Source organism: Buteo buteo, unplaced genomic scaffold (genome assembly GCF_964188355.1).
Source record: "Buteo buteo unplaced genomic scaffold, bButBut1.hap1.1 HAP1_SCAFFOLD_68, whole genome shotgun sequence".
Taxonomy (NCBI): Eukaryota; Metazoa; Chordata; class Aves; order Accipitriformes; family Accipitridae; genus Buteo; species Buteo buteo.
This window is the reverse complement of record NW_027439233.1, coordinates 117,466-189,554: the sequence shown is the minus strand read 5'-3', so window position 1 is coordinate 189,554 and position 72,089 is coordinate 117,466. Positions and strand designations below refer to the sequence as shown.

The window sequence follows — 72,089 nt, the reverse complement described above, 5'->3', positions numbered from 1 at the left end:
GCGGCGCTGAGCCCTTGGGGGTTCTGGCGGAGCGGGCGGTGCGGGGAGGACGGCGATTCCTCTCTCCTCACATGCTGTGGGAGGAGAAAGGTAAAAAAAAAACCAACAAATATTTAAAAAAACATAACTCTGAGTCCTACCGGGTGGCTCGGAAGGCTGGAAATCCTCCCTTAGGCAGAAATGCCTAATTTTGGTTATTTATAGTTATTGTGGTTATTTGTGGTTATTGGGGTTATCGTGGTGATTTATGGTTATTGGGGTTATCGTGGTGATTTATAGTTATTGCGGTTATTTTGGTGATTTATGGTTATTGGGGTTATTGTGGTGATTTATGGTTATTGGGGTTATTTTGGTGATTTATGGTTATTGGGGTTATTTTGGTGATTTATGGTTATTGGGGTTATTGTGGTGATTTATAGTTATTGGGGTTATTGTGGTGATTTATAGTTATTTCCACTATCCATTCCCATCTGCCAGGAGTGAAGACGGTTTTGCCATTGCCAGCTTCGATCATGTTCTCTTTAATCCGTTTAATCCACAAATATATCAAATAGCTGTGTCGCGTCCCAAAGTTGGAGCGACTCAGGTTCGTGGATTTCCTTTGTCAGAATTAAGGTGAAACGACACCAGGGGAGTTCAAACAACAATCAACATTTATTCAACCTAGCTAGCTTTGTCCAGATACACATGAACTTGTTAATATGAACCTTGCAACGTGTCATTAAGCCACTGTTTGAGAAGAAGAGGGAAGTATAGAAAAATGAAATGGAAAAAGGAACATGAAATGTATCAGAAGGGGAGCCCTCCCGTTGAGTCACGAGGTTCAGAGCAGACCCCCTTGCTTTCTGGACTCCTTCTCAAAGAGGAGCTCAGGGGCGGCTAGATCCACTCCTAGTCTCAGACTTGGTCAACGGTTTATGTTTCAAAGGATGAGGTGTAGGGACTGTGGAAAAGAGAGAAGGGAGAGAGAGAGAGAGAATGAGAGAAAGGAGAAAGAAAGAGGAGAAGGGTTTCACCAGTCCTGGGTCCAGCGTTGGTCCAGCCAGCGTAGAGATCCAGTTCCAGCGGGCGCGCGCTGAGGATTTGTTCTCTCCTCTTTTATAGTGTTAGTTGATGATCTTAACATGCGCAGTTCCCACGCCTGGGGTTCACTGGAATCGATCAGTGAGCTTTGGGGCGGGGGCGGGGGGGTGTTCATTGTGGCCTGCTGGCATGACCACTTAAAATAGAAGCACAGTCCCAGCTTCCATGGGGCCCTCTTCCTCCAGGGAGGCATAAATTGTGCTCCTTCTCCTGGTAATTGGGGCCTTGGCCCACCCTCCGTGGAGCCCTCTCCCTCCAGGAAGACATAAATCGTGCTTCTTCTCCTGGTCACTCAAGATAAGGAATTGGGCCTTGGAGCAGTGCATTCCCCCCCTCCATGGGGCCCTCTCCTCTGTCCACATTGTCCTGTTCACAAAACTCCAGCATTTTTACAGAGGTCATTTTGTCCACCAAAGCTCTTTTAGCGGATGTTTGAGACATTTGAATTTGTCAGACCGTCACACCACCCCGTGGCTCAAACAGTCGCTGGACTTTGATATCATCTTCGTCTGTGGTGATCTTGATATAGCGGACAGTAGGAGAAGAGAGAGAGACAGCTGAGGATAGTAAGCGGCTAATCATACATCTGACTATGGCAAGGCCTGTTATTAAACATACAAATCCAATTAAAATCATAAGTCCAATATTTACAAGCCATTTTCCCCATCCCGTCAGTCCCAAGGATCCTAAAATGGAAAGTAGCCATGAGTTTGGATTCCAGCCATCAAACCAGTCAGCTGGTTGCATTGCGTGGAAGAGTTCTCTTGTCTGGTCGGCAATCTCCTTCATCTTTGCCCGGGCTTCTTCAATGGAAGTCGAAGCGTTATGAATGGTAATACAACATTCAGATTCAGTCAAGTTCAACATACCACACACACCTTGTTCTTTTAACAATAACATATCTAAGGCTAGACGATTTTGTAATGTCATTTTTGATACCTGTTGCACTTGGAGATTTAGTTCCCCAAAGGCGTATCGAGTCCAATTACTTAATACATGTACTTGCCAAGTTAGGTTTTCTAGCACCCATTGGTGCCGAACGATATACCCAGATGGTGCAAAGAATGCTTCTAGCTCTAACGAAACCTTCTGTCCCCAAGTATAATAATCAGGTTTTAAAATGCTTTGAATCCATTTCTGGGCGCTACTTGGGTCATTAAGTTCTCGTTTCTTCCTGTGAATAGGTGGTGTGGTATATTCAAAGATTTGCCTGGGACACATAGTAGGAATTCCCAAACCACACTGCAATCCAGCCTGTTCGATAACATTCAAGTGCGAGTATATTTTCCTATCTGAGCACCCCCAGACGGTCCCCTCAGGGGCAGCATACAAAGCGTTTTGACAAGTAGCTGCGTCTCCCCGAGGTATTTGATTATCCTCCCCCACCTTATGTCTTGGGAAGTGGTTAATGGGAATTCCACATCTTAGCCAGATACTAACATTATTGGTGATCTGATTACATTGGTTATCCCGGTTTTGGTATCCAAAATTAGGATATCCCCAACAGGTGCCCATATCTCGAATTAAGGTTCTAACTTCCAAACTGATCCATGTTTCAATGGGATTGCCAGCGCCTGTGGTACAATCTACAATGTGGGTACAGTTTAACAAATGGGCATCATTGGGGTCAGGTGTGCCCACAAATTCTTTCTTTAATAAGTGAAGAGGTTGGTTTTTTAACATGTGTTTCACTGACCATCCCCAAGCAGTGTGGGCACTATCCATTGAAGGATATTGTCCCTTTCTGTCAGGTATGTGAACACACCAAGCTGAATCCCATTTTACATTATATTGTAATTCAAAAGGGGTAATTTCCGGGGAAGCAGGCCGAAAGGGCACTAGATTACAAGATATATTGTGATAGGAAGGGCAGCCTGTTATTTTCCACCAGGATGGAGAAGGTGGGAATCGTCTGGAAAAGGCTTCCTCGAATCCTGGAGGACACGGTGGGCTATGACTAGTACCAATTTCGCGACTGACCTCCAATCTCCATCGCTTACAAGTTTTGTTTATTAAGTCAGGCCACCCCGTGTCCCGAGGGATCTCATAGAAGGCTGCTTCATCTCGCCACCATCTACCAGAGGAGGTGTAATCACTTCAATATTGATACTCAAAGGGAGCATCTACTAACCCTATAATGCCATTGGTCATATTACGTTTTCCAATATTGAGCTTCACAGGTATCAAACCGAATCTAATCCCCTGCTCGGTAGAGGTAGGAATCTGAATACAGATCCCTTGATCCGTTTTATTCCAGACATGTATGAATCCTTGTATCACTTCCCAAGCTAAATTGGAGGTCCTTTCTCCTTGTCCAGATGCTCCAAAGCTAAGAAAGGCAAGGAGGAAGGAGCTCCAAACCATCTTTCCCTGTTAAACCATAAGAATATCACAAAGAGAATCAAACAAACAATACAGATAATGACCCACTCATCAAGTGAAAACATGAGTCTTGCCGTGGGCTTCTGATAACCTGCAAAATATATACAAAAATAAAAAATCATTAGAGGGATAGGATTGGGGGAGATGTCAAGTAGCACTGCTAGTGATTGGAATCCATCCGAGAAGCTGAGGTGTACTCTCCAAGGCGCCCATGCAGCTTCTGTAAAACAACCTCATACAGACCATGTGTAGGATGTGTTACTTATTATAGATGCATACAAACTAGCCTTAAACTTCAAGCTCTCTTGACTGGGATTGCTCTGATTAAAGCATCCGTAGATCAACAGAATGTGTTCATTGTGTGTAAAAAGGCTAATAAATTTATAGCGACCTCTTGCTCTCACGTGGCGTAGGGGTTGCTGCAAGAATTCCAACGCAGTCTGTTGTCAAGCTCTCTGTGTCCTCCCCCCAACTCAGGAATTCTGAGAAGTCAACACAGCATCACTAGTCAGAGTAACAAAAACATAAGCAAGCAATCAAGCAACTATGGTTTTAGTACTGTAACAGAGGGTTAGGTTTATATTGTGCATCTTAACTAATATGCTTGTTAGAATCCAGTTAGTGGGATACAGAAAAAAACATACTCTTATCAGCCATTTAACATCAGAGCAATTTTAATTCAAAACATGAAGGTCCACTTAAAAGGATGGGACAATCCATCGGGTATTGATACGATGCTCTTTCCCATGAGCATCTGTGGCCACCCAGGAATAGAGGTTAAGGGGTGTCTTTAGGGTTAGGGGCACTTGCCCCACAGTGGGTAGTTCCACTAATACTGGTTGTCCAGCATAGTGGAGCAAGTGTGCAGGGTCTTTGCCACCTTTCGTCCCTGGAACAATAGAAGGAGGTGTGGGACAGAATGCTAGGAGTCGGGGGCAGCCATTTGCCCCCCACCGGCTATTAATGCGGTATACTGCTTCTGGTACTCGCAAGGCCCACCCTGGGTCATGGGGCCTCAGAGCTCGTTTTAGAAGTCCGTTTGTTCTCTCTACAATACCATTAGCTTGAGGGTAGTAAGGGGTGTGGAAAACCCACTGTATTTCCTCACCCTTAGCCCATTCTTGCACCACTCCAGCAGTGAAATGGCTCCCATTATCAGATTGAATTGATTGAGGCTTGGGTAAGCAGCTAAACCATAGTTTAAGACTTTTCACTGTATTTTCTCCTGTTGCTCTGGTTCAGCTTTAGCTTGTGTTAGTCCTGATACCACCTCTACTCCTACTAACACATATCGTTTTCCCTCTGATACCCGAAAGGGGCCAATATAGTCAATTTGCCACGTTTGCCATAAACCTTTGTTTGTTCTTAAATGTAGGGGTTGCTCTTTTAGAGGGTTATATTTTTCCAAACGAACTCGACACTGACCACATGCAGAAATAACAGTGTTACATAATTCTCGTGTAACGGCCCATCCTCTGCTAATAGCCTCTTTGTACAGGTCTTTACTCCCTGAATGGCCACGCTTCATGTGCAGCCACTCCAAAAGGTGTTCCCATTTCTCCGCTTCACCCTCGATGGCAAGACTGGCTAGTCGTGTTAAGGAATCTACCTGGTTATTTAGGAGGTGAGCTGGGTTATCTCCTGCCTGGTGTGCAGCAACCCAGCCTACCAAGAAAGATCTCTGCTTGGCGATATTCAGTATTTCTTCCCATTTGTCTCGTTGCCACACTGGCACTCGGTTTACTTCCCATTGGTTTTGCTCCCAAAATGGTAACCATTCAGTGCATCCTTTAAATACTGCATAGGAGTCAGTATAAATGTATATTGGTTCTGTTGTCTCAGCTTCCTTAACGACTACGCTCCACACAGCAACTAACTCCCCTACTTGGGCACTACCCTCTCCCTCAGTTATCACATGCTCCCCTGAATCAATATGTAATGCTACTGCTCGATACTTCCACGTTTTTCCGTCCCTTTTTGCGGAAGCATCAGTGAACCATATGTTTTTTAAATGGGGTTTGAAATCAGGAGCCACTTTGATGTACGATGGAGGGGGTTCTGTATCTGGGTGATCAGAAGGGGGATCCTGTATTTGGAGCGTTTTGGGTGTTCCCTCCTTTATCTGTCTAGTGTGACAGTAGTGGTCTAACTGGGCATACCACTTCCTTACTGTTTCTCGTTGAGCTACTCCTATGGGGGGAGGAGTTCCAGCCAATATTGGTTTCAGGATCTTAAAGGGTCCTCGCAGGATGATGGGCTGTTGTCGTATAATTCTCTCGGCTTCCTGTAAGGCTAGGTTAACTACAAAGAGTCCCTTCTCCCAAACTGAATACCGTTTTTCAGCATCCTTAAAGCTACGCGAGAAAAATCCTATGGGACGAGTAGGACCTTCAGGTCCACGCTGCCACATATGTATAGATAACCCATGAATTGCAAAACCCCATTCTATGTGGAGTGGGTCTGTTGGATGTATCGGCCCTAGGGCCTGGTAAATCCCTGCTTCAAAAATTAACAATTTCAGAGCCTCTTCATGGACAGGTGTCCAGTCCCAAGCAGTTCTTTTACGGGTTAAATCATATAAAGGGCGAGCTATGATAGAAAAGTCGGGGATGTGTTTTCTCCAAAACACTAGCAAGCCTAGGGCATGCTGCAATTCCTTCTTATTCTCAGGCATTTTCACTTGTTCGAGGGTGGACAAGGTTTCGGGAGGTATACACACCGTCCCTCCTTTCCACCAGATACCTAAAAATTTTACTTCAGGTGATGGAAGTTGCACCTTTTCAGCAGGAATTTGAAGCCCTAAATTCTCTAAGTGATTAATGATTTCTCTCTGGGTTTGTCCCACCACAGTGGCATCTGGTCCTCCGATTAGCACATCATCAATATATTGATATACTTTTACTCCATCTTCGGGAGTGATCTGATTTAATTCCTGGGCTAATGCATAGTGAGCAATGGTTGGTGAGTGGCAATAGCCTTGGGGAAGCCGTGTAAATGTATATTGTACACCTTCCCAGGTGAAGGCAAAGCGGTCCCTATCTGCTTCCTGCAAGGGAACCATAAAGAACATGTCTTTCACATCAATGGTTGCTAAAGTCTGGTGACTCTGTTCTTGTATGGTTGCAATTAATTCTGCTATATTGGGGACTGCAGCTGTTAATGGGCCAGTATTGGCATTCAGGCGTCTATAGTCGACTGTCAGTCGCCACCTCCCATTTGGCTTGCGGACTGGCCATACTGGGGAATTATAGGGTGAGTGCGTAGGAATAACTATCCCCTGTTCCCGTAACTCAGTTATCACTGAAGTGATCCCTTCCCTTGCTCCCAAAGGCAAAGCATAAGGTTTGACATTGACTATCTTTGAAGGGGGAAGAGTTGGTGCAGACTGCAAAAGCCTCACAGAGATTGCAGGACACCCAAATTTCCATTCTCTTCCCTTAGAGTCTACCCACGACCGGCCCTTTAAGAGGTCGAGTCCTAGAATATTGGTGGGTAGAGGACCTAGTGTCATAGTAACTTCAACAGGGGACGAATCCCCTGGCAGCCAGCATTTAACTTTAGCTGTTGGCTGTGGTTGGGAGCTTCCAAAAACATCTGTGACCCATATCTGCTTCTTATCTGCAATTATTCCATTGCGGTTAGCAACATCCGCCCGGAGTGCTGACATCTGAGCACCCGTATCAACTAAAAAAGTTACTGGAGTCTTAAAGGGACCAAGGGGAAAAGTAATCAACAGGTCTCCTATCTTATTCTCAGTGAGCCTCCTTAAATAAACCCACTGGCCGTCCCCCGGCTCACTTACTGGGGACAGCGTGTCTGGTTTCCCGTCCTGCAAACAGTCATACTTTCCTCTGGAGCAGTAGGTGTTTGGGGAGTGGGAGTTACCAGCGACTGCGGATTCACCCCCTTATAGTCTCGAATGTTTAACTCAGTATGGGGGGGCTCCTTGTTTTTGTCTTTCCATCCTAGGACCAATTTTTCTAGGACAGAGGTGGGCAAGCCATCCATCACATCCCGGGGAATTCCCTTTTCTATCCCTTCTGCCCACAACAAGTTCCGCTGACCCCCATATGGCTTTTTGGTGTTTACAGTCTTAGATGGGGGAGGTCGGCCAGGTCCTTCTATTCGGCGGATAGCAGGCTTAGCCCTGCTTTCTTCCCTTGTGAGACCCATTCTCCGGCCGTAGTTAATCAATTCCTGTGCCACTTCTCCCCAGGTCAGGGCCCCTCCTGCATTTCTCCTCCCTCCTCTAGGTGCTATCGCATCACGTAATCTATCCTGCAGCTGAACAGCATATAACTTCAAAGGATCTGGTAAACCCCTGATTAGAGGAGTCATTCTATCAGGATTGGCATTTAACAACATCGGAGAGGGCTGTTGTGGCACTAATCGCCTATCATGCATTAATTGGAGACAAGCAGTTTTCTGTAAGCTCTCGGTTAACTGATTTATAGAAGGGGTGTCTATCCGTGTTGGTTCTCCCCGTTCCATTTGGTCTATTCCCCCTGCCCAGTAAGCTGCCCGCTGCGTCAGAGACCATGGTTCCCTAGGATCATCAGTAGTTAGGAACACTCCAGGCCCCCAATATCCTTGGGCTTCATCTTCTGACAATAAAATCCGGTCACCACCAGTTAATGACACCCTCCACACATATTCTGTTTCGGTCTCCTTTGCTAGTCGGATATACTTTTCCTGAATTTTAGATAATTCAGTGGCAGAGTATGGTATCGTCTTAATGGTCACGTGTGGTGCTCTGCCAATTTGGCCATTATCGATGGTTTCTGTTTTAATTAATGGCCTCATTCCTATCTCTTCATCCTCAGGGTAAAAAACTTTTCTGGTACATTCCAACTCTTGATTTGGATATAAAGATTTTTGTTGTTTCACTTGAACTACCTCTAGACCTTGCAGGTCTAAGTCCGGGTCAGATCGTTCATCTGCCTCGGCTCGTAAAATTCTTTCCCGATCTAACGCATCAGACAAGGCAGCATGAAGCCGCTGTGTTGTATTACGCTCAGCAGTTAACTGCTCTTGCAGGACTTTAACTAAATCCTGCAGGGACTGAATCTTCTCCTTATCTGCCTGCTCAGCTCTCATTGTTTCCTGTCGGTCTTCCTGAGCTGCTGCGAGCACAGCCCCTAACACTGCACACACTACAGCCTTCCCTTTTCCTGGGCAAAACCTGCCTTCTTTTGCAAGCTTTTCAATTCTCCCTACAATGGCTTTTGGATCATGCCAGTGGTTTCGTGCCCAGGCTACTCCTTGTGGGGAAGGGTGGGCTTTATATACAATTAGCTTCTCTAAAACAGGGGAACAGTCAGACACAGGTATTTCCCGGGTCACCATGCCTGCCACTGCTCGGATCTCTCCCGACTTATTGTTGAGAGATCCTTCCCAGATCCTCCCCGCCCGCTCTCCGGGTGGAGGTCCGGTATCCCGTTAGAATCTCCCTTCCAACAAGGGAAATCCCATATAGGCAGTTAGCCTCTCTAAAAACTGGGGAACAGTCAGACACAGATTTTTCCCGGGCCTCTATGTCTGCCACTGCTCAGATCTCTCCCGACTTATTGTTGAGAGATCTTTCCCAGATCCTCCCCGCTCGTTCTCCGAGTGGAGGTCCGGTATCCCATTAGAAACTCCCTTCCAACAAGGGAAATCCTGTCCGTGACGCCAGTTAAGATGTCGCGTCCCAAAGTTGGAGTGACTCAGGTTCGTGGATTTCCTTTGTCAGAATTAAGGTGAAACGACACCAGGGGAGTTCAAACAACAATCAACATTTATTCAACCTAGCTAGCTTTGTCCAGATACACATGAACTTGTTAATATGAACCTTGCAACGTGTCATTAAGCCACTGTTTGAGAAGAAGAGGGAAGTATAGAAAAATGAAATGGAAAAAGGAACATGAAATGTATCAGAAGGGGAGCCCTCCCGTTGAGTCACGAGGTTCAGAGCAGACCCCCTTGCTTTCTGGACTCCTTCTCAAAGAGGAGCTCAGGGGCGGCTAGATCCACTCCTAGTCTCAGACTTGGTCAACGGTTTATGTTTCAAAGGATGAGGTGTAGGGACTGTGGAAAAGAGAGAAGGGAGAGAGAGAGAGAGAATGAGAGAAAGGAGAAAGAAAGAGGAGAAGGGTTTCACCAGTCCTGGGTCCAGCGTTGGTCCAGCCAGCGTAGAGATCCAGTTCCAGCGGGCGCGCGCTGAGGATTTGTTCTCTCCTCTTTTATAGTGTTAGTTGATGATCTTAACATGCGCAGTTCCCACACCTGGGGTTCACTGGAATCGATCAGTGAGCTTTGGGGCGGGGGCGGGGGGGTGTTCATTGTGGCCTGCTGGCATGACCACTTAAAATAGAAGCACAGTCCCAGCTTCCATGGGGCCCTCTTCCTCCAGGGAGGCATAAATTGTGCTCCTTCTCCTGGTAATTGGGGCCTTGGCCCACCCTCCGTGGAGCCCTCTCCCTCCAGGAAGACATAAATCGTGCTTCTTCTCCTGGTCACTCAAGATAAGGAATTGGGCCTTGGAGCAGTGCATTCCCCCCCTCCATGGGGCCCTCTCCTCTGTCCACATTGTCCTGTTCACAAAACTCCAGCATTTTTACAGAGGTCATTTTGTCCACCAAAGTTCTTTTAGTGGATGTTTGAGACATTTGAATTTGTCAGACCGTCACAAGCTGATCCTAATGTTGGAGTCCTCTAAAGTGGGACTGAATTATTTATTTCGTGATGATGAAAATGGCTGGGCTTGATTGGGTTTTCTTTGATTCTGCTCGAAGTCTGGAAGATAAAAGATCGGCGATTGTCTCTCCCAGTTTCTTATTCCGAATCCTTCCAGGCTTTTCATTTTTCACGAGCTGCTGTTCCTACTTTAGAGTCAAGGTGAGGGAGTTGTTAAGATTTTTTTTTTATTTTTCTATTAAAGAGGTTTAAGTATGTAAAAACTTTTATTTTTCCTAATTATGCCTCACACGGGTAAATCCAAGACGCACGCAGCATCGATTAGGCGAGAAGAAATGGTGAAAGAAATTGAATTTTGTTGGAAGCTTTTTTGCACAGTGGGAGCTATCGCGCGTTAATCGCTGAGAAGGGTCCGCTGATCCCAGCAGAGCTCGTGTCTCACCGGTGGGAATAGTTTAGTACTCTGGCGTCTTTCAGCCAATTAAGTCTGTGGAATAAGTCTAATAAGTCTAATAAGTCTAATAAGTGTAATAAGTCTTGGGTCTCTAACCGGTGGGCAGGTTTGGATCGTCAGCCAGGCTTCTTGCCCGGCTTTTCTGTGCAGGAGAAAAGTGATTATGGTTAACTGAATAAATGTAAAAAAAAAAAATAAAAATTCTTAGCGGTAGTCAAATGGGATAGGAGTAGGGCAGTCGGCTTAATAGCTGCGGGTGTGTTGTGAAAAGTGGTGTGAAAATGTGAACTCTCGCTTGTGCGCTCGGAAAATATTAAGCTGACATTTTAGAGCGGACTCAGAGAATTAATTCATTCTCGGAAGACAATATTAAAACTCTAATTAAGCTTTATAAGTGAATAAGCAGCACAAATCGATCTCTGTTCTCATCTTATAATTCCTGTTCCTAATTAGTACTCTGAAGTCCTGCCGCATCCTTCTGCGGTGCACCCATCTCCACAGCAGCAGTTCTTCTCTCCAAAAGCTTCTGGGTTTGTTGTTGTTTTAATTTTTTTTTTATTAATGCGTATTTAAAATAGGAATTGTCTCGCTGGGTCGGTTCAGGCTGGGATTCTGCCTTTGGTAGCGGTTCCTGCCAGATGCTTCGGATGCGCCAAGTTTGTGGTGGAAAACTCCATCTGCCTGAGCACTTGCTGGAGAGATGGTTTTCTCCAGATATTGGTTATTCCAATTGGCGAGAAAAAACATTTAAAAGGTTCTTTTTGCTTCAGAGCTGCAGTTCAAGATCCTATGAATGGTTTTTCTTGCAGTTCAAGATCTTATGAATGGTTTTTCTTGCAGTTCAAGATCTTACGAATGGTTTTTCTTGCAGCTGTATCTAAAGTCAAGCCCCAAAGTGTTCGATACTGCTTTTTAGCTGTCACTTGGAGGCACCAAAAAGCGTTTAGTCCTTTGGAACGGCTGGGTTTGTCCGTTTGCTGAAGGTCAGCTTCTTGGGTCATCAGAGAAATAAGACACGCGTACCTAGAGCTGCTAGTACCAATTATTTCCAAACCCAATTATTTTCCAAACCCATTATTTTCCAATCCCATTATTTTCCAATCCCATTATTTTCCAATGCCATTTATTTTCCAATGCCATTTATTTTCCAATGCCATTATCTTCCAATGCCATTATCTTCCAATGCCATTATCTTCCAATGCCATTATCTTGCAATCCCATTCTATTTTGCAATCCATTTATTTTCCAACCCCATTGACATCCTAGCCTAGCAGCACTCCATGTACCAATATCTCTGGTTTTTTCTAGACGATGGTGTTCGAGTCTGGAGTTTAAACATTTCCCAGCCCAGCCCCGGACTAGAAATCCCGCAGGATTTCCATCTCTCGGCAGTGAGAGATTTTCCATCTCTCTCGCAGCGCTGCTGTTAGAGCTTCGCGTCCGTAGGGTGACGAGCGCGTCGATCCTCCGGCACTTTTGCAGATTTTTCAGACATTTCTGGGCATGACATCACTTTGTGAGTTTAGATGACCATAAATCGAGAAGGCAGCGACCCTAAAGCACGACCCTCCTGTCGAAAACACCCCAATCTTTTAGCTGGACAAAAAGCGTCTCTTCTGTCGGCAGCTTCTCCCGAAGCTTCGTTCCGCGGATTTTCTTGCGCATCCACCGGTCCCCTGGGCTGGGGACTGCAGCTGGGGCAAATCCCCTTCTCCCAGAATCGGGGCTGGACCTGCCGTGGGGCAGAAATCCTGGGTGGGTATGCAAAAAAAATCCTGGGTGGGTATGGGGACTTTGGTCAACTGAATTCTTATTTTCATACTTTTTTTTCACGTGGGATAAAGAGTCAGTCGGGAGCCTGGTAGGTTAGGGTTAGGGTTGGGGTTGGGGTTTGGGTTTAGGGTTAGGGGTTAGGGGTTTAGGTTTAGGGTTAGGGGTTTGGGGTTAGGGTTTGGGGTTAGGGTTTGGGGTTAGGGTTTGGGTTTGGGGTTAGGGTTTGGGGTTAGGGTTTGGGGTTAGGGGTTAGGGTTAGGGTTAGGGTTAGAGTCGGGAGCCTGGTAGGGAGACTGTTTTGAGACCTGCTGAAAGGTGGGCTAAAAGTGGCAGATGCAGAAGAACATGGTGATAATTGTGATATATCTTGACAGCACTTGAAAGCGTTTTCCTTATGGCAAACAATCCTGCAGCTCGTTAATGCTGCTCCTTTCTTTGCGGAGACTTTCTGGAACTCTGGTCAATCCGTTCGGTTCCCAGCTTGTTCATGGACCATGGAGCCCAGCTCCTCAAATTCTTCAAAAGTCCGGGTGGCTTTTTCTTTGTGCCTCTAGGATGTAGCAGCTTTCCACGCTGGGTTTTTTTTCCATGATGTTTTTCCAGGCAGCTTCTCTGCCGGTTTGTCGGCTGCAGAACACGGGCAGTGGGAAGATTCCCAACCGGACCGACGTCTTCCATGGGCTGAGTGGGATTTTCCGAACATTTCACATTCCCAAACCTGAACCAACTCAACTTGCTTTGGAAATATGCAAGCTGTGGTGCTTTTCTAAATAACTGCACATATTTTATCGTTGCATATTTAAGTATTTAGCTTGATACTTGTAATTGCACACACACCTGCATAAATAAACAGAGAATGTAAATAACTAACTGCACATATTTTATCATTGCATATTTAAGTATTTAGTTTCATACTTGTAATTGCACACACACCTGCATACATAAACAGAGAAAGGGACACATAACCTATCATGACAGATGCCATTCTGTACCTCAGGAGTCATTATGGTTTTGTAAAGATGGAAGCAAAAGATAAGAAAAAAAAGACATATATGGTCCCTTTTTTGGTGGCCTGTAGACAATGAACAATACTAGAATTTCTTTAACCAATTTGTTTTCTCCATAAATTCCAAATCTGCCTCAACTCTGGTACATTTTATACTTGGCTACTCTCATACAGGTTTTTTTAGGTAGCTCTTTATTATGCCTTTGCAATCTGTTACCCTGCAATTACAACAGGGCATCGTGTTGGGAGCAGCTAAGCAGAGTGAGCTGTCTATAAAATTCCCATAATCAGGTTTTCACTGGGATAAGAAGTTTTACAGGATCTTCAGCGCAGGAGCAGAGAGGTCTGGGGGGGAGCAGGGCTGGATGAAATCTGTGCTAAGGGGGGGCGAGGTGCAAGCAGCAGAAGTCCTGGTGGGGGACTCACAAAATGAGCATTTGGTGACCGATGCCTTTATTATTATTTTTTTTCATCACTAAGTCAGCTTCTACTGAAGTAGCCTTGAAGGTATCTGTATGCCTTTACCTGCTTACAGGTAAAGAGTGTATATATATATATATATATATATATATATATATATATGTTAGAGACCCCAAACGCGTCCCTTGACACTCTTCCTTCCTGCAGAAAGTAAATTAAAGCTTTGCAGATGGACCCGACATTTCCATTCCCTATCAGCAGCACCGCTCTGAGCTCTGGAAGCGGAAAACCTGGATTAAACTGAGTGGAAAAACAGGGAAGCAGCTTGGCTGGTCTGGCAAGGGCTAGACCTAACCCTAACCCTAAACCCTAACCCTAAACCCTAAACCCTAACCCCTAACCCTAACCCTAACCCTAAGTGTTGTGACCAACTCCGTCGTTCTGAGGGATGCAAAATGCTGAGCCAGCTTCGTTAGCTAAAACGCTTTAGGTGGCTTTAATGTTTTCCTGGCTTAAATGAGGCCGAGGATAGACTTTTTGACGTGTTGAGGGGTTTTTTTTGGGGGGGGAGGTGGTGGTAGTTGATAAAGTGCATAGGGAAATAAATTTCTTGCGTGTACTTGAAAATCCTTATTTTTGTCTGCATCCCGCTTATATGTTTGGAGAGTCTCGTCGTCAGGAGGAGGTGGAATCTTGTTGTCAGAGAAGGAAGCAGAAGGATCCTGGGGTGTTTCTATATCCTTATTTTATATCCTTATATAAAAGCTCGGCAGAGCTTTCACAACCGGCTGCAGCGAGTTTGCAAGCAGGAGAGCCCCAGCCGGCGTGCTCTGCGTGCAAGGGGCACCCCAAAATTGGGGAAAAAGAGCCGTCTTCCCCAGCACGCGCTTCACGCCGCGCCGTTGGAGGAACGGGGAGCCGGCGCGGCCGCGGCGCTTGCTGCGTGCAATTAGCTACTTGGCACTGCTGCTGCATCCGTGGGAGACGTTTTGCTGTTTTCCAGGGAAAGCTTTTATTCGAGGTTGACTTTTGATTTCTTTTTCTGAGGGAGGAGAAATTAATGACCACCCTCGTTTCTGTTGCGGGATTTATTATATTTTTGCAATTGCAGGATTTGCAGGAAATTGCGGGATTTATTATATTTTTGCAATTGCAGGATTTGCAGGAAATTGCAGGATTTATTATATTGACAAAAGATCAGAAAGAGCCAGGAACTTCGTCATGTTCGAATGGCTTTCAAAAACAATATTTCTAAATGTCAAGTGAATGTGCTCTGGGAATGATGCGATTCAAGGACCCGGTATGAACATCAAATCGTATCTGCTGCCACAAGGACTTGCGGGATTCTCTTAGGCAAACGCAGTGGTGAGACTTAGAGTTTATTTCAGTTTTTTTCCCATCTTTCTTCTAAAAGAAAAGTTTTATTTTTCTCATGCCTGTCCTCGCCGCAAATGCAGACCAAACCTGTCTGAGATGGCAGATATTAAAAATGAAACCCTCATGAATGAGAAACGTAGCCTGCATTTTTTATGATGGAGGTAAAAGTAAACCCGTTTACTTTTAAAAAAGTAAATATTTTTTTAAAAGTGCCTATTTTTAAAAAAGTAAATGACTAAGTAGGTGGGATGTAGGTATCGATAAATATTTATTCCAAAGAAGTCATCTCTCAACTGAATTGGAAATGGTCTCATCCCTTTAGGCAATTAAAAATCAGTGTTTGTTTTTGCAGAGCGGAGGTAACATTTTCCAGTCGCTTTTGGAACATGTCCACCCTCAAATGAAAAGTTTTGCTGCTGCATGGCATTTTTTTTTTTTTTTCAGAGTAATTGCACTGAAAGGACACTCTGATTTATAGGATGGACTGTAATGAAGTCCATCATTAAAACTGTCCTTTCAATTCTTCTGAATTCTGAATTCTGAATTCAATTCTGATTTCAATTCCTGCCTCAGTTTCATTTTGGCTCTCACTTTCCTTTCGGCCCTCACATTCAGTTTTTTCAAGAATTGAAAAAAAAAGGAGAATGCTGATCCCAGGGTTTTTCTGGGGTTTAAGGCTGTCGGTGCCTGCTGAAGCCAGTCCCCGTTTGTCCATTTGGAAATTGGAATTTTCCCATTTGTCTTTGGGAATCTTGGACACAGCGCCACGTGGAGCAGAACAGCGACGGCCGCGTCAAGCTGTGAAACGCCGGGGTTGCCCCGTCCTGCATGCGCTCGGGGGGGGGGGATGTCGTGTGGTGGCCAGAATATTGGTTTAATAATATATTAAAACAATTTTATTGGTTCAATTTATAAATAAATTTATATATTATAAATATTTATTTATTATAAATATTTATAATATTTATTTATAATATTTATTTCTATCATAAATATAAATAAATAAATTTATAAATATTAAACCAATATATCTTATATATTCTGATAAGTTAAAATTTGATATAAGCTGGGCTTGATCCAAAGGTGAAGACTGTAGAATATCGGGGTTTGAAGCTCACAATGGAGTCGTCGAAACTTAGGAACGTACAAAATGTGCTGTATACAGAAACTAAGAAAATAAGGATTGTCTAAAATATAGAAACTTCGACCAATTTGTAGTGTTTTGTCCTAAGAAACTAAGAGAGATCGTTATGGACCTTAGTTCTGTTGCTTAGAAACCCCACTTGGATCAAGATTCCAGTTAGTGGAATTCAGTAAGATTAACCAATGAATGTTTTAGTATAAGAATATGATGAGGTGGTGGGACTGAGGGCCAATCACTAGAAACGCTAAATTCAAGAATTAACATTGAATGGACTTTTATGTCAATCTAATACATGATGGTGAAAATCGTACTGCGCAGAATCGCATAAGAGAGGTCAACTCTCGGACAAAGTGAGGAAGACTATTGAAGACCACCAGAGGGCTTCTGAAGACCACCGGAGACTTCCCCACGCCTGCGTAAAAGGGACATTTGCATATGCTAATGATTGATCGGACAGTTGACGATTATGTATGGCATTTCCCAGAAATCTACTGAATATGTATAACAGGCTAAAGGGGGGGTGGAAATGGATTTTCCTGCTGCGTACGCGGACCCTGACTCCGGTGGAGCGGGTGCGGCAGAACGCGTGGACCACGAGGGCCACCATCGCTCGGCTTCGTATTGCCAAAATCGTGGGAAATAACGGATCCTTATCCATTATTATATTGGATGTTATATATTATAATATTATATATTATTATAATGGATCAAAATATGTCTGTGATGGTGCTCATTTATGATGCAGCCTTGATTTTGTTAATCGTTACTTTAATCGTTCTTTTAATACTTGTTTTTTGTCCTGGTAAATGCCCGTCATCTATTTACCCATGTCACCTATCGTCTTCTTCTGATCCCTCAGAACCATCCAATCGGTCTACAGCATGTTCTGGTTTTGTAAAGTTCGTTAAATTTGAGCATGTTCTGGTTTTGTAAAGTTCATTAAATTTAAGCATGATATATCTGTTAGCTGATGTTAATTAAATGTTCTCAGTTATTGGATGTTGTTGTTTAACTTAGAAACGTTAGGAAAATATCATTAAGTAGACTTGAAAATGTTATAGTTAGAAGAAGATGTTTGTAATTAGCATAACCATCATGTGATACTTTTATTTGTTTTCCATGATCATTTGAATCTTCCATACCGGTGAAGAGGGAGCCTCGGAAAACCACTTCTGCTGTATGGAATCTATATCTCCTGCGCTATTTCTTTCCTTTCTTTCTCTCTCTCCCTCTCTCTTTCCTGCCCCCGTGGAGAACCATCCCTGAGACAGTGATATAGAGCCGTGGGGGGGTGGAAGAGACCGGAAGAGACCGTGTCCGTTGTTTATCTCAACATTAAACCACCCACGGACACCAACAGAGCGACCATCGGGACCCAAAGACCGGAGGTCTCCCGTCTTCTGAGGAACCGGAATGTGGAGCGAATTCCAAGAAACTTTCACCCAACCCCTGCGCGTGCGCCCAGACCTGCGGTCAGCGAGACGGAGGAGACTGGAGACCCCTCAAGACCACCCAAGACTCCTGGAGAACCCTCAGGGATGACATTGGGCATGTGCACCACCACCCTAACCCTAACCCTAACCCTAACCCTAAATTTTGTTGAAGCCAAATGGCTCTTGGAAGAAGAAGTCTGGATCTACAACAAGGCAACCCAATAAAAGAGCAGAAACGACCAGCGTTGGATAAAATGTTCTCCCACCGGACTTGAAGATGAGTCGGACGGTCGGAACGCCACAGATCCGTGGTGGGAGCTGTTGTGACTAACTCTTCCTTTATTTTCTTTATTTCTCTCTTTCCCTTGCATTGGTGAACCTGTTGTCAGGAAAATCAAGTTACTTGACACCGGTTTGAGTCTTAATTCTGTTCCTGAGAATCCAAGTCAAACCTCACCCCGGTCTTTGACTGGTGCGTGACTGTTGCGGTAGAGGCGGACACGACAAGTCATAGATCGTGCAAAATGGTGACTTTATTGTTCTAACACGCCTTTTTATCCCCTTCTTTAGAGTAGGTGTTAGTATAGGATTGGTTGGGTTAGTCACGAACAATTCACGATTGGCGAGTTCGTTAGGACGGTTCTTCTTATCACTATCTTGGTTTTATATCGGTCTTCTCGGATCTTTCCGGACTCTCCAGGATACACTCCAAGCTGCTCAAGGTCGCGCTGTTCTCCAACCGTCAGGAATTCCGTAGACTCGTTGCATCCCCCGACAATTCCCCCTTTTTGTATTTGTGCTAAAAATATTGTCCCGGCCGCCCTCCGCAGGGCCCTTTGCTGAAAAGACAGGGCAACATTCGAAGCACAGTTACCACCACCAGGAGAATGACCCCCACGGTCTCGAGCAGAGATATCCACCATCCAGACCATCCCCAACCCTCCAACATCTTGGTCAGCCCATCTCATTCATCGCTTTCCGTCAGCTTCCTGACTCCCTTCGTTAATTGTGGAATCCGACTGAAAATGGATTCGGAACGATCGGATTGATTCATACAACACATCCCTTCCAACTCATCGCAACCGCGTCCTTGTGCTAAAAGCTAGAAATCGATCGCAGCTCTATTTTGTAGCGCAGCATGTCTAACACGACCAACATCAGTTAGAAGGCCACTTAACGCTAACGAGGTCACCTTAGATTGCTTACGAAGCCAACATCCTAATTTATTTAAAGTTCTTCAGGCATTTGTGACGCCAACTCCTGGTGCCAATACGGAGGCTGCTAAAATCCGGCCTCGATTCCAGAATTCAACATCATCTTGACAGGAACTGCTCAACCGACGAACAGACCTTTGGACTCGTCAATGTTTTCGAGTCACGTTCAGAATCGTTAACATATTTGGTGTTAATAATGTGAGGTGGCCTCCATTCGGTTTAGATGGAATGCCTCCCCAGGCACGATCTCCACGGATTAAAAACACACCGGGAGGCAGCGCAAAAGGAACAACAGAAGATCGTGAAGCATTAGGTATAATTAGGTATAATTACACCGTGCAGTTGCGTCGCGATAGAGACTACGAGTCGCGTTAACATTTTGGCCTCGGCGAGCAGTATTGCCGTACGAGTAATTAAAAAAACCACACAAGCATCCGTCATTACAGATCCTAATAATTCTAACTCTTGGGGTTCCTGGTGAAAGATGCGCATACGCATGATCCCGGTTGTTTGTACGACTTTTTGGAGAATTACAGAGATTTGGGATCTGCAGCGGGTTCGCCCAGGTGTCCACAGGTCGTCCTACCAAGCACGTCGAGAATGGATTTTCAGGGGTCGCGGTGGCGAGACACAAGGTGTCCTGGTGTGTCACGTTTGCTAAAGTGACCCAAACGTTTTGTTGAGGTGGTGAGACCCCCCATCCTTCCCCCCGAGGCAGGTTCCAATCCGGGCCGGACACACCGAGCAGGAACCCAGCGAGGACCAGCGTCTGTGGAAACACCAGCAGAACCCCTTCCCCAGGTTAATTGCTCACACGGTCCACTCTGCTGACCAGTAATTAAATCTCTAACGTGGACTTTGATACCTTTTGTAAATTCTGTGTTGAACAGAGAGAAGTGTTGACAAAGGGAAGAATTCTCCCCATCCTGGAGAAAGTGAAGAACATCAACTGCTTTATCTAAACACGCCTCTGGTGGTTCCCCAACCATTCCCCCTTTTGGTTTTTGAAGCTGCTGCTTCAACGTGCCACGTGCGCGCTCAACCATCGCTTGTCCTGGTGGGGAATGGGGAATTCCTGTGACATGATTAAAAAATGTTTAAACTTTTCGTGAAGCATATGCTGGGCCGTTGTCTGTTTTAATTTGGCACCCCAAGCATAGAGAAAGCCTTTTGGAAATGTTGAATTACATCTTTTCCTGTTTCTCCATGATGTGCTGTTGCTACCAAAGCGTGAGAATAAGTATCAATAGAAACATGAACGTATTTTTGTCTGCCAAATTCATTGATATGAGTAACATCAGATTGCCAAGTCTGTAAAACTCGTCTACCTCTGGGATTAGTACCAAAATACACTGGAGCGTGAATTCCTCGGCAATCGGGACAAGCAGCTCCAACAGAGCGAGCTTCAGCATGGGACAAACCAAACTGCCTTCGTCAAGCTGGAAAACCTTGATGAAAAAATTGATGTGATCATATAGCTTGTTGCTCGATGTTAGGAACAGTGGTCAGAGCCATAGCAGAAACAAGAGCATCCGCTCTGGCATTCCCTTCCGTAGAAAACCCTGGTCAAGTGGGATGACTCCGGATACGCACGATAAAATAAGGTTCTGTCCGTAGTTGAATACTTTTCCAGAGTTCTAAAAGCACATCAAATAATAATTGATTGTCTGCCATGGTCAAAGCCACTTTGTCTAGTCGAGAAACCAAATTAGCTCCATACGCTGAGTCAGTTACAATATTTACAGTATTTATTAACATTTGTAATTTACAATTTGTAATTTTTATAAATGTATAAAATGTATAAAATGTATAAAATATATTAAAATGTAATTTTTATAATTTACAATGTAATTTACAATATTTACATTGCTCGCAGCTCTACCACTTGTGGAGAACCATTTTGATGTCCTACTTTGCTGTTCCAGTAATTGTTCTCCTACCAGACTACTGCTGCTTTACCCATTTTTCCAGAACCATCTGTGAAGACAGTAGGGCCTTTCACAGGTTCCAGCTGGCTGAAGTTTTTCTGACCCAATGGTGTTTCTTGAGCAAATTTCAGGAGCGGGTGCGACGGTAGAGGATACGAGATCTGGCCTTGAAAACCCGCCAGAGCCGCTTGCAGCTCGGAATTGTAATTTACCACCAAATTGGTAATTTACCACCAATTTACCTCTGCCTCTGTAATTTACCATAGGTGGTGTAATCGTAATTTTGAACAGCGAAAACAATTGTCGCTGGATCACGGCCCATTAGTTCTACACATCGTTTTCTGGCTTTTATGATGACATCAGCAATAAGTTCAAACAAGCCAGGAGCGGTTTTTCGTGGCCGGAATGACAAAAACATCCATTCTAAAATATGTCATGGGTCATCCCACTCAGAATTCCACTGCACCAAAGCACCAAATGGCCCAGTTTTGTCAATTAGTACAAAGAATTGGACCAATTGAGACAGATCGATTCCAGAAACAAATTTCTTGTCTAGACATTGTTCCACCATGTGAATTACATTGAACGCTTCCTTCTTTAATATTCTGGGTTCTGCCGGATCATTGGAATGTTTTAAGAAGTCCAATAGAGGTTGTAACTGTGAATTGGTCAGTCCGAGATAGGGCCTGATCCAGTTCAAGGATCCCATTAATTTCTGTACATCACTGAGGGTCTTAACCGCAAGGTTGAGTTTCACAGGTTGGGGCACAACCTGCGTGTTTGGAATTGTCATTCCCAAATATTTCCATGGTGCTATTATTTCTTGCACTTTTCCAGGGCCAATAACTAACCCGTATTGTTGTAGCGAATTCCTGGCCAAATTTTTCATGTCCTTCAACCGCTCCTTGTTGTCTGATGCTAACAGAATGTCATCCATATAGTGATAACGATAACTAGTGGGGAATTTTTCCCTTACAGGTGACAGAGCTTGTGCAACAAACCATCGATAAATGGTCGGTGAATTTTTCATGCCCTGCGGCAGAACATCTCTTTTTGCTGGTTCTGCATGATTGAGAGAAGGCACAGAAAATGCAAATTTGTCTTTATCTCGGGAAGCTAATGGAATTGTAAAAAAACAATCCTTAAGGTCCATGACGATGATTTCCCCATCTTGAAGGATCATGGCAGGTGAAGGCATGCCCGGTTGCAGAGCCCCCATCGTGGCCATGACAGCATTGACTTGCCGCAGGTCGTGCAAAAATCGCCATTTACCTGATTTCTTTTTGATCCCAAACACTGGAGTATTCCATGGACTGTGAGATGGTTCCATGTGTCCGGCAGTCAGTTGTTCTGCTACCAATTCTTGCAGGGCCTTGATTTTTTCAATTGGTAGGGGCCACCGATCCACCCACACAGGGTTATTTGTTCACCAGGTTAAAACAAGCATGGGTTGTTTTAACACACGTGGCCCCCGTCAAAAATCCGTGGTAATTCTCACCCCCCACTGCGACAAGCGATCCCTCCCCCATAAATTGAGGGGAGCCGCTGTTACGTATGGTTTAACGACCGCTTGTTGGTCCTCAGGATTGGTGACAAGAACTGGACTGGCTGCCGTCACATATGGTTTAACAACTGCTTGTTGGTCCTCAGGATTGGTGACCAGAACTGGACTGGCTGCCGTCTCGGCTCGTGTGGATCCTCCCAGCCCCACTCCTCCCATCCCAGCCTCCTCTGTCGGCCAGGTCGATGGCCACAGATCGTCGGCGATAATAGTCACGTCGGCGATAATAGTCACGTCGGCTCCGGTGTCCAGGAGCCCCGCAAGCCTTACTGTCGTCGGCGATCTTCCATGATTCGTCAGATGTGGTCGGGATGACGAGACAGTCTGAGACCGGCAGAACCGAGGGGGTCCCGCAGAGCCGAAGCCTCCATCGCATCACCGTCGCTGTTCTGCTTTGGAAATAGAACTCGAAAAAGGAACGAGTTGAGCAATATGACAACCCCTTTATACCAATAACCGCAATATAATATTGTGCAATATATTGCACAATATATACAACATAACAATCCCTTTAGGGATTGTTACTGGTGGGTAGGGGGTTGAAACCATCGCGCCAATTTGACCTGTAAAATCAGCATCGATAACTCCCACGTGTACAATTATTCCATTTAACGTGCTAAATGATCTTCCCAATAGCGACACGCTCAGTCCTCGTCCGATAGGACCCCTTGCATTAAGAAGGACCTTAACGATGTCGTTAGTGACTCGAGTGACTGTGTCGGTGGTGGAGACATCCAGCCCTGCTGAGCCAGCTGTTATAAGCGGCGACGAACCATCGTACGCCAGCCCATGGATAATCCAATCAAAGTTAATTAAAGCAAGCAACAAACAGGCAAAACAGTGCTGGGCGGTCGGGGAGTCTCCGCTCTACCAACAGCGCGCGCCCCCCCCCCCCCCGAGTTTTATAGTTTTTTATAGTTTTATAGTTTTATAATAACTTTTATAATAACTTTTTAATGACTTTTTAATAATAACTTTTAGAATAACTTTTTAATAACTTTTTATAATAACTTTTTATAATTTTTTTTTAATAATAACTAAGTTTTATAATGACTTTTTATAGTTTTTTTGTTCCCAGGTTACAGTCTAGGGTCCGGGCTCACGTGGGCTTGTTTAGTCTGTCCTGCGATTGCACGCCCTGTTGCTGGGGGAGTCGTGGGATGAAGGCTGCCGTCTTCCTCCGTGTTTTTTGTTTGTCACCTGGAGCATGCCCACCTTAATTAAAATCCCTCCTTATTAGGCATGGAAAGCCAACACATCTTGTTCACTTCCCCAGACATTGTAGTTACGATGTTTCCAATCTGCCTGCAAGGGCGAACACTGCCCTGCAGAAACGAACACATTAGGCAAGGCTTACAGAACTGGTGTGATCAACAAACATATAAAATAAATTTATCACAGATGGAATGGCAATTTATGGTCATGGTTACCTGGAGCAGCATGGGTAAAACAGCTTCTGTTATGTGCATTTGTCACTTTGATGTTTGTGCCATGTGCTATTCCTTGTTTTATTCAATTAATGCAACACGTGGTATCGAGTATGCAATTTGTACCTGTTGCTTCGGTGCAAAACAGATTCGTGTGGTTGGCCAATCAAAGCGCACGACTGTATCACTTTTTTAGGAACATGTGCTCTGGGCTGGGGCATGGAACTGCATTGGAACCTCGCATTCAGGTTGGTCAGACCACGATCGCTAGCTCTGTAGTTAACCAAAATGTACATTTTTGTCATAGTTAACTTAGCGACTGTTGCTTTGTTAGTCATTACTATATGTATGTCTTGGTTTTGTAAGTGTCCCGGGTGGTTTTGGGATTTTGTGGCTGTCGTTTTGTTGGTTTTTGCCACATTTTTCCTTGTGGTATGTATGTGTTGGTTTCGTAAGGGTCCGCGTCAACCGTCTTGTAATTGTACTTGTTCATATGGACAACGACCTTCTCCTCCTCCCCATTCCGAAAGACCAGGAACACCATCCTTAGGCTCAGACGAGGTCACCTTTCAGTAGGCATTGTTATCATTGTTTTCTTATTAAGTGTTTAGGTAAAATAGTGGTTAGGTGTTGTTATATAAGGTTACTGTTTAGTTGTTATTAAGTGTTTAGGTAAAATAGTGGTTGGGTGTTGCTATATAAGGTTACTGTTTAGTTGTTAAATATGGAAATTTGTAGGAAAAGCCTCTAGGCCCAAAATAAGGAACAGTTTTCCCGCCGCGCATGCGGACTTCAACACCGGCAAACTGCGTGGACGGAGACCATTTTGTAGCGTACGCCGGCAAAATGACGGAGTATGACTACGTGTTCGCGCTGATTCCCATTTATTACATAGCCTTTGCGTTAATAGCGGTTATCTTAATTGTTCTTTTAATACTTCTTTTTTGTCCTTGTCGCTGTTCACCATGCGAATGACCATTATGTTTCTTTTATTGATTTTTTGTGACCCTGAGATATGTTTTAGTATTGTAGAGTCACTTGAATTTATAATAGTTAATTGTCACGGTATGTTAAGTAGATGATGCGTTAATAGCGGTTTAGCCATTGGATAAGATAATTGTTAAATGTGTTTTAATGTTATAGAGTTAGCTAAGTTTAGAATAAAAGTTGATGTTAAGTAGATGTTGCTAGTTATTGGATATTGTTGTTTAACCTGTTTAGAAATGTTATAAGATAATTGTTATGATATTGTTGATCGTTTATATTGTTGCCGAATGTAGAAGTATTGTAGTAGTCTCAAAAAGCCAAATCATTTTATTTTGTTGTTTTACCATGGAAATTTATTAACTTGGTTATGTCGTTGTAGCATGCACCTCTTCCCTCTTTCTCTCACTATACCTTTACTTTCTACGCCACCACAAGGGCAGCAATGTCGAGCCACGGGGTGGATGTAAGAGACTGCGTTGGAACTGCTGACTCGACATCGCTGACATTGTTACCAGGGAGTGCGCACAGGCTGTCCCCAAAGAAAGCCACCGCATCCGCAACAGCCGAGCTGTGCCTGCCCACCAATACGAGGTGAGAAACCACCAGGAGCACCTGGGCATGCGCCCATGGAAGAACAAGGGGTGGCACGCGGAATAATGAGTTTGTAGAAATGGGTGGACTTTTCCGAGAAACCGTGGGGACTGGGACGATAAAAAAAGGACGGCGTACTCCCCTCCCTCCTGGCACACGCGACGAGTGACCTGGACGTTGGGAGACCACTGAAGGAGATGAAGAAGGAGAGAAGGAGATGAGCTGAGGAACCCGACCCCCCGTCACTGGCGTCGGAGGCGACTCGGCGGGACGTTGTTGGCTTCGTGGTGGTAACGAGTCTTGCTACCTCTTCTCCGTTCTCTTGCTTAGGTCTGCCTCTTCTCTTTCTTCCTCACTTCGTTTCTATCGCAGTTATTGGTTGTTATAGGAAATAAACGTTGGAAGGTTGTACAGCACTTGACCTCGTTTGTGTCTTCATCTCGCTCTCGGGATCATTTAACAACCCTCCCCGATATTGGGTCGGGACAGGCGCATAATGACGATCGTCCCCAAGTTATTACTAAACAGGTTCCATTTACTGAGTTTTAGCAAAATTAAGGAAGGATTTTGCACGGACTCCAAAGCGATCAGAAACGGAATAGGTTTGGAGAGTCTCATCGTCAGGAGGAGATGGAATCTTGTTGTCAGAGAAGGAAGCAGAAGGATCCCGGGGTGTTTTTATATCCTTAATTTATATCCTTATATCACCTTATATAATGCCTATGTCAATAATGCATCATGTTAGTCATGTAAGTTGCACCTCTCTGTGTTACAGCGTGTTGCAGGTAGGAAAGTCAGTTTATTACACCTAATCAAACAATTACAACACAGTTCCCAGGCAGGCAGCTGATGAAAGATTGGAATAATAAATTGAAACTTCCAAGCCAAAAATTGCAGATAAAAAAGCCAATTGCAAAGAAAGGCTGTTGGCTAAAATTAGGCCAGCCAAGATTCATTTCAGGGAGTCACATATAAGAAGTTTGGAAGCTGTTTCCACTGCGACATCTAAAGATAATCCTTTGTGCCTTATAAAAGCTTGTAAGAGAAATGCTTTTTATATATTTAAAAATGAAAAAAAAAAAGTTCCTCTTCAGGAACGGTTTTGTTTCACCCAAGTTAACTAAACATTGGTGCTACTTTAAATCTATACCATGATATGTATTTATATCCTTATTTTATATAAGGATACATGTTACAGGTGTGCTTCTAATTACCAGTAATTATCAGGCCTCATGGTCGTTGACACCAAGGGCAGCAGATTGGGCCGGGGGGCTGAACCCTTTGGAGAGGGGAGACCCCCTCGCTAGAATAGGTAGAAATGGGTAGAAAATGGGCAAAAGGTGGCTCGTTGGCAGATGATGGATGATTGGGAGCTGAAATCTCACCAGGGTTCTCCAAGGATGATGCCTGTGGATCCAGAATGGATGACTTCTCCAATCCAAGGACTTCCAAATTCTCTAAAACCCATTGGGATCAAACTCCAGGGGAAGATCCCAAATAGCAGACAGTGTTCCAGCTGCTCTAGAGGGAGGAACGACCCCCAGTCGCTGGAGAAAAGTGTGGACGTGGGGGGAAGCAGCCCAAGAGCTCATTAACTTTGGGAGGAAATAGGGTCCCATGGGTGGATCCTGGCCAAGACCTGAAAGCCCTACGAGCCACGGAAGAAGGCGAGGGGTGGTCAGCGCCGGTCAAGAGAAAAAAGAAAAAAAAAAAGAAAAAAAAGAAAAAAAAAGAAAAACAAAAAGAAAAAAAAAATCGGTCTGATTGACTGATGCTGGGAGAGGGAAGTCCCGAAGCCACCAGGAATGGTGGCAACTGGGGCTCCAGAGAGGTGTTCCCCAAGATCCAACGGATGGGCTTCCAACCCAGAAGTTGGAGAAACTTGTCCAAAAATGGCAAAAAGTCAATTTGGAACCAGCCCCTAGTGCCCTACTATGGATAGACCTCGGGGAAGAAGCTGAGGAAGAAACGAAGGCGATGGGAAACCAGATCCTCCGTTCCCCAAAGGTGAGGGGGGAAATGGAGGATGGATGTTGATAAGAAATGGAGGATGGATGTTGATGAGAAATGGAGGATGGATGTTGATAAGAAATGGAGGATGGATGTTGATAAGACAACTCACCTTCCATTGGAGAGGGGATTTACCGATTCCTGGGGCTGTAGGGCCAGAGAAAAAAACAGTTTTAATTGATATGGGGGCACAAATCCCCACACTGAGGTGGACTGAGGCAGAGCAACGTGGAATTTCGACCTTTTGTCTGAAAACCAAATTAACTGAAATGCTTTGGGGGAAACCCAATCGGTCCCCATGGGAACAGGGACGCCTTTGGGATGCAGTTCCCCAGGTCAACGATTGTTGGGGAAGAAATGGAGAAATGCATTTTGTCCTAAACCCCTGACTTTCACCCCAGACTCTCAGTGGTCCCGGAGAACCAGCTTTTTCTCCTGGACAGCCAGTCCTGGTAGAACCACCAACCATCGGAGCCGTTCCTTCTGTGCTCGCCAAACACCTAAAGAAATCTGCTTGGAAAGCAAAAGATGGAAAAGAACATCAAATCCACACCGGGTGGATTATTCCATCCTTCTCATAACCATCTGCTTCTGGTTCCTTGGAGCGACCCAAATCTGTTTTTTTTATTTTTTCCAGGTGAAATCTTGGAAGTCTGCCTGCAGGAATCCATGAAGCTGCAGATGGTTTGGTTGGCGATTCCTTCGTTAATATTTATGGGGTGTCGTTACAGAACCAAATCCCAGAGGTGTTCCAGCTCGGATTTACTCTTCCGGAGAAAAGTTTGTTAGAACTCCAGGAACATTGGATAAACCGCAGGTTTATAATTAATCATTTCATCCCGATTTGGGCCATTTAATCTCGATTTAATCCCGATTTAAATGGACCAGGGAGGACCCCGAGGGCTCCTCCTGCCTCCCCCGGGGAAGCCCCGCCCACTCTCAGCCCCGCCCACCAGATGCCAGGACCCACCCCCTCACCCCAACACCACCCCAGCTCCACCTCCCACCCCGACCCTGACCCCGCCCAAGCCCCGCCTCCTTTTCCCAGGCAGCCACGCCCCCTTGGCCCACGCAGCCCCGCCCACCCCCTTGGAAACAGAGGGAACCTCTGCTAGGTGCGGCCCCGCCTCCCCGCCCGCTCCCTCCAGAGGCCCCACCCCCTCTGCCAGCAGAACCTACCTCCTGCCAGCAGGCCCCGCCCCTTCCCCAAGCCCCGCCCACCACCTTCACACCACTGTAGCAGCGTTCCCCAGCAGACACCCCCCCAGGTCCCCCTGCCCCTCACCCCCAGGCCCCGCCCACTCCCCCACGGACCCCGCCCATTCCCCCTCAAGCCCCGCCCACCTCATTAGGCTTAGCCCTAAAAGGGGGTGAGTGAGGCCCTTTGGGAGATGGAAGGGGGGTGTGTGTGCCTTTAAAAAGGGACGGGGGAAAGGCCCAGGGGGTGGGGCTATGCCTGGGGGTGGGGCCACGCCCTGGAGGTGGAGCTAAGGCTAAGGGGCGGGTTTTGGTCTGGAAGGGGCGGGGCTAAGTCCTAAAAAAGGGAGGGGAGAGGCCCTTGGGGAGAGGAGGGGGGTGTATGCTTTTAAAAAGGGACAGGGGGTTGCCGAAGGGGCGGGGCTATGCCTAAGGGGTGGGGCTACACCTTGGGGTGGGGCTACACCTCAGGGGTGGGGCTACACCCAAGGGGCAGGGCTACACCCAAGGGGCGGGGCTAAGGACGTCCCCCGAGGGAAGAAGATTGGGGCAGGGGGAGCTGGAGGGGGCAGAGCTACATGCAGGGAGTGGGGTCAGGCCTCAGGGGCGGGGCTAAGAGCACCCTGGTCTCAAATGGGGAGGGGGCGGGTCTTCCCGGCCGAGGAGGTGGAGCCAAGGTGAAGGGGTGTGTTCTGGTATGGGGGCGTGGCTTCCTCTTGACAGGGGGCGGGGCTAAACGCTCTTGCAGAGGGGAGGACTCAGCCTCCCGGGGGCGGGTCTTCCCAGCCCAGAAGGTGGAGCCAAGGCAGGGGTGTGTCCTTCTGGCTGGGGGGCGGGGCTTATCACATCAGGGGGTGGGGCTAAATGACCCAAACTTGCCAGGGGAAGGACTCAGCGTCCCGGGGGCGGGTCTTCCCGTGCCAGGGGGCAGAGCCCGAGTGGCAGTGGACATGCCCACCATCAGCCCCCCCCACAACCCCCCCCTCCAGCCGATCCGACGGGAGCTGCCGCCGTCGACGATTCGGACGGGATCAGGACCCCCCCTGGAGGAGGAGGTAAAAAATTTGGGTGTTTTTCTGCCCCATAGATCTATAGGGCGGGGGTGGGGGGAGGGGGATCCAGCCCCCCACCAAGACATCGCGGTCGTTCCTCTCTTCCGGACATTCCCCGGAAGGTTTTCACCCCCCCCGAATTATCACCCCCGCGTCGGAATCCGGCGGTCGTGCGGCGGATCCGATCGTTTCCCTGCCCCATAGAGGTGGGTCCGAGGGGGGGGTCCGGCCTCTCCCCACCCCAAAACAACGAGATTCGCCCCCAAATCCCTGCCCCACGGCGAGATCCGACCTTCTTCGTGCCCCCCGACACCAAAATCCCCCCAACCGCCCCCAAATCCGGGTTCCCACCCGGCTGGGATGAGCCCTCCGGCTTCGGGATCCGACCCGACCCCAAATCCTGGGGGGCTGCCGGGACTCAGGTGGGAACGGGGGGGACGGTGGGAAGGCGGGAGGGTGATTCCCTGGACTGGAAAATTAATTAAATAGCATTAATTTAATTAATTTAAGTAATTAAATAAATGCTGCGGTTGAATCCCCCTTGGGGAAAGCCCGTAGGCTTCAATGAAGACCCAGCCAATGAATTAAGCCAATAATTAATTAAGCCAATAAATGAAGACCCAGCCAATTAATTAAGCCAATAATTAATTAAGCCAATAAATGAAGCCCCGATCTGTTCCCTCTCCAAGGGATTTATTTCAGGTTAACCTTTTAGGGTTAGGGTTAACCTTTAGTTAGGGTTAGGTTAAGTTTATTAAGTTTATTAAGTTAATTAAGTGAGGTTAAGTTTATTTAAGGGATTTCACCTTCTGCAAACGGCAGCTGGAAGACAAAAAGAATTAATCAATGAATGAATTAATCGATTAATTAATTAATCAATCATTAAGATGAGATGAATTAATTCATTAAGATGTTGGGCGCCTAAGGGGAGTTTGCAGGGGCTACGGAGACGTGAGGGGCTTTGGGGCTGTTTCCCTGGAGTTTCTGGGAAAACCGGGATCCATCAGGACGGATCAACCCGTCCATCCATGTCCGGATTCTCTTCTGGGGGGAGAATCCTGTTCCTTCTCTGCGGCGCTGAGCCCTTGGGGGTTCTGGCGGAGCGGGCGGTGCGGGGAGGACGGCGATTCCTCTCTCCTCACATGCTGTGGGAGGAGAAAGGTAAAAAATAAACCCAACAAATATTTAAAAAAACATAACTCTGAGTCCTACTGGGCGGCTCGGAAGGCTGGAAATCCTCCCTTAGGCAGAAATGCCTAATTTTGGTTATTTATAGTTATTGTAGTTATTTGTGGTTATTGTGGTTATTGTGGTGATTTATGGTTATTGGGGTTATTGTGGTGATTTATGCTTTTTGTGGTTATCGTGGTGATTTATAGTTATTGTGGTTATTGTAGTGATTTATGGTTATTGTGGTGATTTATGGTTATTTTGGTGATTTATAGTTATTGGGGTTATTTTGGTGATTTATAGTTATTGGGGTTATTTTGGTGATTTATAGTTATTGGGGTTATTTTGGTGATTTATAGTTATTGGGGTTATTTTGGTGATTTATAGTTATTGGGGTTATTGTGGTGATTTATAGTTATTGGGGTTATTGTGGTGATTTATAGTTATTTCCACTATTCATTCATATCTGTCAGGAGTGAAGGCGGTTTTGCCATTGCCAGCTTCGATCGTGTTCTCTTTAATCCGTTTAGAGGCACCTCAGCCACAAATATATCAAATAGCTGATCCTAATGTTGGAGTCCTCTAAAGTGGGACTGAATTATTTATTTGGTTCTGATGAAAATGTCTGGGCTTGATTGGGTTTTCTTTGATTCTGCTCGAAGTCTGGAAGATAAAAGATCGGCGATTGTCTCTCCCAGTTTCTTATTCCGAATCCTTCCAGGCTTTTCATTTTTCACGAGCTGCTGTTCCTACTTTAGAGTCAAGGTGAGGGAGTTGTTAAGATTTTTTTTTTTTATTCTATCAAAGAGGTTTAAGTATGTAAAAACTTTTATTTTTCCTAATTATGCCTCACACGGGTAAATCCAAGACGCACGCAGCATCGATTAGGCGAGAAGAAATGGTGAAAGAAATTGAATTTTGTTGGAAGCTTTTTTGCACAGTGGGAGCTATTGCACGTTAATCGCCGAGAAGGGTCTGCTGATCCCAGCAGAGCTCGTGTCTGACCGTTGGGAATAGTTTAATACTCTGGCGTCTTTCGGCCAATTAAGTCTCTGGAATAAGTCGAATAAGTCGATTAAGTTGAATAAGTCTAATAAGTCTTGGGTCTCTAACTGGTGGGCAGGTTTGGATCATCAGCCAGGCTTCTTGCCCGGCTTTTCTGTGCAGGAGAAAAGTGATTATGGTTAACTGAATAAATGTAAAAAAAAAAAATAAAAATTCTTAGCGGTAGTTAAATGGGATAGGAGCGGAGCAGTCGGCTTAATAGCTGCAGGTGTGTTGTGAAAAGTGCGTGTGAAAATGTGAACTCTCGCTTGTGCGCTTGTAAAATATTAAGCTGACGTTTTAGAGCGGACACAGAGAATGAATTCATTTTTGGAAGACGATATTAAAACTCTAATTAAACTTTATAAGTGAATAAGCACCACAAATCGATCTCTGTTCTCATCTTATAATTCCTGTTCCTAATTAGTTCTCTGAAGTCCTGCCGCATCCTTCTGTGGTGCACCCATCTCCACAGCAGCAGTTCTTCTCTCCAAAAGCTTCTGGGTTTGTTGTTGTTTTAATTTTTTTTTTTATTAATGCGTATTTAAAATAGGAATTGTCTCGCTGGGTCGGTTCAGGCTGGAATTCTGCCTTTGGCAGCGGTTCCTGCCGGATGCTTCGGATGCGGAAAGTTTGTGGTGGAAAACTCCATCTGCCTGAGCACTTGCTGGAGAGATGGTTTTCTCCAGATGTTGGTTATTCAAATTGGCGAGAAAAAACATTTAAAAGGTTCTTTTTGCTTCAGAGCTGCAGTTCAAGATCTTACGAATGGTTTTTCTTGCAAAGTCAAGCCCCAAAGTGTTCGATGCTGCTTTTTAGCTGTCACTTGGAGGCACCAAAAAGCGTTTAGTCCTTTGGAATGGCTGGGTTTGTCCGTTTGCTGAAGGATGGCTTCTTGGGTCATCGGAGAAATACGACACACGTACCTAGAGCTGCTAGTACCATTTATTTTCACATCCAATTATTTTCCAATCCCATTATTATTTTCCAATCCCATTATTATTTTCCAATCCCATTATTATTTTCCAATCCCATTGACATCCTAGCCTAGCAGCACTCCATGTACCAATATCTATGTTTTTTTATAGACGATGGTGTTCGAGTCTGGAGTTTAAACATTTCCCAGCCCAGCCCCTGACAAGAAATCCCGCAGGATTTCCATCTCTCGGCAGTGAGAGATTTTCCATCCCTCTCGCGGCGCTGCTGTTAGAGCTTGGCGTCCGTAGGGCGACGAGCGCGTCGATCCTCTTTTGCAGATTCAGCCGGACATTTCTGGACACGACGTCGCTTTGTGAGTTTAGACGACCATAAATCGAGAAGGCAGCGACCCTAAAGCACGAGCCTCCTGTCAAAAACACCCCGATCTTTTAGCTGGACAAAAAGCGTCTCTTCTGTCGGCAGCTTCTCCCGAAGCTTCGTTCCGCGGATTTTCTTGCGCATCCACCGGTCCCCTGGGCTGGGGACTGCAGCTGGGGCAAATCCCCTTCTCCCAGAATTGGTGCTGGACCTGCTGTGGGGCAGAAATCCTGGGTGGGTGCGCAAAAACCTGGCTTAGGAATGGGGACTTTGGTCAACTGAATTCTTATTTTCATACTTTTTTTTCACGTGGGATAAAGAGTCAGTCGGGAGCCTGGTAGGTTAGGGTTAGGGTTAGGGGTTAGGCTTAGGGGTTAGGGGTTAGGGTTAGGGTCATTAGGGTTAGGGTTAGGGGTTAGGGTGAGGGTTAGGGTCGGGAGCCTGGTAGGGAGACTATTTTGAGACCTGCTGAAAGGTGGGCTAAAAGTGGCAGATGCAGAAGAAAATTGTGATGATTGTGATATATCTTGACAGCACTTGAAAGCCTTTTCCTTATGGCCAACAATCCTGCAGCTCGTTAACGCTGCTCCTTTCTCTGCGGAGACTTTCTGGAACTCTGGTCAATCCGTTCGGTTCCCAGCTCGTTCATGGACCATGGAGCCCAGCTCCTCAAATTCTTCAAAAGTCCGGGTGGCTTTTTCTTTGTGCCTCTAGGATGTAGCAGCTTTCCGTGCTGGGGTTTTTTTTCCATGATGTTTTTCCAGGCAGCTTCTCCGCCGGTTTGTCGGCTGCAGAACACGGGCAGCGGGGAGATTCCCGACGGGACCGATGTCTTCCGTGGGCTGAGTGGGATTTTTCCAAACATTTCACATTCCCAAACCTGAACCAACTCAACTTGCTTTGGAAATATGCAAGCTGTGGTGCTTTGGTAAATAACTAACTGCACATATTTTTGTAAAAAACTGCACATATTTTATCATGGCATATTTAAGTATTTAGTTTGATACTTGTAATTGCACACACACCTGCATACATAAACAGAGAAAGAGACACATCACCTATCATGACAGATGCCATTCTGTACCTCAAGAGTCATTATGGTTTTGTAAAGATGGAAGCAAAAGATAGGAAAAAAAGACATATATGGTCCCTTTTTTGGTGGCCTGTAGACAATGGACAATACTAGAATTTCTTTAACCAATTTGTTTTCTCCATAAATTCCAAATCTGTCTCAACTCTAGTACATTTTATACTTGGCTACTCTCATACAGGGTTTTTTTAGGCAGCTCTTTATTACACCTTTGCAATCTGTTATCCTGCAATTACAACAGGGCATCATGTTGGGAGCAGCTAAGCAGAGTGAGCTGTCTATAAAATTCCCATAATCAGGTTTTCACTGGGATAAGAAGTTTTACAGGATCTTCAGTGCAGGCTGGCAGGAGCAGAGAGGTCTGGGGGGGAGCAGGGCTGGATGAAATCTGTGCTAAGGGGGGGCGAGGTGCAAGCGGCAGAAGTCCTGGGGGGGGCTCCCAAAATGAGCATTTGGTGACCAATGCCTTTATTATTTTTTTTTTTTCATTGCTAAGTCAGCTTCTGCTGAAGTATCCTTGAAGGTATCTGTATGCCTTTACCTGCTTACAGGTAAAGAGTGCATATATATATATATATATATGTCAGAGACCCCAAACGCATCCCTTCGCACTCTTCCTCCCTGCAGAAAGTAAGTGAAAATTAAACTGTGTTTAATAGACATGGGAATTTCCATTTCCATTTTAAATTTTCCATTTAAAATTAAAATTAAAATTTAAAAATTTCCTGTGGAAATTCCTAGCTTTGCAGATGGACCTGACATTTCCATTCCCTATCAGCAGCACCGCTCTGAGCTCTGGAAGGGGAAAACCTGGATTAAACAAAGCTGAAAACCTGGATTAAATTTAGTGGAAAGACAGGGAAGCAGCTTGGCTGGTCTGGCAAGGGCCAGACCTAACCCTAACCCCTAACCCCTAACCCTAACCCTAAGTGTTGTGACCAACTCTGTCGTTCTGAGTGATGCAAAATGCTGCGGTGATAACACTGGAAAGAGCTTTTGTTCTTCAAACTGTTCTTTTTTGTCTCAATATTTTTTTTTTTTTCTGGAGGAAAAGACCCCACCTAAAACACCGATGGAAAACAGAGAGGTTTAGTGGGCTGCAAAGCCAGTCTGGATGGTGCTGTGTCTCCCAGAGCACAGGGAGGCTCCTAGAAGCAGGAAAAATTTTTGGGAAAATGCCGTTTTCCCGTCCGCAGGGCTGTCTCGGACCACAGCTGTTCTCCACGTGCTGGAGACTCTCATGATAATGTCACGTTCGTGCCTTTCTGGGATCTCTAAAATAGCGCGTTTTGGTTTGGAATTTGAAGATTTTGATTTTTTGAAATTTAAATTTGAAAATTTAATTTGGAATTTAAATTGAATTTGAAATTTGAAAATTAAAAAAATTCAGGGAAGTGTTAATGCCTTTATTGGAGAGACCGATCCACTTGGATGAAATGGGAAAATGTTGGGGCTGTAAAGCCCTCCCTCAAGTCTTGATTTCTGAAAATCTTTGCTGCCTGAACCAATGTTTTCTTAAAAAGCCTTTTTTTCTTTTTCTTTTTTTTTTTTTTCCTAAGTTTAAAAAGGTGCTGGTGAAGCTTTTAGTGTGAAAATACTTTTTTCCTGTGTTGGAATAAGATAATATAAATGGCTAACAAGGAAAGGTAGGTTAAAATAATCCAGATATATCTTGGAAAATCTATTTCAATTATGTTCTGTGTGGTTTTAGTGGAGACAATAAATTCTAAAGAATTAAGAGAGCCATAAAGATAAGTGTTATAGGAGAGTCCGTCTCACATTTCACCTTCAGAAATTAAAATATTTGCTGTGAAATCCGACGTTATAAGGGTCACTACATGGCTTGTGGTCGTTAACAGCAGGAGGTGACGACTGGAAGAACTAAGGGAAACCACTTCCCATAACGTGGAAATTTACTGAAAAGTGCAATTTATTAAATTTATTAAATTTATTAAATGTGCAATTTACTGAAAATTCCCTTCCTGTGAAATGGCTTGCTAACGCCAGGCTGTGCGCTAAAGGGAACTTTGCTGGATATTTCTGATTTGCGTACGGACAGACCATCTAAGCTGGTATCTGCCTTGCATGAAATATTGATTAAATGAGCATAACATGAAATATGGATTAAATTAGCATAACATGAAATATGGATTAAATTAGCATAACATGAAATATGGATTAAATTAGCATAACGTGAGGTCATTTTTTTTGGTTTGTCCAGCGTAGCCGGGCAGCAAGGAAGACAAATGGGTCATCACCAAGATGTTAATGTTTGTAAAAGTGAGAGTACGTGGTAGCTCAGATAACAGGGACCACTTTCCCATCCTGTGTACCTGCACGTTGGGGCATTTCCAGGGGTGGATGTCTCTGGGAAATGCTCGCCTGTGGCTGTTTAGATAAAATTTGGATGACAAATTACTTTATTTGTATAAATTTGTATAAATTTGTATAAATTTGTATTACCAATTACTTTAGACAACTACTGGCATTGCGCTCGAAACCACCCCCAGGCTTTCACGTAACGGCATTTTTCCACCAGTTAAACCGATGCGTCAGAGCGTGCCTGGCCTCTTCCTTGTGGCTATGCGGTGGGGGATTTTTGCCATGTAATAAAGAAATATAAATAATAATAATATAAATAATATAAAATATAAATAATATAAAAATATAAATAATATAAAATAAATAATATATATAAATAAAAAATATTTCTAAATGTGAGAGTTCACACTGGAGCTGACTTTGGGCTTTGGGATGCTCCCTTTGGGACTCATCTCATTTGCTTCCTGATGGATTTCGGTGGGTTCCCATCCCGTGAAACAGCAGGGAGTGCTCCTGCGCTGTTGGTTTGATCCTTTTTTTAACTCTTCCTTGTATTGCTTTTGCATACTTTAATTCTATATTAAAGATATTAAAGATGCATATTTAAAGATGTATATTAAAGATGACTATTAAAGATGCATATTAAAAATGCTGGTGGTCCCCCAGTTCACCCCCTGACTCTTTCTTTGTTCCCAGTCCCTGGACTGGAGTGGACCAGAGAGTTCCCGGAGGCAGGAACGGAGGGGGCACTGGGTCTGGGGTCTGGGGGCAAACCAGTCCGCACCAGTTAGCGTAAGGACCAGGACTGGTTCTTGGGTTCAGGGCATCCAGCAGTGTGGATGAGCCTTTTGTTTTGGGAGAAGCTCTATAGAATTTAGCTCCAAAATGGTTTATTTATTTTTTTTTTTCCATCCTACGAGTTAAAAAAAAAAAAAGAATCCTGTAAACCAACTTCCAGTGTGTAAAGACAGCGCAAACATTGCGTTGTCGTGGCAGCTTTCTAATAACGACCTTTTATTTCCGAGACCCCGAGGCGTTGAGGCGGATTTTTCCATCTTGCCGTTTCTGCCTGGTTTTGCCAGAGGAGCGATATCCTGGAACGCAGCCGGAACGTTCCAGCGTCTTCCTCGCGCTCGATGACGTGATCCCAGGCTGCTTTCTTTCCTTCTGGAAACGCCGTTCACCGAGGATGGTGGTTTTATTGTAGAGGTTTTGTGCCGTCCTCGGACCCACGGAGGAGTTTCCCTGCCGGCGCTCCGGGATGCTGCGCACCAATCCTGCCCGCAAGCCGGCAGCATCCCCGGGGGGCTCGCGCCCCGCTTTGGGTCCCCTCCCGGGCGAACCTGGGAACCTCGCTGCCTTTTTCTGGGGAAATACTGTGGAAATAGTGGTCAGCGTGCAGAAATGTCCCTGGGTTCCTTCAGTCTGGAGCTGGGGGTTTTAATCTGCGGACCCCTCGTCAGGTCCTGGGTTTGCTTCTGAAGGAGCTGTGAAACGAAGAACTCCTGATGGTCACTTTTGGCATAAATTTGCTGTCCGGGCGTCTGTGTGTGTGTCATCTTTTGGGGATTTTTAAAGGGCAGACCACTGAACGATGTGGGAAAGCAGTGGGATGCTGAGGAGAGTTGTGCCTGGTGCTGTGCTTGGTCTCAGGAGTGGCTGTGTCTTGGCAGACCTCTTTTCCATATTTGTGCAGAATAAAATTTCCATATTTGTGCAAATAAAAACTGTGATTCAAACTTGCCCAACCTGGACTGGGCTTTGCGATTCAGCGGTGGGAGAGACTGTAAAATCTTCATATGGTGAATATACAAGGTGCAATGTGGGAGACGGGGCAAGAAATTCTGAATTGCTGGAGGAGTACGGAGTTACCGAGTCCTCTGATCCAAACTGGCATTAAACAGAGGAAAAAAAATCTGCCCTGGCATGAAACAGAGGCGTAAGAGGAAAAAAAACCTGCCCCTTAGGAGCCTCCTGTCTAGGTCTGACCTCTCCAGCCTGTTCCCTGAATAATTTAAGCTGGAAAGGATGTCTGGAGCTCCTCTGGTCCAGCTGCCTCCTGCATCTGGATCCCTCTCCCCTCTCGTGGTCTCTCTCTTGGTGTTGCTGTTTTCAAAGGGGTCTTCTCCCTCAATTCTGATCCACGCAGAGTTGGCATGAAGAGGGGATTTGCTATTGATTTAACCGGTGCTGTTCCTGCGCGTGAATTTTTCTGTTCGACTCACTGAATTAACTTGGGTCGGTAAGTTGACAGGGGGCACCAGTTAAACCGATAGAACCAGCTTGAAATGATGAAACTTTTGATGAAACTTGATGAAACAGCTTGATGAAACCAGCATGACAGATGCCATGTGCAAAACGCATGAGTTGTTAACAAAAATGATTTAGGGCGTATAGGGCTCACGGGGTGTAGTGATGTCCAACGGCACATAACTGTGAAATAGGAAGCGTCATCCTGACATCGTTAAATGTGATGAATCTCTGCCTCTGACACCGTCCTCCAGCGAGCAATGCCTTGGACATGCCTGACTCTAATGCAAAAAAGTGTTTGATATTTGGGGTGACGTGTGAACATTTCCAGTGTCTGTTTTGGGGAGTGCGTTTCCCACCCTGGGACTCCCCAGCGTTTCCTCCAAGGCAGCCTCCTCGTGCTCGCTCTCAGCATCGGGATGTTTGTGTTTTCCATTTCCCATCCTTCATTAAGGATGGACACGAGTGTCCGTGGAGCCTTCCTCTGGTGTTTGTTATTGTTTCTTGCAGTCATTGACACAGAGGCAGGTGTGATAAAGACTCATCAAAGTCGTCATTGCTCTGCGCTGAACTGTCTGGTTTGTCTGTAAACCTCATTTGGATCTAAGCCCGTTTCTGGCGACGCGAGTCATTATTGACTTTCCTGTAGCGCTCCCTTCTGAAGAGGACACTTCTCCTCTTCTGTTTAATTCATGATCAAAATAGATCAGTGTTCAGATTTGTCTCACTTTTTAGTGCAGTATGCACTAACCCTAACCCTAACCCCTAACCCGAACCCCTAACCCGAACCCTAATCCCTAACCCTAACCCTAACCCTAATCCCTAACCCTAACCCTAGCCCCTAACCCTAACCCACTCGACATCCCAATCCTGCTCCTTGTCTTGATCTCGGCCCTTGCAGAACGATGGTGGGTCTGTCCTGGCTTGTCGCTGGAAAGGCTTTGATCGCAGCCTCTCCACATCTGGATTTGGGGTTTTGATCGCAGCCTCTCCACATCTGGATTTGGGGTCGCTGCCTGGCAGAGCACAGAGTCCATGCGATGAATTTTATTTCGCGCATCGTTGGGTTTTGCTGGGGAAAACCGAGAAGCCGACGGCAACTTGATTGGTCTCATTCAGTTGTATTGCAAGGAATATCTTAAAATATGGATGTATCCTAAAAAATATAGGTATCTTGTGGGGGAAAGGGAGTGATGTGGTGGAAGTAAAGCATGTCCCATCCATCTCCTTGTTGGGGCAGACGTCCCGTATCTGTCCTCAGGTGAGACCCTGGGTGCCCCATAGCCCTGCGTAGGATCCTCGAGCATCACGCCCCAGCAGCTCTCCCACCAGCCTCCAGTGGGCTCGAGGAGGTGACCCCCAAAACGTCTGCCCATAAATATCACTTTTAAACCTAATGACGTGAAACAATCGCTCGGTGCTGGATGGAAGGGAGCGGTGGCTGCCCAAAGGCTCCGAGCTCCCAAAAATCTGTTTTTCGGTGCATCTCCTCGCCCTGCTCTTGTGGCCGTGATCTGTGCTTTGGGGTTCCCGTGTATTTTTCCATGTATTTTTGGATGGGGGAAGGAGGCGGCCGCAGAGAATTGCAGGGAGACGTGAGAAGATGATGTTGATCGTCATCGCATAGAGACCCGGGCGCTATGTTCTCAGGGGCAATTTGGCACACCGGTGAGTTGGCTACACAAGATTGTGAGCTTTCATTATAATTTTCTGCAATGAGAAGAAAGGCTTTTAAGTTAAGGGATGTAGACAAATATAGGAAAGAAATTCTATTAATCATGTAACACCTCTTTGGTGGTCTGAGGCTTTGGTTGCTGGTATTCCCATTCCCTCCTCTTTCATCCTGGTTGGCAGGTAGGTAGAGGTGTGGTTGTTCTTCACCCATTTTGAAGGAATGAAAAAATAAAATTAAAAATAAAATCAAAAATATAAAATAAAAAATAAATTTTTATTTTAAAATAAATTTAAAAATAAAAAATAAAATTTTATGTTCTCTAACTACTGTAAGCTGCAAATAAACGTGGCAACTACTTGGGTGCTGTTGAATGCTGTGATAATCGCAGAGTATTAAATGACATCATTGAGATAAAATCCCTTCTGAAGGTACAACGGCTGTCAAGGTCAGAGTGTAGCAAAGCTCGTCATTCCCATGGCTTAAAATGCCGTTTGCATCCCAAGTCCCAGTTGGCCTCCTAACAGCGCTGAAGCATTTTCCAGCCTGCAGCGGCACAGAGGTTGGAGCATTTCTCCTGAAATTAGTGAACCGTTCATCAAGTCAGGTGCTGGTGTGAATTTAGCTGTTAAAAAGATCATTTAATTCCATTTGAGAGCTTATTGGTTAACAGCAGCGGTAGCTTTATGGAAACACTTGGTATGCTGTTAAAAGAAAGTCCTTGCTCCCAGTTTTGTACAATTAATGAAGGAAAAGGTTTGTGGGTTTTTTTTTTTTCCCTAAAAAAAGCTTAGCCTGGGGAACTGCAGGGAGAGGCTTGGAAACCCAACCCAGTCTTGACTTACAGTCTAAGATGCTGGGAGACGAATCAAATGAGTCTGCCTGGTTTTTATTTTTTATTTGTTTTATTTATTTGTTATTTATTTGTTTGTTTGTTGCGGAGAGTTTTCGAGCAGGGAAGACACAGAATACTCAATATGAGATCCTGCAAGCGTCTTCAAACTTTATTTCTACCAGGGTTCTTTTATATGATTTCTATAACATATGCCTACTAGTCATTCTCTTCTTGGTTATATGCTAAAAAGTTACATTTACATATTTTATAGACTTGCGGTTACAGGCTACTTATTTTTATATTTCTTCAACCACAACTTCTCTTTAAAAAGTCCCTTCTTTCACCGTGTCCTCGAATGTCATTGGTCGCCGTTGACATATTCCATCTAAAACTGTCCTGCTTCAGCACAAACTCCAGAAAGTCCCGTCTCGTCTCAGCACAAATCTCCTTATCTCAGCACATATCTCAGCACATATCTTCTTATCTTAGCACACATCTTCATGTCTCAGCACAATGACTCCATAGACTCCTGACCCTGCTCCATTAACCATTCCTCCACAGTGAACTATATAAGGGAAATCGGGCCTGATAATCAACCTCTTTCATGTTTGTCTTACAAAAGCAAGGCTTATCTTTCTATTTGTTTGACAGACACCAATTAGAATGAGTCCCGATTTTAACATTAGTTCTGCAGAACAAAACTCCAGGTAGTTGGGTGTTTGTATTGCAATTCTCACTCCAGATCAGCCCTCTTCTATTTATTGAGGAGCAGGTGCTGAGAGAGAAAGCAAACTGTATTGCCTTGTTTGGAACAACAACATCGTCCTTAGCAATGATGTACCTTCATGAGTAAATTGACTCATGTGGGTAACTTCTAACTTGGCTGCATAATTATGCAAGCAACTTCATGGGATTAGTGGCATAAGTAAGTGCTCACTAGAGTAACAAAAAGGGCTTCATACATTAACATTGTTTTTCTTTCCCTTCAATGTAAGGCTCCTGTAACTTGTAATGCAACACAACTGCAAGCAAACATCAAGAAAAAAAAACAAAACAAACAAAAAACCCCAAATATGGGCTAACTTAACAGAGCATGCAGGCAGTAAAACTTCTTACTCAGAATCATCCTGGCAAGACGGCCATTCTGTAGGATGAGCTAGCATGAACTGTCCAAAGAGTAACCGCAGTGTGCACTGTTGCTATACTAGCAGGAACTCTGCTGCACACAGTGAATTTTTCCTGCTGGAAAATGTCAATTGTATCCCAAAACATGGTGTTTTCATTTTGTTTTTTTCCTTCATGGATGTGTAAGTACTTTACCAAAAAAAACCTGTACTCAGTAGTTTATCGTATTTAGTTCACATCCCACATTTCTCATGTCGTTAGAGCTTATGGGACTGTTATTTACTCACAAAAGCCTACTGAAGTGATGTTAACCTGTACACTGTAGTGCATTGCTTCTACTTCTGAAGACAAAGTCCAAATAAAAGACAGGAATGCCCTTCATTGCAGAGGAAAAAATACAGCTGCCACAGTGATTCCTTCTGTTGCTCCTGATGCTGTATATATTAACATCAACATCTGCTGACATTAGCAAAGAGCAACATGGAACTAGACTTACCATCAAGAAATCATGTTTTTGTGTGATAAATAGGCAGCAGCAGCTGTTTTTACAGCTGGGAGATTTCATCTAACTGTGGGACCAGACACAGTCACTTCTTGGACATTCCAGATTGTCTTGAACAGTGCTAGAATGAACAGAGAACAGAAAGAAATGCTGAAATTGCAACTTTTCTTATGGTAAATTGCAGTATTATTGGCATTCTTCTGAGTCTTCTTCCATGTGCTGCCCAATTCTTTTTTTGTGTGCTGTACTATGAGAATGTCTTCAAGGCACCTTGATAAAGGACATGCTCAGGACTACACTTCTCTCAGATTCTGTGCTTGACTGCTTCCTCTGTGTTCCCGACCAGTTAAGTTCTCAAGGTTATACCCCAACTTCATCCCACTGGCCCAGAATAGGAGAACCACAAATTACAGTAACTTTTCTGGGTATGACGGGAACAGCCCCACGCTCACCGTGCAGCTCATCTCCACACATTTTCTTGACATGCTTTTCTGACTGCAGCACCATGAGCGCTTGGAAAGCCTCTCCTGCTTGTTTTGCCTGCCAACAAACCACTTCAAAGACTTCAGGCCTCTGTTGTCTGCTCACATGCTACCCCACGGGATGGCCACGTGCTTGTACCTGTAATGCACTCACAGAAGAGGATCGAGAGGGCTGTGAAAGTGGTACCAGCTGCAGGTGAAATGACTTATGTAAGGGATTTTTCTAGTTGGAGAAGATCATAAAACAATAATATTTTGGGCTACCAATAAAAAGACAGTTTTGTGATAAAATAGGAAGTTTTAGGCTCCCTTCCTCCCTCCAAACAGTGAGCAGCAACCTCTAGACAGGAGCATGGAATAGTCCTGACCAGAGTCAGCATTGCATCACATGGACCTGGTCTAAAATAGCTCTAACAAAATCCCAGCCTCAGAGGAGAAAGCAGCAGCAGCAGCAAAGATAAATCCTGTGATTATAACCAGAGTGAGGTTGTAAAGTCAGTATCTCTCTTCAGTAAAGTGACCATTAAGACTATGGCTTCAGTTTCTGTCCTGGGGCCTTTTCAAGCTGGTTAGGTCATTGTTTTAGAAGTTTGAGGTTTATTCAGGAAGAGATCAATTCACAAATGGATCATATATTTTAGCTGATCAAGAGAATAAATGGCACATGGCTATGTCTGTTAGTGTGTGAGCCCATGTCCGTAGAAGCCCCGTCGACAGCTTCACCAAGATTACCTTCTCACAAGGCCATTCTTCAATGACCTTCAGACGGTTCAAAATACACAGCCTATCTTAATGCCACTATCCAGGAGAGGATGTTTGTCCCAGCTAGTGTTGCGTGGTCTGAGAGCTGTCTTTCTCAGGGACGAATCGTCTAGGGTGAAAGTGGTTTTCGTCTTAATGAGGGCAGAGCAAAAGTGTGATGCTGCACAGACTCTCCCTCTCGTGGGGAGGGAGGTCCATATTGGTGTCTGGGTCCAGACCATGACATTCCCTTTCTCTTGCAGTGTGAAGTGTTGAGGCACACAGAGCAATGCAGAAAGCACAAAACACCAAGTTACCGTTACCAAGTTGGAAACTGTATCTGCACCCTATCAGCATGGTCATCTTCTTTCTCACTGTCCCATGCCAAGAGAGAGCCTCCCCAATTTGACCACTGCTTTGGCTAGAGAAAACCCACACAATTCTAATCCTCATCGCAGTGGCACAGGGAGATGTGCATGAAGGGCGGGAATGGGAAGGGTGCTACATAGACAAGCAAGGGGAATCCAGGGATAGCCACACACTTGTGACTAAGACACAGTGGCTTAGGGAAATGCACAGTTCTGGGGCATGAAGGTCCTAGCAAGAAAGACTGCAGAAGTCCCAAGCCCTTCCCCTCTGCTCTGTCGAGCCCTGGGCTCCCCAGTGCCAGGCAGAGACGGCCACATTGGAAAGAACTCTCCCCCCAGTGCCCCTCCCACTTTCCGTTGGGCTTAGAATGTTGGTCGTTGGGCTTAGAATGTTGGTCGCTGGGCTAGGAATGTTGGTCAGTTGGAGCCCACGGCTGCCAGAGACAGCAGCACGGAGCTGTGCTGGCTCGCAGGAGCGCTGGGAGGAGGCAGGATCTGACCGAGCGGCACCGAACCGGCGCCGGCACCTCGCCTCCCATCCCCGCTGTCGCCGACTGGCCTGCGTCCTCGGTCCACGGCGAGGGTCCTCCTCTCCCGGGCAGGATGGGCCAGGCCAACTGCTGCTGCGGCTCCAGGTGAGCTCTCCCTGTGCCTCGGGGGCACGGCCGGGACCCGCGGTGGCAGCGGCCTTTCTCATGCCCGCCGCTCTCTGCTCTGCAGGGAGGCTCTCGCCGACGCCAAGGCGGTGCTGAGCGCAGATGTGCGGCTGACCCGGGGCCGCAAGAGGAGCGAGAGACGCCTTCTCCTCCTCCAGGAGGAACTGGTGATCGCCAAGTTGCAGTAAGACCCTCAGAGCCCAGCTGCCTTTCCCCCAGCCCTGGCCCTGGCCCCAGCCCCGGGACACCCCAGCACCAGCCCCAGGCCCCGGCCCCTTGGTGCTGGATGCGCCCATCGATGTCTGTCCCAAGGGCAGGTGGGGGACAGGGCTCTGCCCGGGGGGACCCCGAGGAGGACACCCCCAGCTCACCGCCTGCCTCTCCTCTCTGCTCTCTGCAGACGCGGCACCAGCCTGCGCCCACAGCTCCGCCTGGCCCTGGACCAGCTGTGGGTGCTGAGCAGCAGAAAGGAGGCAGCGGGGGAGGAAAAAGAGGAGGAGGAAGGCGGCGACGAGGACATCCTCATCCTCGTCTGGCCCACCGGCTCATGCGTTGTCGCCTTTGGGTGAGTCGTGGTGCCACATCCCATGGCTGGGTGGGAGAGGTTCCCAACCGTGCCCAGAAGAGAAGGGCAAAAGTCCTGCTCTGGCAGGACACAGGGAGCCAGGGCTTGGGCAGAGTCCCTGTCCTGCCCCACGGGGCTTCTTCGTCCTGCCCCTCTGTCCTTCCCCACGGCGCAGGGCTACACACAAACACGCCTCTGCCCACGGGCTTTGAAGCAGCGGGGCCTGACGCTGGTTCACCTCTCTTTCTGCAGCTCCCAGGCGCTGAAGGAGCTGTGGGTGGGCACGCTGCTGGGGTAAGCCAAAGGGGGATGCTCCAGGCGCAGCCTGATGGGAGAACACAGCTCCCCAGCTGGGGAGAGGTGCCCTCGCAGCTGCCAGGAGCTCTCGGGGAGAGCTGCCTGACAGGAGAGAAGGGGCAGCTCGGGGCTCAGCCAGCTCTCTCCCTGTCCCTTCCCGGTCCACAGGACACCAGAAGGAGCAAAGCAAGCCCGGGTGACCCATCTCCCCTCCCTCAAACCCCTGGAGAAGCAGCTGAGCCGCCGCCACGCCGTGAGTGTCTCCCCAATCTGGGCTCTGTCCCCGAGCCCTGGTCCTCCAGCCGAGCGAGCGGCAGAGGCATCGCTGCTCACCTTCCTCCGCTCCTTCTCTCTTGCCCAGTGGAGGACATTCAGCGCCGGGAGCCTGGAGAGGCTGATCGAGGGCCAGGCAGAGGTGAGAACGGCTGCCTTTCGCCCAACTCTGGCTGTGCCGGCATGTGCGGCAAGTGGGGAGAGGTTGTGGGGAGGGTCTCATGGTGCCACTCGGGGAGTGGAGAGGGTTGGGGAGCCACCAGGAATGCCAGCACATCCTCACTGGTGGCACTGGGGGGAATCCTGCCATGCAGGGCAGAGAGCCCCACAGGGCACAGGGTCCCAGCTCTGCTGCGCTCAGGCTGCTGGTGCTGGGCGGCAGCTCGCCGGCGGCCCTTTCTGCTGCGGGGATGCTCTCTAAGCGCAATCTCATTTTTGCAGGATCATCCCAAGCAAGGGCCACCGACAGCCCCATCTGGGAACAAGGGAGGCGGACTTTGCCGCTCACCAGGTGAGTTTTGGAAAGGAAGGCAACCTCCTGCAAATGGTTGAGCTGTGCTCACTTGTCCCTTGAGTGTCGCCATGCAGGTGCGGCACCCCAAGGCAGGACATCACCTGGACGAGCACAGACACCCGCTGGGCAGTGGCCGCTGGACGTGGTTCTGCGGGGACACAGAGCCTCTGCTGCTGCCCACGGCTTGGAGGAGGGCAGGGCGAGGGCTGGGACAGGCTGTCCCGGTGGCACGCCGGCTCTCAGGAGCCTGCGAGATGGAGCCGCTGAGCTGGAGCCGCGGTTCCAGCTGCTGGCTCCCTGCCCGTCCTCACTGCTCAGCACCGTGCTGCAGGCAGGGCAGGCTCCGGGAGCAGCGGCCTGGCAGTCTCCATTGACGGGATCTTGCTCTGTTTTCCTTTGCAGCAGGAGGAAACAGCAGGAGGAGCAGGAGGAGGATGGGGCTGCCCTGGCCCTTTGCTCTGCGGAGGACCCCGGCCGCTGCCCAGGCGCCAGGGCAGGCGGGCTCCGGCTGTGGCAGGGCGCTTTTTGGACAGTCCCTGGCAGCCCTCTGCGGGGAGGACGGCTCCCTGCCCCGGCCCATCCAGGTAAGCCAGCCTGGGCAGGGGGTCCCCAGCCCTCCCTCCCGCTGCTCCAGAGGGGACGTGGCTGTCCCCAGGAGCTCTGGGGATGGGGGATTGGGCTCTTCACCCCCAGACGATGCCTTGGGGGGCAAGGAGCAGGATGTGGGGCAGCACTTTGGTCACTGCTGTTGGAATGCAGCTTCTCAGCCAAGCAACTGTCCTCCTGCCCCTCCTGCAGGAGCTGCTGGCTGTCCTGCACCGGGAAGGACCATCGACGGAAGGGATATTCCGAAGAGCTGCCAGCGGAACGGAATTTCGGGAGCTGCGAGAGGCCATGGACCACGGCGCCGACGTCGACCTGGGCAGCCAGCCTGCGCTGCTGCTGGCCGTCATCTTGAAGGTGAGCGCTTCTGACCTGCAGCTGGAAGAGCTCCTGGCTGGCCTGGAGTGTTCAGAGGCTCACCTGGAGCCCCTGGCATTGCAGGACTTCCTCCGAAGCATCCCCGCCAAGCTCCTCGTGACAGACCTCTACGAGGACTGGATGGTGGCGATGCAGAAGAGCGGCAAGGAGGAGAAGATTGAAGAGCTGAAAGCGTAAGTGTGGGCAGCAGCCTGCCTGTTGAGGAGGGACTGGTAGAGGCCTGGGACTTGCCTGGAAAGGGACGGTCTCCTTAAAAAGCTGTGTCTTCTGACAGCTTGCTTTTGCTGCGGTGGGCTTAGATTTCGGGGGAAAGGGCATGGACAGGGAGCCTTCCCTTGCCTGGGCTGGGGGGAAATCAGGATCTAGGAAGGAACGCCGTGCTTCCTTCCTGAGGCACAGGAGCACTGACCGCTGGCTGAGAGCACCTGGAAATCTGTGCAACTCACCCACTGGCTCCCACCTGCCTTGGGCAAGCTTCGGGGATGGCTGTGGGCAACATCTGCTCTATTAACGTTGAGTTCCTGTTCCCTCAGGGTGGCCGAGAAGTTGCCTGGAGCCAACCTCCTCCTCCTCAAGCAGCTGCTGGCCCTCCTCCAGCACATCGGCCACAACGCCTCCACCAGCAGAATGACCACCAGCAACCTGGCCATCTGCCTTGGGCCAAACCTCCTGAGCCCACCTAATGAGGACCTGCTCCCGCTCCAGGCCATGCTGGCGGTGACTGAGAAGGTACGCTGGATCGAGCAGCCGGCTGCAGCCTTGCCGGCCCATCAGAATTTGGCTGCTCAGAGGTCCCTGGTTTCCTCCTCTCCCCAACAAATGCTGGTGGGGTGGCTGCCTGCAAGAGCAGCCCCACAGCAACAGCCCTCTGCGCAGAGGCAAGGGTCAGCAGTGGGAAAGGCTGTGCGATACGTTTTCAGGCACCTGGGTTGAGACCATGGGGTTGATATATGCAGGTGAACGTGCTGGTGTTGTTTATGATTGAACACTGCGGTGACATTTTTGGGGAGGAGATGGATGGCTGCTCCTGCCCATCAGCCAGGGAGTCGCCAGCACCCACGGACGGAGCCACAGGTATGAGAAGGAACCGAGGGCTGTCACAGGCTGGGGCTTGGGATACCAGAAACCTCAACAAGACAACTGGTGTAGGGCTTTGGGTGGGTTTTGCTTTCGGTGTGCTTTACTTCCAAGGCATCACTGCTGCACATGGTTTTGCTTTCTAGACCTGCATTTGGAAGAGCAAAGTGGCCCTGCAGACAGAACAGACCAGGACCACCAGGCAGAAGCCATTCTGCCTGCATCCCCCTCTCTGGATGTCTTCAAAGAAGCTGGGGGAGACACGGTGGTGGAGTCCGAAATGGCAGAGGTATGGCAGCTCCATCAGGAACTCCCCTCCTACCCAAGACACGTTATCCCAGTGTTGAGCTGCCAGAAATGAACTGGGTGTCACACACCCGTGTGAACCCTGCGTTCCAAAGTGAGGGCCTTGGAAGAAAGGGCTAATGCAAACCAGCCAAAGGGATCTTCTCTGTAGGGCTAAGGCAGCATTTTGCCAAACAGTCACCTACTACTCCAGGGTGTCCCTTGCCACCCGCTGACCCTGACATTTCTGTTGTAGGAACCCGTTGCTTTGGCTCCAACCACCCCAGAGACCACAGTAGACTCCCTGGGAAGCAAAAAAGAAGAAGTAAAGAGCCTTTCAGAGGAAAGAAGGTAAAATGAGTCAGCTTTGGTTAAATCAAGAACTGATTCTAGTTGATCCTGGCTTTACCTACCTAATCCTCCTGTGGGAATGGAAAGGTTTGCAGGCTCCCCCCAGGAAAAGGGAAACCAAAAAAAAAGAAAGAGAAAAGAGGTCTGGGCAGACGAGAAGGAATGCTATCGAGCAAAGAAAAGAAGGAAGACAGAAAGAGATGGGGACTTAAAAGAAGCAGGAAGGTCCAGCAGGTCAAGGAGCCCACGTGCGTACCAGGCTCTGCTGCCCATCTTTCCCAGCTCTCAGCACTGCTCCAAGTCAGTCCAACCTGATGGCAAGGGCCGGCGAGGGATGGTGCTGCGCAGGGCTTGGAAATAACTCTGAGCTCCCCAGGGGCTCCGCATCGAGCCCTGCTGCGTGGCACGAGGGCCCTGAGCATCTCTGCACGCACGCAGGTCTGTAAGGGCATTCCCTGTGGGGATAAGGTGCCAGAGCTGTCCCTTAGTCAATGCCAGCCATAGCTCTCTCTTCTGGGCTATATGAACAATTCCTTGTCAATGGTGTTCCCCAAAGAAAGGGGAACCGAGTCATGCCTATTCCTGCCTTTGTTGGGTTTATCAGTGCTCTCTGTCGTTGTAGGTGCCGTTTCTCTGTTACTGGTTGAACTCCTGTGACTCCTGGGCTCATCCCCTGCCGCAGTTGATGTTTGCAATAAAATGATCTTTTCTCTCTTCTGAGCGTGTCTGCCATACGATATTCTGGAGCGGGGAGCCGTTGTTTGGTGATGAACCCTCGGGGAGGAGTTTGGGATCATGGCTTGCCCCAGCATCCTTGCCAGCAGGCGTCAGGGCTGAGTTCAGGTGCTTTAGGAGTGAAACCAAAGCACAGATTTGCACAGGAGGGTGGAGGTTGGAAGGGACCAGGTCCTCTGGTCCAACCCGCCTGCTCAAGCAGGGTCAACTAGACCAGGTTGCTCAGCACAGTGTGCCCTTGGCTTTTGAATATCACCAAGGACGGAGACTCCACAAACTCCCCGGGCAACCTGCGCCAGTGTTTGACCACCCTGACAGGAAAAAGTTGTTTTCTCATGTGCAGCTGGAGTATTACGTGTTTTGTCTCTGGTGCTCTAAGTGGGCACTTTTGGGAAGAGCCTGGCTTTCTCATCTTGATTCCCTCCCAGCAGGTTTATATATATAGATATAGATATAAAAATATATATAAAAATAAGACACCCCCACATCCCCCCCTAGGATTTCTCTTCTCCCCACTGAAATGAGTCTGCTTAAAAGCACCAGGGACAAGTCAGGTTCCTTGAGGCTCGTTGTCTTTTGTGTAATGTATGTGTCGATGGTGTGCCCACCATCTTACATAGTGCCTGCAGTGCTGTTCCCCTCTCTGGAAATGGCTCAGAAAGGGAAATGAAGTTACAGACCAGCTTGTGCACAAAGAATAAGCTAACTGGCCTAGATCTGCAAGCTGGGGAAAAAAAATGGCTGAGTGAAGACATGCCAGGGATATGAAGAATGATGAATGGCAAGGAGAGGCCATAAAGGGACTGGCTTGCATTTCTACTTCCAGCAAAAGACCCTCCTGTTGTCTAGGTCAGAGTGAACACAAAGAGGTGGTTGTTCATAGACCGTGTAGTTAAACTATTTGCTGCTAGATGCTACAGAACTTAAATGGTGTAAAATCACAGCTTTTCTTGTTAAAAATCCTTTTAGAAAGAATTCTTCTTAAAGGTAACCACAGCTGGGAACTGTGACCCCTGTTCCTCCACCTGATTTGGGAGAACTGCCCATCTCTCACTGCGCAACAGCCTGGAGCAACAGCTTTTTTCTCCTCCAAGCTTGGCAGCTCATACAACTGAAAATAGAAAATGGCCTCATATTAAAATGTGAACATTTTAATTTATGCATCTGATTGATATTGTGCTGTAATTAAATTATATTCCCATGGTGCGTATAACATCAGGGTTGTAGTAATACAAATAATTAGTAATTAACTCTAATCAGATCAGTTAGCAAATGGCAGATTCCAGATGAATAAGCTGGCCAACAGTGTGTGTGGTAAGGAAAGCCAAGGAAGAATGAAGAAAAGCTAATGTGCTGATGGATAAGGGAAGAAGTGAAAATAACAGGAAATTGATTTTCAAGAGAACTCCCCTGCCAAGGAAAACAAAAAATGCAATCTTAGAAGGTCCTCTAGGCAACAGTCATCACCCTGCTGCTCAGTTCTTGGAAGATACTTCACTTTGACCTGTCACACCGTGCCCCGAGTCCCTCCCAAATGCTCATGCCTCTTCCTACGCTTTGGTGCTGAATTAAATGAAGGGCCCGTACAGCAGCACGCACAGAGTACCTTCAGCCAAAGGGACCTTCCGAAGCTGCCTCCCAGCTGACAATCCCTTGATGACGACAAGTGATGGCATTTCAGTACCTTTCTCAGCGTGCCAGCAGCACCTTGGTACGGGAATTTGGGAATGGGCTCCTAACCAGTTCCTCCCACTAATCTCCATGTCACTGCAGTGCTGCAGAGGCAGTTTTGAGCTGCAGAAATGGCTGGAATAGGAAGACCCAGGCATATGTGGTGGGAAGAACAGTCTGAAAACGCACGTGGGCATGGGACTTAGGTAGGACTACAGCACGGGTGATAGGAAATGAGAGTAAGTATCCTGATGGTGCTGCAGACACATAGAGCCCAACTTGAGCACACGAGAGTATGTCTCACAAGGCTTCCTCTCGAGCCAGCAGAGAATCACAGCCCTCCAACATGTAATTCAGAGCATTAATCTCTTGCCCTGAACTGCCCTCAGGGGGCACTGATTTCTCTCTATTAACTACGGCAGGAGTCAGCAGAGACCAGCCCTCCTGGGCTGAAGCTGGTTGTCAGGAATCCCTTTCCCCGAGTGAGTCCAACAGGAGTTCCATGTTCTGCTGCCGTACAAGGCCCCAGAGATACAGGCGTGATCTTCATCTCAGCTCTACGGATGCTGAACTAGCTCCTGAGCAACATGAGAGCTTAGCAAATAGTTGCAAGTGTTTAGAGTTCAGGGCCTGGAGAGATCCCGAAGGCAGCAAAAAGGCTGCAGCCTGTCGACCTTGCAGAGCCAGATCAGCTGAAGGCGTTGTGTCTAACCTGCAGAAAAAGATTGATGTCAGGGCTGGATGGGAACCAGGGGACTGGGCAGCGTGGGCTGCACAGAGGGAGCGTATGTCTCGGTGCCTGCAGCTTCTCTTCTGAGAGCACCAGTGTGGAGCTGCTCCTCTGTGTCCTCGGTGCCGTGAGGTCCCAGCTCTGTCCAGCATGAGCCCCATTGACCAGCACTGAGGTTTTGTTTCTCTGAGCTTCTGTTTTCACTGCAGATGTGTAGGAGCAGCCTCTGTGGGGGCAGACCGGGGAAGGAGAAGAGTAGATGAGGAGGACATAACCAAAGGATTCAGCTTAGAGCCTCTTCCCCATAGAGATCACTGTCAGGCTCCTGCTGGCAGGGCTAGGTCCTCCCCTTCAAACGTGGGGAGTCTTTAGGGTAGGGGATATTTGTGGAAGGTATATGATAGCAAGAAAAGAGGCTCTGCCATTGCATGCACTGGGGAGTCTTTCCCAGGCAGAAGTGAATAAATACTCCTGGAGGCCAGATCCTGGCGTGGGGAGCCTTCTCAGTGCTTCCCTCACACTGCTGCTGAATGGGGTCAGCTGATGCTACCTCAAGACGTGTTTTGGGTTGCAAGTAGCCCGAGTCCCCCTTTACATCTCAGGGTGGCCAAGAAGTTGCCTGGAGCCAACCTCCTCCTCCTCAAGCAGCTGCTGGCCCTCCTCCAGCACATCGGCCACAACGCCTCCACCAGCAGAATGACCACCAGCAACCTGGCCATCTGCCTTGGGCCAAACCTCCTGAGCCCACCTAATGAGGACCTGCTCCCGCTCCAGGCCATGCTGGCGGTGACTGAGAAGGTACGCTGGATCGAGCAGCCAGCTGCAGCCTTGCCGGCCCATCAGAATTTGGCTGCTCAGAGGTCCCTGGTTTCCTCCTCTCCCCAACAAATGCTGGTGGGGTGGCTGCCTGCAAGAGCAGCCCCACAGCAACAGCTGTCTGCACAGAGGCAAGGGTCAGCAGTGGGAAAGGCTGTGCGATACGTTTTTAGGCACCTGGGTTGAGACCAAGGCTTTGATGTGTGCAGGTGAACGTGCTGCTGCTGTTTATGATTGAAAACTTCAGTGACATCTTTGGGGAGGAGATGGATGGCCGCTCCTGTCCGTCAGCCAGGGAGTCACCAGCACCCACGGACAGAGCCACAGGTATGAGGAGGAACTGAGGGCTGTCACATGGTGGGGACTTGTGTTCCTGTTCCATACTGTGCTCCTGGTGGACACCTGTGCAAATGGAGGGAGCTGCGAGCACTCAAGACTTGACAGCAGTGCTTTCCTATTGTTAGGCTTCCCACGTGACCAGAGTGATGGTATTCATACAGTAAACATCACTGCTGACATTCAGCATCTGCCCTTCTACGTGCACTTGCATCAGGGAGAGGCTTTGCGAATGCTGCTCCTACCTCAGCATCATTTCTAGCAGGGCTGGGCATTGAGTTCTGTCTTTTAAGCCCTGCTTCTCCCATCACCTCTGTTTGGACACTGTCTATCGGGGCAGGAACACTGCTCTGCAAGATGAGCTGAAGCTCTGAGTTCAGAAACCTGCTAACAGAGATGTCCTTTTGCAAATCGTTTCCATTCAATGGAGGAGACGTGACAGAAAACAGGGCATCAGAGGGCCAAGAAGACAGCTGGTGTAAGGCTTTGGCTGGGTTTTGCTTTACCTGTTGTCCACTTCCAAGAAGTTACATTGCTGCACGTGCTTTTGCTTTCCAGAGCTGCCTTTGGAAGACCAAAGTGGCCCTGCAGGTGAAGCAGACGCAGAGGACCAGTCAAAAGCCTTCCTGGACACACCACCGTCTCTGCTTGTCCTCCCCAAAGAAGCAGGTGTAGATATGGCAGTGGAATCGGAAACAGGAGAGGTATGTCAGGTCGACAAACGCTGTGACGTTTCTCACGTATGAGAGTAGTTTCTGACAGGTCCAAGTAGCTGCTGTGCCTCTTCCAGGCATTAGATCCCTTGGGTGGTGGTGGTGGGGGTTTTCACTCTAGAACGATACATAAGAAAAACCAGAAAGGTTGTTTCAAATCTGCATTAGGCATGTACTTAATCAAACTAAATACCTACTAGAAGACAAATACAAAAAGGCAGATTTCAAAAGAAAAGGCTCCCACCTCAGAAGTTGGTATTGCTGCCAAATGAATAGCAGCAGAACTACGTCTCGGGAGGGCAGAAGAAACCCCAGCAGAAAGAAATTGGCAAGCCTTTTCTTGCTCTCCTTTCCCAGCATTTCTCTGAGCTCTATCCTACCCTCAGAGGCCCCTCAGTCTGTGGTGCCCCAACCTGCAAGGAGCAGCCCGTCAGCTCCTTCTGCACATCAGGATGCCAGGGCTCCAATGTGCGGTGGCTGCTGCAGCCCCTGTGAGCCCCGAGCGGGATTGCAGGCTCCCAGCTGAATGGCCCTCACAAATTAACTGTGTCATACACCCGTGTGAAAACTGTGTTTGAAAGCAAGCTTTGAAGAAAGGACGTCATTCTTGCTACAGTCTAAAATCCTCTGAAAGGGACAGCAAGGTCGTCAGTCTGCAGCTCTGTGAAAATTAAGGCTAAGTGCCGTGCAGGTTTGCCATCGCACTTTGTGAGACAATCCTGTTTGTTAGAATTTGCTCAGCTGAGCAGTCATGGGTGTAGTTGTCAACTTCAGAGGAGTTTGGCTAAGAGCCTACTTCATCAGAGCTTCATGAAGTCTATTTTGGGACAGGGGACTGTGCAAAATGTGGATAATGCAAACCAACCAAAGGGATCTTATTTTAAGAGCTAAGTTAGCAATTTGGAAAAAAGGACCTTACTACTCCAGGCGTCTTGCTACCTGTTAAGTTCAACATTTCTGGTTCAGGTGCCTGTACCTTTGCCTCCAATAACGCCAGAGAGCACAGCAGAATTCCTGGTATGTCCAGAAGAACTGAAAAGTGTTTCAGAGGAAAAAAGGTAAAATGAGCTTTCTTTGGTTAAAGTAAGAACTGACTCCAGTGGATCATGGCTTTACCTATCTAATCGCACTGTGGAATATAAAGGCTTGCAGGGTCTTCCAAGGAAAATGAAAACCGAAGAAACAGAAAGAGAAAACAGGCCTGTGGAGAGGAGAGTGAAAGCATACCAGAAGAGAAAAGGAGGAGGAGAGAAAAAGAGCTTTTGCTTATCAACAACTGAAAAAATCCAGGAAGGTCAAGAATCCTAGGTGTTTGTTTGACCCTTCTGTCCATCTTTCAAAACTCTGAACACTGGTCTAAGTATATGAACTATTTCTATGATACACAAAGATGGCCCCAGAAAGGAAGCATGCACCTGCCTTCTGGAAAAAAAGTATGTCAGGAGGAGAATGCCGTTCCCAATTTTGCAGGTTTTGTTTTGTATTTATTGAAGTTCTGTTTGCTCAAGGGTAAGCGCACACCCTGGCAAGGTCATGGAAGTCCCAATTCTGAGCTATTTAACCTGCTACCTAAATAAAGACGCAAATGAAGTCTCACTTTTTTGTCTGTGTCAGTTGGCAATCCTCACACTGCCTTGTATTATCTGAATCCCAAATACACGGCAAGGATTTGTTCCAAGTCACTTTAGACTCTAAGATATTGGCACTTTTTTAAAAGGCCAAATTTCACCTGAGGTAAGTTAGAAGGGAAAAAAAATCCAAAAAAGAGAAGACAAATTCATCTGGTCACTATACAGAAGGGCTCTAGTCTGGTGCCTTCATATTTTTTTCCATGCACAGCCCACTAGATAGCAAAGCCGTCTGGGATGTCTTAGGTGCAAACTGGTAAAACCAGACAGCTCAGCATGGTGTTTTGCAGAAAGAGTGACTGAAGTCCTGGAAGCAACACAATACCAGGCAGCTATGTTGCTCTGCCCAAGGGAGCGTGTTTTGCCTGCAAACTTGGGTTGCTTGGAAGGGACAAGGAGGGATGATGCTGTGCAGAGTTTGGAAATAACTCTATTGTAGCTATCCAGGGGCTCCCTGTCGAGCCCTGTTGCGTAGCAAAGGGGCTCTGTAAACCTCTGTAAACTTACAGGTCTCTAAACAGGCTATTACCCACGTTGGTAAGGCGCCAAAGCAATCTCATAGTCAATGCCAGTGCTAGTTCTCTCCTCTGGGCTATAAACAATTCCTTTACAACTGTATTTCCTGAAGAAAGGGGAGCAAAATCATGCCTATTCTTGCCTTTATGGTTTTGTCAGTGCTTTCTGACTCTATCATTGTAGGTGCTGATATTCTGTTACTGATTGGATTTCCTGGCTGAGCCACTGGGCCTCCTGGGATCCTGCAGTTGATGTCCACAACAAAATTATATTTTTTATTCTTATGACTGTGTCTGCCATATGATATTCTGGCATAGGTAGATTTTGTTTTGTGATGAATCCTAGTGGAGGAGTTTGGGATCATCCATCGTCCCAGAATCCTTCCTGGCAGGCATCAGGGATGTGTTCAGAGGCTTTATGAGTAAAACTAAAGCACTGAATCACAGAGAATAGTTGAGGTTGGAAGGCACCTCTGGAGCTCACCTAGTCCAAACCCCCTGCTCAAGCAGGACCACCTAGAGCTGCTTGCCCAGGACCATGTCCAGATGTTTTCTGAATATCTCCAGGGAGGGAGACTCCACAACCTCTCTGGGCACCCTGTAAAAAAAAGTGTTTCCTAATGGTCAGAGGGAACCTCCTGTGTTTCAGTTTGTGCATCTTGCCCCATCACTGGGCACCAACAGAAAGAGTTTGGCTCTGTCTTCTTTACACCCTCCTTTCAGGTATTTACACACATTGATAAGCTCCACCCTGAGCCTTCTCTTCTCCGGGCTAAACAGTCCCAGCCCTCTCAGCCTTTCTTCACACGAGAGATGCTCCAGTCTCTTCATCATCTCAGTGGCCCTTAGGAGGTGATCCTTTCATACTAAGAAGCTTTCTCGGCCTCCTCTACCCTCCAGGGCTTTCACCCTTTAAATCATCAAAATATTTGAATATTCAAAAGAGGCTTTTAAATCGCCTGGAAATTATCTCTAACTAAAGGAGAGTGTCAACAACAAATCAAAAAGCTAGACAAGCAGATGACTCAAATGGGTACAAAATGTTCTCTCTGGTCTATCTTTTTACTGCATTAAGAACAAACTTGCAAATTTAAACCCCTCATGACTGAGGCAATATTCCTGTTTCAGATTTTTTTTTACTCAAAGCATTTACAAATTCCTCAAGGATATTACATGTAAGTCTAGAAAGGTAGGCATCATGCTACTATTTCACTACTTGATGGTAATAAATATAAGACATCATATTTTCCAGGGATGTAAGCTTATTTGTATTAGTAAGAAAAGGGAGAAATTCAATGTATTTTCTCCCTGGTACCTCCACTAACATTCCTGCATCTTTCCAAATAACTCCATACCAGTATGCTATATAGGAGAATCACTGATGGGGACTTTGTCGTGTCAAGGTACAGGGGTTGGTTTTTTTCTGCTGACTGTATCTCAGCACCCTCAGGAGACAAAGGACTGCATCACGTAAGCCTGAACCAAACACGATACTGAAACATCTATCTTGTGACTCAAATGGGAACACAGTGGCATATTTTGACTATTCTTAATTTACAAGAGGGTATCATTTTTACACACTAAAAATATCAAAGAGAGAATACAGAATGCAATAACAGGAAAGAAATAACAGGAAGAAACTAATAATGATAGTAATAATAATAACAATAATAGGATTGGAATATACAAAACAAGTGATGCACAATGCCATTGCTCACCACTTGCTGACTGATGCCCAGTTAGTTCCTGAGCTGTGATCCACCCCCAGCCAATTCCCCCCAGTTTATATACTGGGCATGACGTCACGTGGTAGGGAATACCCCCTCGGCCAGTTGGGGTCAGCAGTCCCAGCTGTGTCCCCTCCCAACTTCTTGTCCCCCTCCAGCCTTCTTGCTGGCTGGCCATGAGAAAGAGAAAAACCTTTGACTTAGTCTAAACACTACTTAGCAACAACTAACAACATAAGTGTGTTATCAACATTATTCTCATACTAAATCCAAAACGTAACACTATACACCGGGGGGTATACGCTGGGGGGGTGCCCTGGGCTTTCCAGGGGGGAAGTGGCAGAGTGTCGGGTTCTGAGTGGTGAGCAGTTGCACTGTGCATCACTCCTTTTGTATATTTTTTTATCAGTACTGTTGTTGTTGTTGTAACTTTTCTTTTTGTGTTGTCCCAGTAAATTGTCCTTATCTCAACCCACAAGGTTCCATTTTTTGGGGGCCACCACCCCAGCCCACTCCTCATTTGTATACTGGGCATGATATCACATAGTATGGAATAGCTCCTTGGTTAGTTCAGGTTAGCTGTCCTGGCTGTGCCCCATCCAGGTTCCTGTGAAAATTAACTCTATCCCAGCTGAACCCAGGACAAAGATCATATGCGCCTGTATTTTTTTATGATTCAGCACTCCTCCGAGCTGAAATTAATCTCCTACTGCACAGCATTAAACCACCCAAAACAGCAGAAGGTGCGGTATTGCACGTCAGAATACTGCTAAAACTACGATTCAGAGGATGGCCTTAAGCAAGTCTGACTTGGAGAGATTCTACGTACTCCAACATGCTACGGTGATAAAATTTAACACATATGAATACTTTGGGGTTTGTTTGGGTTTGGGGTTGTTTTGTTTTGTTTTAAATAAAAACAACAAGCAGCATCGTGTTGGCAAAATCAACTCCTCATGGACTGTTCTGGATGGTTTGCTATTTATGCTGCATCAGTCCTTTGCCTTAACTCACATGTTATTATTCACATACTAAGGCTACAGTGCAATAAAACATGCGAAAAATACTATGAACAACTTTAAAATAATTTCAAGCTACAGCTAAAAGAATCTGCACGAGATGATGACAATTACCCAAACCCCTCCAAATATTATGGGACAATAGAGAAAATACATTTCTTCTGGGAAACTAACATAACATGCAAGGAAGAAATACAGCAACAAATATGGATAATATAAATACTTTAAAAGAAAAGCTATTAACCCTGCCCTGTAATTATTACTTAGAAGAAGAAAATGCTAATTTAAAACTGAAGAAAAAAACATGTTTCTGTAGCATTTACAGTGAACACACATTTCCAGTATAGATATAATTTGAGAAATTTATTTCATGGTATTAAGATTAAAGTAGGTTTATATTATCATATATTGTTATTATTTTCAGAATATTTTCAGCAAACTTCTCGTACTCTAGCAATAAGCAGGGATTTCTTAAAATTAACAGCAAAATTTAAAATATTCATGATTTCAACTTTGATTCTGGGCACAGGCTTATAGAACGTTTTAATAACTACCATAAAACAACTATTGTTTGGTTTATACAGTGTAATCCATTACTTAGCAACATTTATCACATCTACATCTAACAACTGTATTTCCTACATAGAAAAACTAGTGAACTGTGGCCACTTCAATTTTATAAATTGGAACACAGCCAGAGTGCCGCAGTTCTGAAAGTTACATTATGGAAAGTGATAATCACTGAATGGTAAAGCTTCTGGTAAGAAAATTGTATTAAAAATACATAATCCACTGGACTATGAAATTTTCATATGGTTATCACATTTAGGGCTCCAAATTTTCAGGAAAGAGGAGGAAGAGAAAAAAAGAAAAAGCATACTTTTATTTGGAAATGACAACTTTTTCTTCGGGTCAGATTTGAGTAAGAATTTTTTCTTATGACAGAATCATATTATGAAAATAGGTATAAATACGTAATTTTTTGCCTTGGATTAGAAAATGTCTAAGAGATAAAACTTTTTTTCTTTTTTTTTTTTTAATTATAAAAATGAGGATCTGGATAGTGATATGAAGCTGGAGCCTGAAGTTTAAGTGCATTCCTGCAGCCCACAAAGGAGAAGAGAGAAAATGCTGAATCTTGGATTAGGCAATGGTTTGTCCAAAAGGCAATGGATCAGGGAAATAATAGTAATAATTTTGGTGACCATCATAACATGACAATTAACCTGCATGATTTTTTTATGATGGAGGTTGAGTTTATGCACTATTAGAGGACATAAAACCATACACCATATTTTTACAGTTGGGTAAACAAAAGAAGTTTAATCCTCCAAAAACTTAGAAGGACGTAGAAGAGGACAGAGACTGAGCCTGACTCTCTTCAACTGAGCCAACAGTTGCTATTAGGGCACTCATTAAAAATATGGAAGATTCATTCTGGCACCACATCAAATGTTACAAAGATGTAAATCTGTCTCTCAAACACTGTGCTGTTTTTCCATGAAAACATTTGAATGTTATCAGATCTGAAGTGGACTCAGATGTCCAAACCTCCCTATTTTTTGCAAAATGGAATTTCTGGGTTTTGGCTATTACTACTGATTGCACGAATTCCATTGACAATTTTGACAGAACTGACAGTCTTGAGAAACATTTCTATTGTGTACAAAGAGCATCTTCGAAGGCAAAATTACTCCACCAGACACGATTAATTTGCTTTAACATTATTCTCATACACTCTACTTTGTTTTTAACAAGAAAGCACAAGATACTTGATTCTGTTGTTAGAAGTAGCAGTAATTTCATTTCAAAACAAAGATCAATGTATTTAAATTTCTGCACAATTCATTCTAAACTAAGAATATTTATCTTGGCAAAATTGCCTCATAAAGAAAGGCACATTGTAATTTAACTGCCTCGGATCAAATGAAGCTAGTGACAACACCATTCTTATTCTAGTATGTTCCCATTTTATCTTAATCTGTTTCTAAGTAGGGACAAATTTATTAACCTCATCCAAATATTTCTCACTTCCAAGACATGACCATGCCTTAGTGTCAATTGAGAATGAAGCCAAATTTCCGTACTTTCACCAAAGCTTTTAAAGCATCATGCCATAGCATATGTGCAGGTGCAGATTTGATACAGAATCCCATTTGCCACAGTTTTCTTAAACATAATCCTTAGTATTCAAGAGCTGCAAAAGTTGGATCATTCTCTAGTAGATTGTTTTTAATTCCTTGGCACAGCAGTGCAAAATATTGTGAATTTAAATACATTTCTATAGAGACATTCAGGTCATGTCAATTTTAATCACCACAGTTTCTAGTTACTCTATTATATCTGTATTTTTCTTATTATTGGTATTTCAAGCTAAAAGCAATTTATACTTCATTATTCTTAGACTCCTCAGGGCATATTTGGAAGATGTAGCATTCCATATAAATGTTTTATATGCATCATACAAAAATTTAAGTAAAGCATCTAATTTCACACTGAGTCACTGAATACAGGGTACAGGCATTTGACAACAGGGTCTTTACTTCCAGGTTATGAGTTTGAATTCAACGTGGGGCAGAAAAGATAAAGATATCACCAGGTGCTAAACTGTCCATGACTTGTATTAAATGAAGTTCACAGCTTTTAGAGTCAGTGGGGACTATTACGATTCTCAGGTCTGGCTCCAGATCCAGCACCGGCCACAAAGCTTTACAGAGTAATTTCTGCATAAAACCTACAAATTGTATGAGGTAAAAAAATTCATTTGGAAAGGCATTCTTCTTGGTTTACACTTCATCTGATGAAAAATGTACTCCACTGCAATGTCCCCTTCACTATCAAAAACGTGTCAGTGCCCATTTAGGTAACAGAATGTTACAAAACACATTAAAAAAAAGAACAAAGCCTTTCAGCAGAGATAGCAACGTAATGGAATGTACTTGCCCTACGCAGATGGAGTAGTGCTCACAGAAAAAAAGTACTATTTGCGAATAAAACAGGATAAGAGAAGGAGAAAAGTACACAAGCAAAGGGGTCTGGAACCAAGTAAGTTGCAGAGAACCAGCTTCTTGGGCTTTATACACTTGTGTTAGACCTACCTCTTCCTGCCACATCTTATTAAAGAGAATATATTTATTTTGCTTTTCCGTTCAGCATTTGTTGTTGATTTTCTTTTCTTGTTACAGACAAACCATTGTATATTTTGTTAATGAAATATATTTCAAGTTGTATAGTTGAATCCCAGCCGATTAATCAACAATGCAGAAAGCTATCTTTTGACTGCAAAATAGAGCACAAACTGCTTGAAGTGTTTTATTTTAATGCTCTATAAGTAGTGGCTAATACTTCAGCTATATAAAATGAGCTATTGATATTTCAGTGCATTCCTATTTGGAGTGCAGAAAGCTTTGGATTTTTTCATTTGTATGTAATTAGGCTCTAAATTTTAATTATTTGCTCTACAAAGAAGGTAGAGAGTAGAGATACAAACATAAACTTTCTCCTGTATCCTTGTCATTTAATTACCATCATTTCACAGTCTAAAATACAAAGCTTTTCTCAACCACCTAATGAATGAGGTTCTTGTGTAATTGAATGCAGGGATATGACTAAAGAGCAGTAACTTCTGTGTCATTTAAAAATATTAGTGGAAAACAAAGTATGTGAGCTTTACGGAATAGGCTACACTAGTGAGCAGTATATTTAGAATATCTTTCCTCTCAGGACCAGGAAAAACAAAAAAAATGTTTTTACTCAGTAGATATGACATATGCTTATATCTGTAACACTTACTTGTTCACCCTACTGAATAAAGCTGTAAAAGTGCTTTTCTAGGTTTTCAAAGTTTTTGAAGTGCTTAATTCCAGCACCGGTAGAAGAGAGTAAAAAAGATTCCATCCTTCTTTGTGCACTATGATTTTGATTGATCACTTGCCAGTAAATTAACACTATACAAACCAGTGGACAGTAAAGGAATTGCATACATGGCATTGAATGTACACTTTGAAAATGGTATTTTTCTTCTCCCCAACATTCTGAATGCTAATATATAGAAAATAAAATCTTAGCCTAAAGCTCCAGCCTCAGGCTGTGTCTTCAGAGACAATGATTACAATCTCTCTGTAAACTGAAAAATTTCAAATACAATTTTGAAGAAGAACAGAGAGACAGGAGAAGCTACGTTTAAAGCTTCAAAGAATTTCTTGTTCAGTTAACTTACTTTTAACATATTTATTACTTTGGGGAGGAATTCATCTGCTGGATTTCAAATTTTCAAGCATCTACATGATTTCCATTTTTTTCTCTCTACTAAGGGATTAAAACAAACCACTGCGGGGGTTTTTCCAATGGATTTTAGACTTAACTTTATTGCAAACAAATGTTACCAGTTATCCTCTCTATCCAGCTGGTTGGTTTTCTTCTTCTAGATTCCTAGTATGCAGTCTCACAAACAAAAAAACCAAGATCCTTACTTGCTCCGCCCTAACTCTTACTATATGCTGCTGGTGCATCTGAATGAAAATATTTCACTGTATGAAAAACATATTTTTGACAAGCCAACAGCAATTTTTAAAAAAATTATAAATTCTCAGAATAGTAATTTATCCCACAGTTTGGATTTAAAAAATTGAAAAAGATCTCATCTGATGAGGTATCCATTTTAAGCTCACAGCTCATGTATCAAATCAGTGTTCATAAATCTGAAAAAAAAAAATCATCTCTTTGCTGAAAAAAAAATGATAGACTTCAGCTAAAAGAGTTTTTCAGAAAGTCATGTGTGTCTGTAAAGAGATGCTTACAATAAAAGTGCCTCTTAGCTACAGTGGTCTTGTGTACTTAAGCACATCTACTTTGATTTGCAGCCAATATCCTGATATCAAACCAATTGTCCTTCTATGTTTTTCTTCTACTAAACTGTTGTTTGGTTTTTTTGATGACTGTAAGTAGTAGTGCAGGTGACAGAGCTGATAAGGAATCCAAATTTATGCCAGCCTGTGTCTACATCCTGTTTAAATAACCCCCTGTTAACTCCTATGGAAACTGACGCAGCTGCAAGGAAGATACTATATAGTTCATTATGCCTTAAAAGACCTCGTCTGACTTGATCAGCTCATCCTAGTAGTACTTCTGGTAGTACTTCTGAAAAATAGCTTTATGGATAAGGACTTCAAAGTCAAGTTCTCAGGAACGTTTTTATTTCAGGAACCTTAATGAAGCATCACAGCTACAGCAGTTTGCATGTTTCTGTTCTATCATTTCATTTTCCCATACTTGATGACTGACCACTTGAACAACCACAGTGCATTTAAAATTCATAAATGTATGTTAACATAATACTAGGGATGAAGTTCTTTTGCATGACATTGAGGGCAGAAGACAGGAGCAGAAAAGGGCTTCACAGTTACAAGAAGAACAAGATTTGGATTAGAAGCAACTCAAGCAACCTGTTAACTCTTGAAGCACAATTTTTGTGAATTTCCCTTGTCATCACTTCAGAAACACTCTCTAAATTATGAGCACATGCATGGTTTTGCATTCCCACTTTCTATTACCCATTGATATCAGAAGCTGAATTAAGTCTGACACTTTAACACTAATGGAAGGGATTACCCCATTGCATTTTGCCTAATCTTAATTTTCTTCTGTTTAACTTCAGCGTTAGCTATTCATTTTGCTTTGGTATTATTGTTTCTGGGTTTTGTTGTCTTGTTTACCACTTCCTTTAACTTTGAATTCCCCCTAGGGGTTGATTAGCAATGTGCAATTTAATGGGGAAAATGACTACTTCCTTGCCTTGCAAGATTTAGAAATGGCAATTATAAAAAGTTCCCATTCCAGCTTTTGCTCTGAAACCAAGTCTTTGAAACAAAACTCATACTGCCTATCTTCAGCAATATTGTTTTGTGAGCTCTTCAGCAAGCCATTTCTTATAAAATTCACAGTAAGGCCGACATTTTTTGCTTTGTGTCCATACAGGGACACAAACTTGCTTTTCAACTCTCAAAAATTCCACATCTTTACAGATTTTAGACTAATTTCAGGCTGCCTGACTGCCACAGTTTGTGTGCTGCCTGATTTGTTACGTTTGCTGCCAAATGCCCTGTTCAACTACGCTTATACGTCCCAGTAGCATTCTGCATGAGGACACATTGCAGGAGACGAGAAACTTTATTCCTTGCATTACCTCAATTACACATATCCATCCTTAGGTTCTTTACAATCATATAGTATCTGCAGATATACTGATGATCTGCGTACTGGTATATGCAATGTACATTGTTTCTTTTTATAGCATTAATGATACTCAGCTTATCAGATGGAGAACATTTTCCTACTATGATGACATTTTTTAGTGCATCATAATACTTGTGTGTATCTTTCCACTCTCTTCTAAATATCTCTATGTTTTTTGTTTGAATTTCCTGGTATTTTCACATTTCCTTGAGCTTGTTTGCAGTCATGGTTTGAGACTCTCAAGTTTTAAAAAAACATGAGATCTTGTAATATCTTTCAGGCTCTTGAACAGGAGCCGGATCTCAGGGAGCAGGAATGGATGGACTCTCCAAGGAGATGTGGAAGGTTCATCTGCAATAGTTTGGGAACTCCAATAGGACCCAAAGGGATACTCTAAGGATAGTAAGGATTCTAACATTGTATGTTCACTCTCGAGATCTCCATATGACCTAAATGGACCTAAATTTCAAAACAACTTCTACTATATGAAAATGTTAATACGAGAATGCTCTCAGGGAAGGATCTCCAGTCAGTGAATGTACCGTTGAGATAAAGAACACCATCTGGACTAAAGAGCAACCTGTGAGAGATACTAAGCCACTAGATAGTCTCAACTAACTAAACGGACAAGAGTAATGTCCTGTATGTATCACACAGCTACCAGAGTCAAAAAGCCCCACAGATAGACTGTATCACTTCCAGATAAGTCCCTGATGCTTTTGAGATTGACACTGGTCTAGAGAAGGAAAAGAGTAAATAAAATGGGCTAGGGACTAATCTCTGGTTCGCAGGTTGGCAACACAGCAGTTTTTATTCACTTGCCAGAATTTTTTTTGTCCTCAAAATAGTACAGTAACATCTAAAGTGCCTATTGGGAACAGATCCTAGCATATGCTGTTGACTCAAGCCACTCCTGAGAACTGTCTGGGAGATTACTAGGTTGGAGCAGATCAAAACTATGCCAGAGTATGCTAGCAATAAAAACGCATGGATGACTTCTCAGCAGTGCTCGAGCCCTTGCCATTCACTGTTTCACTCACTTGTAAATACACAAGCTAGGTGACCAAGACTAATGCACTGAAGTTGTCTTACTGAAAACAGCAGTACCAAAACTGTCACTGCTTTTCTAACATACAGCATGATTTCTGTATGCCTGCTATGATGCATGTGCTTATACAAGACTCAGCAGGACTCAGTTGCAGTATCGAAGTCAGACTGAGGAGTCTTTAGAAAAGTATTTCTTGGCACAAATTTCACCTCTTTTTGTATAAGCACTAGCTGGGGTCCCAATTTTCACATGTCAAGACAAGTGCTACTTTTCATATGAAGATTTAAGTCATACAGCCTTATGCAGATCTGGCAAGAAACTATAAATGTAAAGACACAAGAACTGATGAAGCTGAGGTTGACAGGGAACATCCTAGCTAGAATATTATCCAGGGAACTGCTGAAGCTGCCGATCTCTGTCATCTTTTCAAAGTCACATGCAGCACAAAAGAGGGCCTTCTTCAGAAATTAATGGCTCCATAGATAAAACAATGGATTAGATCAGTTTCTCAGGAACTCTTTAAGTTCTCTGTCCTCTGCTCTGATAGGTGTTGATTCAAGATCTCTCTGTACTCAGAAGCTCTACAGTTGGATATCCTGGCAGGAGCAGTGGGGGACAGCAGCCAGGCAGACCAACACCTACTCCTTGTTCTCTCCGTTAAGTCAATAAACCTGAAGGAGCATAAAAGTGACTCCTCTGAGAGCAAAACCAGAATGGGATGAAGGGGCTTGAGATTTTTAGAACTGGTCTCCCATATATCAGAACGATGTAGCAGGAAACACTTTCTTTTGATCCCAATTCACAGCTCCTTCATAGCCAGAAGAAATTTCATTACAGGAATTTTCAAACCACTAAACTGGCAAAAAGGCATACAAGCCTTTTTATTCCTTCTTCTCCCTTTATACTTGTTCCATAAAACCATTTCCCACTCTCCAGCTCACGATCTCTCTAAGCAGGAAAGTCCTATCTGCCACACACTTGTCATAACCTAGGTAGGATATGACAAAGTTTCAAATACATCAGTATTTATAAAATTAGAAATGTCAAACTGCAGAAAAGAAAAATAAAAAGGAAAAAAAGGGTGGTGGGGTAAAAATCAGTTTCTACCTTGACTGTTAGGCTCTTAAGCTGCCAGTATTTAACATTAATGTTTCTACTTCAGGCTCATGATTGCTACAGTTCTGCCATTTGTGGATATCAGTGTGAGATTATCTGCCTTTCACCAGCTCAGGCAATCCACTTCTTGATGGATATGATTTTATTTTACCTTTTAATGTTTAAAATGGTGAGAATCCAGCCCTCCAAGCTATCATTATGCTTCTCTTGATTTAAATACAAGAAGTTAGCTCCACTGGTACATTCATCCACAGGAACGTTAGCACTTCCAACTTCACAGACAACCATAAATTATTTCTGTCAACAGCAAATTACTAAACATAGTACAACACTCTATGAAAGACAAAAAGAATGCACACAATCAGCATTTCCCTTTATGACTATGAAAATCTCTAACAGCAGATAAGCCTGAACTAAACATCAATCAAATCTGGACCCTAAACAGGGTACGGCTTATGATATGTCACACATCTGGACTCGACTATCGAAAGCAATCATGCACTTAGGAAATTTGAGGCTGTTATGCAGAGGTTTAACTAGAGTCTTGGCAACTCAATTTGGGACATGAAAGGTATTTGCACTACAGTACCAGGTGCAGTAAAGGAAACTGGTCTTGCAGTTCGATTCCAACACCGCATCCGCAAACAAAACGAGGCAGCTACGTCTGAGGAACATGGATGGAAATCTCACCTGCCATCCTGAAGTTATGCTGTGGCATTTCGTCACTTCTTGTCACTTTCCTCGGGCTTGGTAAAGCCTTCGCAGAGTCCGAAGCAAAGGCCCATAGCTTCTTCCTGTTTGTAACAGTGGATGTCGGGGTTTTCGCAGGCTGGTTTGCTGTGGGGCACCGCTTGTACCCTCGATTTGCCTTCACACATGCGTCTTTGTACTAAAAAAGGAAAATTGCCAGTCATGACGTTATACTACCCACAGGGTGTGACGGTCTGACAAATTCAAATGTCTCAAACATCCGCTAAAAGACAAAATGACCTCTGTAAAAATGCTGGAGTTTTGTGAACAGGACAATGTGGACAGAGGAGAGGGCCCCATGGAGGGGGGGAATGCACTGCTCCAAGGCCCAATTCCTTATCTTGAGTGACCAGAAGAAGAAGCACGATTTATGTCTTCCTGGAGGGAGAGGGCTCCACGGAGGGTGGGCCAAGGCCCCAATTACCAGGAGAAGGAGCACAATTTATGCCTCCCTGGAGGAAGAGGGCCCCATGGAAGCTGGGACTGTGCTTCTATTTTAAGTGGTCATGCCAGCAGGCCACAATGAACACCCCCCCGCCCCCGCCAAAGCTCACTGATCGATTCCAGTGAACCCCAGGTGTGGGAACTGCGCATGTTAAGATCATCAACTAACACACTATAAAAGAGGAGAGAACAAATCCTCAGTGCGCGCCCTCCGGAACTGGACCTCTACGCTGGCTGGACCAACGCTGGACCCAGGACTGGTGAAACCCTTCTCCTCTTTCTTTCTCCTTTCTCTCATTCTCTCTCTCTCTCCCTCCCTTCTCTCTTTTCCACAGTCCCTACACCTCATCCTTTGAAACATAAACCGTTGACCAAGTCTGAGACTAGGAGTGGATCTAGCCGCCCCTGAGCTCCTCTTTGAGAAGGAGTCCAGAAAGCAAGGGGGTCTGCTCTGAACCTTGTGACTCAACGGGAGGGCTCCCCTTCTGATACATTTCATGTTCCTTTTTCCATTTCATTTTTCTATACTTCCCTCTTCTTCTCAAACAGTGGCTTAATGACACGTTGCAAGGTTCATATTAACAAGTTCATGTGTATCTGGACAAAGCTAGCTAGGTTGAATAAATGTTGATTGTTGTTTGAACTCCCCTGGTGTCGTTTCACCTTAATTCTGACAAAGGAAATCCACGAACCTGAGTCGCTCCAACTTTGGGACGCGACACAGGGCAATAGAGTGCACTGCTTGTAAGAGCATTTAATACAGCAAATAATCCTTAAATATCTTGATTTTTTTGGACAGTTTAGTCACGTGCTTAGAGTCTGACCGCCAACACGATCTAACAAGAAGAACTATTAAGATAAGTAGAGCTGCATTTAAAAAAGTGGGGGTTCTCTTTCCTCTCCTGAGGGTTTATCACCCAGAGCAGGCTGAAGTTCTGATCCTGCAAACTGCTCCCCAGTGCTTGAATGCTCACTCTGGGAAGCAAACTCTTTGGCAGGTCCAATCTTTGTTTACTTTCTAGTTTGAATGAAATGAAAGCAGACGTTTAGCAATAAATGCAGCATGATGCTCCTTACCTTGCACTCCTTTTCCTCTAAGAGATCTGTACCTTAGACTAGTTGAGGATATTCTTTCCCAAACCAGGCACTGAAAACAAACCACTACCAGTATCACCTCATTTTCAGCAACTTCTGATGCATCAACCCAGTGTGCCTTCCAAAATGTACCATGCTGCACAGCTGCATGAAATAAACTGGGGACGTTTAAAATGCTCTTTGGCCTGCAGCACACAGCACACATCTCAGTTGTTTGCTGTATTCTTGGTATGAGGCAGCAAAATGAACAAAGCCAGGCTACACATAAGGGGGGTAGAGGGAGAAGGTCTGGATCCTGCACGGTTTCGGGGGAAGGGGGAAGGAAGGGAACCTATTTTGTTCTCAAAATGCAACCGTGATGTTTTCCAAATACCTTGCTGACCAGACCAAGACAAGATTTTTGAATGTTAGCAGCAATTAAAAGAGCACATTTCAGTATTTCAAGCGCGTTGCTGTGCAAGGTAGAGAATGCATGAATCAGAGGAACATGCCACACTTTCCTGCTGCAGGTGTTTGCCTAACAACTGAGAGAGGAGCACAGCACTGGCTGCTGTGGGAGGCTACCCAGTAAGGACCGGTGCTGACTGCAGGGAGGAAGAACCCAATACCTTCCCATGCCCTCAGTAGCTCTCAACGACAGCAAACAACCAGAAGAGCTGTTTTATCCTGAAGCACATGGCAGGGCAGCTGCAGGAAGTTTCTGCTGCCGTTGCACACCTTGCCACCCACCCAGCTGTCGTCAGTCCTATTACAGCACACAGAAACACCGATGTTTCATGCACATGCCTGCACAGAAACACACGCAGAGGGAAAAAAACCCTTGGGTGTCACACAGAGAAACAGCACTGACAACCTTGTCCTCCGACAGAGTCACTGCAGTGTCTTCCCTGATCAAGAAGCAGCATGCCTCGTGGCAGGATCACCATCGCAAGTGTATCGCTTGCATTCATCTCCATCTTAATCTACCGGCTGGCACTTGCTCCCTCCAGGCTGTAGCCGGGATAAAAGCGATGCAGTTTACAAGAAGCACAGCACCGTGTGAGCCCGCTGTGTATTTATAAAAACGGCTACAAATACTAAAGCTCTGCAGGGACCGCTGACCCACACAGAGGCTGTGTTTTCTGAAGAGGGAGTCTGTGTGAAACCCACAAACCCAGGACTGCGACCCCCCTCACCCTGCCCCTTCTCTCCTTCCCTCAGCCGGGCCCGGCTCCCACACCCCCACGCCCGCCCAAGGGCCTCGCTCGCCTCACGGGCAGCCCCAGCCCTCACCTCAGCCGGGCCGCAGCTGGAGCAGAGACTGCAGAGACCAACATGGCCGCCCGGCAGCCCCGTGCCCCAGGACTACAGCTCCCAGCATGCCCCGGGAACCACCAGGGCCCCCGGCAGCCCCGTGCCCCAGGACTACAGCTCCCAGCATGCCCCGGGGCGCTCCTTCCTGCTGCCTGACCCTGCAGGGACACCGGCCCCGGCCCGGCCCCGGCCCCCGCAGGCCTCATGGCCGCCTGCCTGGGGGAGGACGAGGGCGAGGGCGAGGATGAGGACGAGGAGGAGGAGAAGAGAAGAAGAAAGAGCGAAAGAGAAAGAGGAGGTGAAGGGGGGACAGAGCGGCGGACAGAGGTGGGACAGGGAGCAGGAGAGAGGGACGGAGGGGAAGGGTGAGAGGAGAAAGGCAGGGAAGAGAGAAAGAAAGGGAGAGGCAGGGACAGAGAGCAAGGGAAGGACGGGAAACAGCCCCGAGAGCCTGAGAAACAGAGGGATGCGGATCAGGACAAGGAGGGGGAGAAGGACAGAACAGCCGTGGTCTCCAGGATGGAGATGGCGGAGGAGCAGAAGGGGATGGGGAGCAGGACGGAGGCCCAGAGAGAAGAGAGAAGGCCCAGCCAGCTGAGCAGGGGATAC

General features: G+C 45.8%; 1 protein-coding gene and 1 pseudogene across 1 annotated transcript; one reads left to right on the top strand and one right to left on the bottom strand.

Annotated features, from left to right (window-relative positions):
• Nucleotides 1-7,001: 7,001 nt before the first annotated feature.
• On the bottom strand, nt 7,002-9,158 carry LOC142027855 (uncharacterized). The gene has a single exon (XM_075022054.1). It carries the CDS (start codon nt 8,809-8,811, stop codon nt 7,264-7,266), a length of 1,548 nt encoding a protein of 515 aa, XP_074878155.1. The 5' UTR covers nt 8,812-9,158; the 3' UTR covers nt 7,002-7,263.
• Nucleotides 9,159-23,141: 13,983 nt separating this feature from the next.
• On the top strand, nt 23,142-37,427 carry LOC142027856 (uncharacterized; annotated as a pseudogene).
• Nucleotides 37,428-72,089: the final 34,662 nt, after the last annotated feature.

Bases quoted from the DNA above. Each gene is read 5' to 3' on its own strand.
- LOC142027855 (XM_075022054.1), bottom strand. From the start codon at position 8,811: ATGGTGACCCGGGAAATACCTGTGTCTGACTGTTCCCCTGTTTTAGAG.